The sequence below is a fragment of the Phoenix dactylifera genome, chromosome 13 (genome assembly GCF_051530095.1).
Source record: "Phoenix dactylifera cultivar Ajwa chromosome 13, Ajwa_hap1_PhDact_Kaust_v1.1, whole genome shotgun sequence".
Classification (NCBI taxonomy): Eukaryota; Viridiplantae; Streptophyta; class Magnoliopsida; order Arecales; family Arecaceae; genus Phoenix; species Phoenix dactylifera.
Window position 1 is genome coordinate 21,945,390 of NC_143202.1, and position 61,876 is coordinate 22,007,265.

The 61,876-nt window shown below is 39.0% G+C and overlaps 3 protein-coding genes and 1 non-coding gene across 5 annotated transcripts; 3 read left to right on the forward strand and 1 right to left on the reverse strand.

Moving 5' to 3' along the window:
• The first annotated feature begins 15,680 nt into the window (after positions 1-15,680).
• LOC148700266 (small nucleolar RNA R71) lies at positions 15,681-15,786 on the forward strand. Its single transcript, XR_015972872.1, has one exon. It is a non-coding gene; the product is annotated as a small nucleolar RNA R71 (small nucleolar RNA).
• Positions 15,787-23,480: 7,694 nt separating this feature from the next.
• On the forward strand, positions 23,481-39,912 carry LOC103696610 (uncharacterized). 2 transcript variants are annotated; one of them, XM_039130916.3, is made up of 5 exons: positions 23,481-23,919; positions 30,739-30,775; positions 30,895-31,131; positions 31,235-31,282; positions 39,106-39,912. In XM_039130916.3, the coding sequence occupies exons 1-5, from the start codon at positions 23,618-23,620 to the stop codon at positions 39,583-39,585; spliced, it is 1,104 nt and encodes a 367-aa protein (XP_038986844.2). In that variant the 5' UTR covers positions 23,481-23,617; the 3' UTR covers positions 39,586-39,912. The 2 variants fall into 2 exon arrangements, with proteins under 2 accessions (XP_038986844.2, XP_038986845.2); XM_039130917.3 differs by having other exon boundaries at positions 23,484-23,919; positions 39,116-39,301.
• A 3,442-nt stretch (positions 39,913-43,354) lies between these two features.
• Positions 43,355-51,102, reverse strand: GPDHP (NAD-dependent glycerol-3-phosphate dehydrogenase family protein). Its single transcript, XM_088710194.1, is given in 11 exon segments — positions 43,355-43,710; positions 45,046-45,094; positions 45,216-45,270; positions 45,369-45,489; positions 45,582-45,619; positions 45,719-45,782; positions 46,528-46,731; positions 46,733-46,971; positions 47,233-47,305; positions 47,414-47,490; positions 50,878-51,102. Coding segments are annotated over 11 exon segments (1,260 nt in total). The 5' UTR covers positions 51,035-51,102; the 3' UTR covers positions 43,355-43,527.
• Positions 51,103-58,241: 7,139 nt separating this feature from the next.
• On the forward strand, positions 58,242-60,575 carry LOC103696612 (BTB/POZ and TAZ domain-containing protein 1-like). The gene is made up of 5 exons (XM_017840481.5): positions 58,242-58,444; positions 58,534-58,667; positions 58,757-59,078; positions 59,793-60,112; positions 60,240-60,575. Exons 1-5 carry the CDS (start codon positions 58,316-58,318, stop codon positions 60,397-60,399), a joined length of 1,065 nt encoding a protein of 354 aa, XP_017695970.3. The 5' UTR covers positions 58,242-58,315; the 3' UTR covers positions 60,400-60,575.
• The last annotated feature ends 1,301 nt before the right edge of the window (positions 60,576-61,876 follow it).

Sequence of the window (61,876 nt, forward strand, 5' to 3'; positions counted from 1 at the left end):
GGTTGTACTTAGATCAATAGTCTCCCTTTGGGAATCATTTTGGACAAAATCAAATTTTATAGGTTCGTCTTCAGAGTCTTCTTCATAGTCTTCTATATTTGGTTCATAGACTTCTTCGACATATTCAACCTCTTGGCTCCTAGCTTCTGGTTCAGTACTCAGGTAGGTTATAATGGAACATTGGGATGCTATGTGGTCGAATTGTTGACATCTTGAGCATTAGATTTGGTGCCCAAGAACATGGGGAAGGATTACAGGTGGTGCAACCAAACCGATTTTAGGTTGGGCTGCAACAGGGGTTGGCGGTGTAGGGGTCCTAGAATTTTGCATGAGCTCACGGATCTCTTGTGTGAATTTCTTGTATCCAGCCCGCATGACAACGATCTGTTCCTTAATAGACCTCAAAATGTCGGAATTCATGGTAGCTACAGGGGTTTTAGGTTGACTGAGATAGTACTCCATATCACTACAGGTTGGCATGCAATGATGACACTGGGTGATGATGTGAAATGCAGTGTCACTAATGAAACCCTAATAACTATGATGTAGGACCAAATTTGATGCAGGACAACCTACTAATGCAATCTATTATGATTTCAGAAATCAGCAAGCCTTCACAAAAATAACTTAAAATTTAAATTTTGCTGATTTTTACTTCGGTTATTCAGAATTAAGGATTAAGATTATTCAATTTAAGAAATTAGATTGCAATCAAGTAGTACAGTTGTTCTGATTCTAAATCAATCTGATCGAAGAATGTTGAGAAGCATCCAGTTGTTAGGGTGTGCTAATTTAATATTTAGATTTTAAAAGGGCAAATAGGATGGGTTTGAAAGTAGAGGTTCTATGTTCTGAATTTTGACAGCAAAAGTAAGTTTTCAAAATGTGGCTATCATGCAAGAGAACTAGAACATAATTAAATGAACAAGCCAGAAAAAGTAGGCACCTATCACCTGTGGTGGATGCAGTCAACCAGAATGGTGCGCTCGAGGTCTGGGACGACGATCAGGAGCGAAGTGCAGCTGATGGGCTTGAAAAGGGAGGAGGGAGGGGTGATGTGTCCCCTGGAGAAGAAAAGGCCCGTTGAAAGGGGCTCTGCAGTGGCTCGGCCTTCTGACTTGGGCTCGTGAGAGAGAGTTGGGGCAGGCTCCTGCTGCGTGGGCCTGGGGTCGGTCCGTGTTGACTTTAGAAGGTGGGTGGGAGGTGTGTGGGTTCGGCCAGATAGGAAGGGGTTTGAGGGGAAGAGGGGCGGCGGAAGGTGACAGGGGTTCGGGATGGGGATGGCCGGCGGCGGAGCAGAGGAAGCGGCAGGCGGGTGGCAGCGGTCTGGTGCAGCGGCAAACGGAGGGGAAGCCGGAGGCGGCGAGGGGCTTTGGTGGAGGGGACGGCGATGGGAGTTCGGAAGGTGGCGGCGAGGTGGAGGCAGCAGTAGGCGGCGTGCGATCGGAGAAGAAGCGGTGGGGGTGGCGAAGGTGGCCAGGCGGAGCGGCGTGGTGGAAAAAAAAAACAAAAAAAACTCGGACCGGCAGTTGTGAGGGCGGCAAGACGAAGGCGGCGTTGCGGTGGAACGGCGACGGCGGTCGCGGCAAGGACGGGCGGCGCTGCGGACGGCCGCGGTGACGAAGGCGGACCACATCCGCGGAATTTGGTTCTACACCAACTTCGACAGAGACAAAAGGTTGGTTTTTTTTTATAGGAACACGTGCAGGTCACGTGATCCTACGGATTTTTTTTTTTTTGAACCTTAACAGGTTCGGGTTATCGGGTTCGGGTTTGAAATGAGACCCGCTCCGATAACTGTGAAACTCAGCACGTGCAGATCACGTGCCAATTTTTTTTTTTTGGGACCCGGGTTACCGGGTTGTGGGTAACGGGTTTAGAACTTACCCGTTACCGTAACTTCTTCTTCAACCTCCCGATCGATTCGGGAGAGAGCTCCGGACGCTTTGGCAGCGGTTGCGGAGTGGCCGAACGTCGTGGCGACGGTGTTCGCAGCCGCAGCTCCGTGGTCGGCGGCGACCGGATGCGGGGCGGGGGACGCGGCGGCGGTGGTAGCGGCGACTGCGTGCGGAACGGAGGGCGGACCAGCGGCTGCAGGCGGGGCAGCCGACGCAGTGGTGACTGCGGGTTCGAGGGACAAGGCTGCAAGGAGGGCGGTTACACTCTTCTTCTTTCCGGCGGCGGGAACCGCTCGTGGTCCTTCGACACGCTCCGGCGTCCGTGGTCGAGGTACGGCGTAGTACTCGTGCGGCCACAGAAATCTGGGAATCCGGCGACGCTCAGCCATACACCGGCTGACGGTGGTTGCAGGTGGTGGAGCAGCGGCGGACGAACGGGGACGACAACCCTGTTTCTCGTGTGTTTTTTTTTTTTTTTGCTCTGGTGAAAACACAAACCGAGAGAGAGGGAGGGTCGGATGCGAATGGGCGGCGATCTGGGCCTTCACAGACTCGGCGGTGGTGTCGGGGAGGGAACTGGTTGTGGTGTGATAGATGGAAGACGATGCTGGATCGTGGCTTTGGCAGCAGGGGCAAAGCCTTTGCTCTGATACCAAGTTGGTGTAGAACCAAATTCCGGAAGGAATCTTCAGTGGGAATTTAAATTAGAACAGAAGAAGAGGGAGAAGAGAAGGAGGGAGAAGAGGAGGAGAGGGAGAAGAGAAGAAGAAAGGAGGAAAAGACGTGGGGGAAAAATTTCTTAAACTTTCATTAAACCCTAATCATGAAAATAGTTCCCTATATATAGGGCCCAAATACACAACTTGCATAAACCCCCCTTACACAGAAATAAATCCTAATAAACCCACAAATAACACAAATAAGCCCTAAAATGTAAATAAGCCCAGAAATAACATAAACTACAAATAAACCCTAGAATGCAAACAAGCCCAGAAATAAAATAATAAAATAAATATGCAAATAAACGGGTCTGACTCAATCCGGGGGCTTAGGATCATCTGGATGAAGGGCTCTGATGTCCCCATCACCTATAGTTCAAACGTGGCCTAACTTCAAGTTGGATTCTAAGTTTTAATGCCAATGATAGCTTAGGCCATCATGTATGAAATGAAGGGTTTGATTCAAGCGGGTGATGGATGAACATGCTCCTACCTTGCAATTACACTTCCCAACCTTTATCATGTTTTGGTGCATTTGAATTGATATTATGGGTAGCCACCTATCTAAGTGCCAACTATGTGGCTCAAATATGAGTATTGGCATATATTGATCCAACATTGAAGAACATAGTCCTCCGAGAACCTTTTTTATCGAAAATTTTTAAAAAGAGATCCAGCCAAAAAAAATCAAGAGTAACTTTCAACTCCATATTTATTGAGTTGTGTGTCTAATAGAACAAAATCTTTGGTATTTTATATGACCTACAATACTCTAAATGAGTTAGTTCTCACATAGTTTGAACAGTTGATATAAGTTAATTCCAATATGGCATTAGACAGCAAATTGGTTTGAGTTGATACTCAAAGAAAGGTATTAGTCTCTCTCTCTCTCTCTCTCTCTCTCTCTCTCTCTCTCTATATATATATATATATATATATATATATGGGGATTGATAATCTACTCTCTGTTATGGTAGGTTATCAATCTACCCATTTTTCATTAGACAAAAAATACCCTTACTTTTTATAACTTTTAAGGGTACTTTATGTCTTTTTACAATCTCACATTTACTCAACCTCTTAACCCCTCCAATTAATGCTCTCTCCCTCTCTCTCTCTCTCATACATATACATATACATATGCATACATAAATACATACATACACATACATACATACATACACATACATACATACATACACACACATACATAGATACATACACACATATACATACATACATAGACATACATACATACATATACATACATGCATACATGCATACGTATGTATGTACATACATGCATACATACACACACCGGAGAGAGAGAGAGAGGGAGAGAACATTAATTGGGGTTGAGAGGGTGAGTTAATGTGAGATTGTAAAAAGACATAAAGCACCCTTAAAAGTTACAAAAATTAAGGATATTTTTGTCCAATGAAAAATGGGTAGATTGATAACCTACCATAACAGAGAGTAGGTTATCAATCTCCTATATATATATATATATATAAAATATAGGTTATATATAGGCTTAGCATTCCACTTCATTGCCATATTATTTCTCAACATACCCCTCGTTGCATTGAAGTTGGGCTCTCTTTCTAAAGCAGGCACCTTCGACGTCTCTATATTACACCCAATCAAAAGTAGTAAAAGAAAAAAATTCCCACTACTCCTAACTCCTAATCACTACTGATTCCCCTACCCTTTCTTTTGAAAGGAAGGTAAGTAAAGTTAAAATACAATGCAAATGATCAAAAATTTTAAATCAAATCAGTTATCTTTTTTACCAAAAAATTAAAGTTAGATATCTTTGTGCAATAATTTTATTTTTACCAAAAGAATATCTAATTATTTTTATTTCTCAAAGAGTAAAATTAAAAATCTTTGAACAATTATACCAATATAATGTGAGAAAATATCTTAATTGATGTAGAATAAGTTGCTTTTGATTACATAGAGAAGCTTGATTAAGTCAAGTGCTGAGCTGGGTCAAGCGTTCGAGGCTGAAATGCATCAAGTTTAGTAAAAAGGGCAAAATTTTTACATCTTAGATTAATTTCGGTAATCTAGTACTCATTGGAAAGCTTACAGCGAGATGCAAATTTGAGTATTTACTTTATCAACTTATCATGTTTAATTCATATATATACATATATGTGTGTATGTGTGTATATATACATGCGTACATACATATAAGGAAGAAGTTAAGGAGCACTATTTGATCCCCTATCACCTCACCATGTCCACATGGCAGGTCATAATTCAACCCACCCCTCATTTATCACACTTGTCTTAGTGAATCACACCAATCCTAGACCAAAGGGCATTTTAGTAGTGCCTAGAGCCAAATTAGCCCAAGTCCATTAGAAAATAGTTTTTTAAAAAAATGTATTAATTAACCAAATCACTCAAATCCAAACCCAAACTAATCCAAAAAAATTTTAGTCCAAGTTTGGATTAGCATGGTTAGTTTGAGGTCTGGATGCGTAAGTTTAGGCTGAGTCTGGCAGGAGCTTCACAGGTATTATTGACTGTGTTTGGGTTTTGTTGGGATTTCTCAAGTATTCACTAGAAATCCAGTGCCTGGTCACATCAACTGGATATTTCTCAACTGAAGCCCAACCCAAGTTATATATATGCTGGCCCAACCCAGTCCAAAGTATGTAGTAGGCAAGTTTTGCACCCTTCCACATTATAGGATTGGGTCATCATCATCTTCTTCCTCATCTTCTCCATTTAGAGGATCTGAAGAAGAATAATTTACTCATAATTTACAGCTTATGAGGCATATAATATCCTTATTGTGTTTACACAATTGTTGAAGGGTGGAAGAGTGAAAGAGAGGTCACCTTAAAAGATTCTCCAAGTCAAAAAAAAATAATATGATATCAATTGAAAGCTCAAGATAGTATCTAACACAATTCAAATAGATTGCTGGATGTTGGATAAGGTACATGCTTGAAACATGGAGAACTAGAGGAATGCCATGCAGCATCATTGGCCTATTGCTCAATTAGATAAGGAAGTGGTTGTGCCCAAAATTCATGAAAAGGAAAAAGTGGTGAAACTTAATGATGATTTGTTGATTCATGCTGTGTGATGAGCATGGGAGTTTGAACTTCATATTGTTTGCTTCAATATTGACGAGTGTTTAGCACCTATAATGCACGCGACAGATTACATACATGGCTCTACTAATTAAATTGAACTTTGGGCTTTCTACGTATGCTGTATTTTTGTTAGAGTTGATCATAGGCTGAGCCTTGAGTCTAAATTATATTTATTTGTAGTTGGGCTTCGAGCCAGGTATATTTAGAAGTTGACATTTTGTGAACCCAAACTTGGCCCATGATCGGCTCTAATTATCGCACCCTCATATTTATCGTAATGAAAAATTCTAGATCGGCAAATCCTTTAGAAGCTAGTCTTTATAAAAAGATGCTTAGAGATACCATTGGGAGGCCTCTTGAAGTTTGGACTTGGTTATTTGTTACCAATGAAAATAGAGACATTAGGAACATATAAAGGCTCCAATGCTTTGGTTGGTTTTTCTCTCATGTACTGGGAGTGCGAATCCCACACTCTTGTCGAAGGCTTTATTCCTGGAGTTGGATCTCATGATCCAAGTCTAATTAGTGCTATATCTATTCGGTTTGCCAAAGTGAAAGAAAATTAGAATGGAAGATGGAAAAAAAAGTGCTATTGCTATTCCACTGTTGGTTTGTGAAACAAAGTGTTACATGGAAAGGGGAAGGTAGAACTAGGTTCGAGTAGGATCAGGTAGGAATCAAGTCATGTAATGGTAAATTCTCCAAGATAGATTGGTTATGGATTGGAATCAAGTGCTTATCTCAAGTGGGTACTTTTATTTGGATAGCTTGTTTCTTTTAGTAGCTTTAAAAACAATTCAAACATAAAAATAAAGTATCATTGATAATTTTATAAAAAAATTGGCCACTATAACTGTAAGATTTATATTACAAGTTGGGTAAACTATCGGGTAGAAATCGAGTTCAAATTTGGATTAGGTTGGGTCCATGAAAATCAAACACGTCTTGATGTATATATGATTTGGTCAGGTTGGGTTTGAATCGCATAAATTTCGGGCAGACTTAGATCTAGAGATCCGACTTAAAATATTACACAGACTTATGTAGTGAACCTAACCGACCGATCAAAGGCATATGGATTTGGTTTGGATCCAAGTAGAGTGCAAGCCGAGCATGGGTTTTAGGTCCCAAGATAATTCTAACATTTCCTACTCGCATATTATGTTTATCATCCTACGTTAACTTGCTTAAACCCTATCTGGATGCTAGTTATATGATGCTTAGAAGTGGGTTAGCAGTTCAACTAACCAAACAAGGGACTAAAATGTCATGTTTAGCTTTGTTTTATGAGGGGGAGAGATGAAATGAAGTTTGCCACCAAAGCTCTCTCTTCAATTTTCACCTTTTTTATAACTTATCCTGCTAGCCTTAGAATGTGAACTAAATTCATAGCCCGAATAATTCTAACCCATAGAGTGGCAATAGTTCAATCTAATTGCCCTCCAATTAACTATTCAGTGTCTAAAGAGCAATTTTATAGTATTTATAATATTGAGAGAGAGAGAGAGAGAGAGAGAGAGAGAGAGAGAGAGAGAGAGAGAGAGAGAGAGAGGTAATAATCCCATATCGGATAGGCAAGGGATGCTTATATATTTATAGGCTCATTAGCTACTAGTTTTAAACTTTAGGTTGGACTTTAACATGGTATCCGAGCCCATGATCACTTTTGCTTGGGTCTCCTTCTATCTTGCCATTCTACATGTGGTCCCTTTTGGATTCCATCCCTCCTTATGTCATCCTCTTGCTCGCCAATCCTCCAATATTCCATTTCGGCGTATCACCCTTTCTCATGTTTCATGCCTTCTCAAGTACTACGCCTAAGAGGGCATGTTGAGAGAATAGCATTTGGGGTCCTTTATACATTCGATAGAGTGGGCCTGTTTAAATATTTTTATATAATTAGGCTGAAAATTCTGTAGAATTCGTCATCTATTTAAGCATGGCTCTGTATCAACCAGATACCATACAGCTCAAATCATGTGGGAAGAAAATAAGACCTCTATAACCCTCTTTTTTTTTCCTTCTTATAGCCAAGAAGCTATGACCTCGGCCGAATTTGGACAATTTCATAAAAAATATAAGCTAAATAGGCTAATAAATTAGATTTTTATAGAATTGTCAGCCAAATTTTTTAAGAATATCCAAACATACTCTAAGTTGTATAAGTATTTGTTGTGGTTCAAATTTGGCCCGAGGGTGACCATGCTGGAGGAGTCGAGGAAGCCGCTGGTGGTTGGAAGAAGAAGACAGGGGCCACCTCCTGCGCGACGGCGGCGGACTTGCACAAAGCCTCACCGGCGTTTCCGGTAAGAACCCTCCGACGATGAAGTTAGAGTGGGGTAAATTTGGTCTAGCCAAAGTAAAGATCCCTTAGAAGTTACCTGACCAGGCTATTTCTAGTCTCGTTGGAGAGGCTCAGGTGGCAGAGGCATTGTCCGCCCTCATCATAAGGGGCCGTAGCTCTGAGCCGAATGGCGCGCAGCTAAGACTGGTTGGTGGCGTGTGGTGATGTTCGTTCTCGAGAACGGTAAGGTGTTGACAGTCACAACAGGGTATGGCCGGAGTAGTCATGGTGTCGTCCTTTAACTGTCAAGGGCCAGCTATCAAAGCGTGGCACGGTGGTGCTGTAATATACGGCCACATAGGAGTGCGTAGGCGCGCGCATGAGTGCGGTTGTTGGCGAGACCGAGCTCGTTAAGAGGTCGCATCATGTATTTGGCAAGGTTGGCCAAACGGGTGCCGAGGGCAGCTCTGCTTCTCGCGTTCCGAAATATGCCCGGTGGAGCGCCCCGAGCTCGAGGGTTGGGGAGTATTACCGGAGTGGGCACCCCGAGCTCGATCGGTGCAGGTCGGCGAATATTAGAGACGCCCCGAACTTGGTCGGGGGAGTCGGCGAATATTCGAAGCTGATAGAGCTTTTGGCGGAGTTCGAAGCTGAGCTGGCTCTGAGCCAGATCGAGGGTTCAACCGATCGGTGTTGACATTTATTGGGTCAAAATTGAACGATGTTTTAGCCGTGAGCTGGACAATCCATTTCGCCCCCCCCCCCCCCCCATCCCTTAGAAGTTACCTGACCAGGCTATTTCTAGTCTCGTTGGAGAGGCTCAGGTGGTAGAGGCATTGTCCGCCCTCATCATAAGGGGGCGTAGCTCTGAGCCGAATGGCGCGCAGCTAAGACTGGTTGGTGGCGTGTGGTGATGTTCGTTCTCGAGAACGGTAAGGTGTTGACAGTCACAACAGGGTATGGCCGGAGTAGTCATGGTGTCGTCCTTTAACTGTCAAGGGCCAGCTATCAAAGCGTGGCACGGTGGTGCTGTAATATACGGCCACATAGGAGTACGTAGGCGCGCGCATGAGTGCGGTTGTTGGCGAGGCCGAGCTCGTTAAGAGGTCGCATCATGCATTTGGCAAGGTCGGCCAAACGGGTGCCGAGGGCAGCTCTGCTTCTCGCGTTCCGAAATATGTCGGTGGAGCGCCCCGAGCTCGAGGATTGGGGAGTATTACCAGAGTGGGCACCCCAAGCTCGATCGGTGCAGGTCGGCGAATATTAGAAACGCTCCGAACTTGGTCGGAGGAGTCGGCGAATATTCGAAGCTGACAGAGCTTTTGGCGGAGTTCGAAGCCGAGCTGGCTCTAAGCCAGACCGAGGATTCAACCGGTCGGTGTTGACATTTATTAGGTCAAAATTGGACGGTCCTTTAGCCGTGAGCTGGACAATCCATTTCGCCCCCATCAGTATCATACATTACTAAAATTCTAGAAGGCATTTATGTTCAAGCACAGCAATGGTATATTCAATGCTATACGTTTCTTCAGCATTGTTCATCATTTTTTTAGGACTCTGGGATGTCATCCCCGGAATTCTTCTCATAAGTCAAAAGAAGCTTTTGGCGTGCTGGAGGAAGCCACTGGTGCGTGGACCGTGACCGCTACAAGTCAAAAGAGGCTTTTAACTTCGTGCAGGGAGCAGCGCAAGGTACGAGCCCATCCGTCCATGTGACTCTTGGCTCTTTCCCCGTTACAAATTTTTAATTCGTCCCCTCTTTTCAACTTCCAATATTCCTTGATGGGGTGGACGAGGCTGGTGCTCGTTAAAATCACACCATGGATTAGAATTTTGATTGATTATACCAAATTTAGTTAACTTTATTAAATTTTATCTTGATTGATTTACAATTGAATGTGCTAAATTTAATTAGTTTCACCAAATTTTATCTTGATTGATTTATAATTGATTGTGCCAAATTTAGTCAACCTTACCAAACTTTGTCAGCCTCCTAGTCTATATAAAAGTTGTTCCTTTTTTTTGTTCTTCTTTTTTCAACAGTGCTGACGAGGTTGGTGCGAAGCCATGTTTGATGAAGTACACGGGTCAGGATTTTCGTTTACCTTTCTATTTTCCTATATAAGCTAGAGATGTAAAGTAATTGGATGATATCCACCTATATCTATTTTTTATATTAAAATCTATCTACTTATAAATTTTAATTTCATATAAGTTATAAACTTTTAAGAAAAATACATGATCATGTCAACATGCTATTAACTTGATTTATCACCTCCTAAGTAATATCTTTAATTATATGGTCATGAAATTTAATTATCCTGTTTATGTTTGTATGTATATCCATACTTGCGTCTGACTAATATTTATATATGTATCTATATTCGTTAAACAAAATAAATATGGATATGGATATACTAGTATTTGATCCGGTTTCAGCCTTAATACAAGTTGTTTGCTAGCTGCTGCACATCTTGGATTGATTAGTTTGAGGACAGGGAATGAGAATGAGTGACTCCCTTTGATTAGAGGAATTCTCAATTCTATTTTCATTCCGACGAGGGATTAGAAATGCCCCATCCTCCAAAATCCAATCAGGGCTAAAAACATCTCTCTGTTTAATTGATTTTCTAAAAAAATATTTAAAAACATTCCAATTCCAACTCTACTCACGAACCAAATGCCTCAAGAGAATATGTCCATTCTGATTCCTATTTCATTTAATTCTCATTTCGATTTCGATTTCAGTTACGAACCAATACACCTTAAGAAAATACTAAGGATCGTCCCTCAAGTTACCACTTAGTTTACTAATCTGATAAAAAATTCAGTGATTGACTGAGCAAGACTCAACTGATACCACTGATTCCATTGTGTATGGTACCAATTCTTGACTGCTATATCATCCTCATGAATTTGAGCAATAATCTGACAAATACTTGTAACACCAATATTTTGCTAAAATGGCTACTTTTGAAACTGTTGCTTACCATTGCCAGCAATACTACCCTAGGATGGCACATTGCACCCCATGGCTTCATGTAGAAGTGTCAGCAGATAAAGATCGGGTCTCACTTAGCTATACCCACATCTAAACTTAGAGTACATAAATATTAGCTTTGAATCCAAATCCAAACTCAATTTACAACTTCAAGCGCATATCTGATAATATATTGATTGAAAAATAGTTAGATGTTATGACTATTGTAGCATATTTTAGAACCTTTTTTTTTTTTAGTACATCGGCAACTCACACTAATCTCACATGAGTATAACCAGCATAATCGAAAAAAAGAAAACTGCTCAAAAGTGAAGGAACATCCAACTCCCGTATTCAAAGAATCTTTTCGGTGTGCTGAGCGGCATGTTGGAATATTTTAAAATTTCAAGTCTGCCCTTCTTTGTCTTTTGCCTTTTGTCTAGTGTACTTTTTTTAGTCCCACATTGAAAATAGATAAAACTTAAAAGGTCTTTATATAGTATTCAACCTTTTAACTTGGTGAAGCAAAGAAAGTAAATAGCCCACGCACGCATGAGCCCAATGGAGGTCCAAGGCAAAATTGGCGAATCCGATCCGGAAACGTTTAACCGGGTGCGTCGCGCTCGATCATCACGCGCAGGGGGGGACCCGGGAGGCCTCTTCCTTTCTTTTTAAACCCTATCAGATCCGAGGATTAAGATAAGAAAAATCTTATCTTCCTCTCTCTTTGTTTAATGTTTTTAAGAAAAAAACGCATCATTGGTAGTTTAATGTTTTTAGTTAATTGCACTCGTCCTGATATTGCTTATGCAGTAGGAAGATTAAGTAGGTATACTCATAATCCTAGTAAGGATCATTGGAGTGCTGTTCAGATGAGATGAAATCCACGAGTGGATATATCTTTACTCTTGGTGGGGGTGCAGTATCTTGGAAATCATCCAAGCAAACATGCATCGCTCGGTCTACGATGGAGTCCGAGTTTATTGCCTTAGAAAAGGCAGGTTCTGAAGCTGAATGGCTTAGAAATCTTGTGGGGGATATTTGATCGGTTCTTTCAATTTTGAAAATAAAACCACGCAATAGCACGTATCTTGTAGGATAGTGATTACGGGTGTCGGTCCACAGGGATTGGAGACAAGTTATTTTTCCTAATTAAATAATTACTTCAAAGGGGATAAGCTAGAGTAAATGATAAAAACTAAGAATTAATATGGGTGTAGTAGTATGAATTATCTATGGAGAGAGGTGTTTAGGGCTAGATTCCACCGATAGATTTATATCCGTGACGCTTTCAATGATTATTCGATTTCATGGTAAAACAAGTAGTTATCCGTTTAAGAACATTGATAAGTGCTGGAAAAAGAATATTAAATTATAGATTAATCAGCACTTATCACACCCCCAAACCTATGTTTTGCTAGTCCTCGAGCAAAATAAAACTAGAAAAGAAAAACTCTAACTCACTTTCGCAGGCATCGCGATTGCATTTACCACATGCAACAAGGCTTTAAACCCCTAGGTACCCTAGTGGACGAGTTATAGTCTCGTGAGGGTTTCCAGTGAAGATACCCACAAACTTCAATATCATTTATTGTTATGATTAATTTGTTGTTGTTGTTGTCGTTGTTGTTTTTTTTTTTTTTTTTAATTCGATTGATGAAACTTCAAATTCCAAGTGCATACTAGCTAGAAGAAAAAAAAAAAATTTTTTAAATTAAAATCTAATTTAAGATACATAAATGATAAGAATTTCAAAGCACACACGGTTTTATTTACTAAGTCAGCCCAAATTCTAGATTAGTATGCAATCTAAGTTAAAGTCATTAAGTTTCCGTTTAGGGAGTTGTAAGACTTATTTATACTGGAGTGCTCGGTGAAATCTGGACCGTACACAAGCTAAGGGTTTGGATCTTCAAAATATTGTTAATACTAGTAGTTTCCAAGGATTGGTCGAAAAGACCTACTCACTGATTCAAAATCATCTTATCTGCAGGATTTCGAGAATTGTGGATGTTTACTTTAGTACCTCACGGGCTTTATCTGTAATATTCCAGTTTACTCGAATTTTTACAACGACGGCTTTCACACTATTGTCTTTTCGGTCAATACAACATTTTTTTTTCTTTTTTTTTTCTTCTTTTTTTTTTAAAGAAAGATATATAAATTGTGCACTTTTACTCTTGTGGTGATTTCTCCGTGTAACGAGCAATCAGTCGACAACTCTCACACCAGTTGGCATAAGGTGTCGGGCATCAAGACTCCCCTACGGACTTATGCTCGGAGTCCTCATCACAAGCCCACTTGATCTTTAACAATAGGTAGCCCTTTTCGATGTTCCTGACTAAATCCATTTTTATTGATGTTTTTTTTTTTTTTTTTGGATTAGATAAGTATGATTCATCAGGGTCCAAGGTTGCTACCATACTCTCAACATAATGTCGAGCCTAGACCTTAGAAGAGTCGGCCAGTGTGTAGTGAAATTCCAAAGTATTAATTAGCTTACAACTCCCTAAGAGAGACTTAATAAAAAGAACTTAAATTTGTATTACTTCCCACTAGTCATTGGGCTTTTTAGATTTTATATACCTTGTGTGTTTATCATTCTCGCATAAATGTATATAAATTAGGGTTTTTTTTTTAACCAAAACTTTTTTTTAATAACTTTTTTTTTATTATTATTTTATGAAAATAAACACATTTTTTTTTAAAAAATATTTTTAATTTTTTTATTATTTTTTTTTAAAAAAATGATTTTTTTATTATTATTTTTTAACTTTTTTTTTTTTTGAAAATCAAGATGAATACCCCCAAACCTAAACCTAACATTGTCCTCAATGTTAAGAAATAATCTAAGAGAATTGGGTTGCCTCCCAACAAGCGCTAAGTTTATTGTCTTCAGCCAGACACAATGAGATAGTTTTTGCATCTCCTTTTATGAGGTCATCTATTTTGTCTATCATAAAACACTCAACTTCCCTCGCGGGTTGGTCGGCCGCATTGAACACATTTAATTTTACCTTCATGTTCCCAAATGATATGTTCATTACCCCTGTTCTACAATTGATGCATGCATTGGCTGTTGCTAAAAAGGGCCGCCCAAGGATCACGGGGATTTGTTTATTAGGATTGGGCTCATGTTCCATATCAAGGACAATGAAATCTACTGGAAAATAGAATTTATCTACCTTGACAAGAACATCTTCAATTATCCCACGTGGTGTTTTTACAGATCGATCAACCAATTGAAGGGATACCGAGGTTGCTTTTAACTCACCTAAACCAAGTTTCTCATAAATTGAATAAGGTAAAAGGTTGACACTTGCTCCTAGATCTAAGAGTGCTCGATCAATGAAATTATTTCCTAAGACACAGGAGATGGTGGGAGCACCAGGATCTTTGAATTTTGGAGGGGTGTTGTGTTGGAGAATAGAACTCACTTGCTCAGTTAGGAAGACCTTTTTAGGCACATGTGTCCTAGATTTTCGCTTTTGTGTACAAAGGTCTTTGAGAAATTTGGCATAGGAGGGAACTTGTCTGATGGCATCAAGGAGTGGGAGGTTGATTTTAACTTGTTTGAAGACCTCCATCATCTCTTCTAATGAAGTTCCCTTTTTGCCAAATGGAGAGGGTGAAGTAAGAGCTTCAGGAAATGGGGCCTTTGGGATGTGAGTTTTGGCAGAAGATGGACTAGCTGAAGAAGAAGAAGAAGAAGGTTTTAGATTTTCATTTGACACATTTCGATCCTCTTCTTCACCTTCCTTATTGTTGTCCTCCCCAATCTTATTGTCTATTATACGTCCACTCCTTAGGGTAGTCAAAGCATTGGCTTGTTCATGATGAATTGCATTTAGTTGATTTTCTTGAGCCATGTATTGTCCCCTAGGATTACTTAGTGGTTGGCTTGGAAGCTTTCCTTCCTCTCGCTTGTTTAGTGCATTAGCTAGTTGACCCATTTGGGATTCTAGCTTGGCGATTGATTGCGTGTGAGAGTGCACTAATTGTGTAATGGTTTCTAAACCTTGAAGGGCGTTCAACATTTTCTCCTCAAAGGCTGTGTTTCTTTGGGGTGGAGGAGAAGTGTGTTGAAATTGAGTCGAGGGATGGTAGGGATAAATATTTTGTTGGGTTTGAAAATTCTGAGGATTTTGAAAATTTTGGGAATAGGGTTGGGCAGTATTCGAAGCTTGCTGCTTCCAAGAAAAGTTTGGATGATTTCGCCATCCCGGGTTATATGTATTGGAAAATGGGTCATTACCCGGTCTAGGCAGGGTTTGAGCAGCATTGATGTGTTCTTGCACGAGTTCGGGGAATTGGGGTGCTGAAGGGCACTCATGAATAGGGTGGAATGGGCTAGAACAAATAGTACACACTTGTGCTTGGGAAGAGTTCATGTAATGCCCACCTATCATCAGTTGGTCAATCTTATGGGACAATGCATCTACCTTGCTAGACAGGTCCATAGAATGACTTATTTCACAAATGGTCCCTTTTCTTTGAGAACTCGGGGGTGCTTGACGAGAACATGAAGCATGGTGGAGGGAGTTTTCATTTAGATTTTCAAATAATTTCCATGCTTCATGCTCATTTTGAAGCATGAATGTCCCCCCACATGCGGCATCAATCATCTGACGGTTTCGTTCAGTCAATCCGTCATAGAAGCATTGCACTAGCTGCCACTTAGGTATTTGATGATGTGGGCATTTACAGATTAGGTCCCGAAATCTCTCCCACGTTTCATGAAATTCTTCTCCCTCAGTTTGGGAGAAGCTTGTGATAGCACGTCTAAACTGGTTCGTTCTTCCTATGGGAAAGTATTTTTTAAGGAATTCTTGTTGCATTTGATCCCAAGAACGAATTGAGTTAGCTTCTAAAGAATTCAGCCATTGTTTGGCTCTATCTTTAAGGGAGAAGGGGAATAATCTAAGTTTCAGAGCATCATCAGTGAAATTCTGAATCTTGACAGTGGTGCAAATTTCAAGAAATTCATCTAGGTGTTTATATGGATCTTCATTGATGAGCCCATAAAAAGATGGAAGCATTTGGATCACACTAGACTTTATTTCATATTGTACAGCTGCTACCTCAGGTAATCGAATGCAAGATGGGGAAGTGTAAATAGTGGGAGTAAAGTATTTCCTCAGGAGTTTGGGTTGTTCTTCAGCCATCTTAAGAGGTGGGGATGATCCTAATGTTTTGATCTTAGCTCGAATGTTCCTAAGGGTTCGTTCTATTTCAGGGTCAAAAGGTAATAGGTTTTGTACTCTAGAACGACTACCGTGCATACACTAGTACTCGATCAATCAAGCATGCAATAAAAGAGAAAAGCATATCAATCCTAGTCTTTGACCTAAAATCACTAGACAGCTCCTAACTGGTTTGAAGAGGGCACCTAAGCCTCCAATCCGGTCTAATGAACCGAGTTGACCAGGTAAGCTCCCAGGTAAGTGGAGGGGTCACGATGCGTTCGCAAAGGTCCCACTTAAAACCCACTTGCCTCGAACAGATGAACTGTCTCCCTTATAGGGACAAAGCTTGCCTAGACATCAACTAAGCCACAGAGCGAAATTGGTGCAACCTTCGGTGATCTTCGTCCTATTGAGCTCGAATGTCCCTAGGGGCCAACGTCTAATTGATTTTAATTAAAGATGACACTATGTGAGATTGAGTTCACCTAAGTTGGGCGAGAGTCCGGTGATGAAATCCGGCTCTTATCTTGTTGGGGTGATTGCCCTTACTATGTGCAAATTGATTTGTGTATGTGTATCAAGCATGCATTCACAATTTTGCTATAATTAAAATCAAACAATCACCACAAAATTTCAAACCAATAATTAATTTAAATAAGAAAAGTTTAGAGGTTACCAAAGGGAATTTCCCCAGCAATTTAATTTTTTTTTTTTTTGCAAACCTCTACAGCATTTCTTTTCCGGCAGTTCTCCTTTTGATCATCCCAGATTTTTTTTCTCGATTCCTGATAAAAAAATAAATAAATAAATAAAAATTAGTAAGGGAGAAAAAGAAGATAAGAAAAGTAAGAATAATAAATTTTTTTTTAATTTTTTTTTTAATTTTTAAATAATTTTTTTTAATAAGAAAAATAACTATGCTAGCAATCCCCGGCAACGGTGCCAAAAATTGATCGGTTCTTTCAATTTTGAAAATAAAACCACGCAATAGCACGTATCTTGTAGGATAGTGATTACGGGTGTCGGTCCACAGGGATTGGAGACAAGTTATTTTTCCTAATTAAATAATTACTTCAAAGGGGATAAGCTAGAGTAAATGATAAAAACTAAGAATTAATATGGGTGTAGTAGTATGAATTATCTATGGAGAGAGGTGTTTAGGGCTAGATTCCACCGATAGATTTATATCCGTGACGCTTTCAATGATTATTCGATTTCATGGTAAAACAAGTAGTTATCCGTTTAAGAACATTGATAAGTGCTGGAAAAAGAATATTAAATTATAGATTAATCAGCACTTATCAATATTCCAAGCTGCTATATATCGAGCTAAGAATAAAGTTTATAATGGGAAGAATAGACACATAAGGTTGAGACATAATATTGTAAGGCAGCTGCTTGATGATGGGATTATATCTCTTGATTTTGTAAAGTCAGAGTTGAATTTGGCCGATCCTCTGACAAAACCACTAGGTAGAAAACTAGTGAGTGAAACATCGAGGGGGATGGGACTAATGCCTATATCGAAGTCAATAACGACAGAAACCCAACATGTGTGATTGGAGATCCCATGAAGCATGTTCATATAGGTAATAACAAGTCGCTAGTTGACTGTGAATACACTATCATATTTAATTTTGAAAATCCCTCCCTATGGTGTAGATAGTGCAACTGCAGTAGATGAGGATGAGGTAAAGCTCTTACTGGATACCATAGTCCTTTAGGATGGTGTGTCTACCTGCAGTACACACTTGATGGATCCACCTATATGGGTGTGGGAGTGGGGCCGCTTCCTATGAGAATTAGGCAGTTCTCTAAAGCACTTATGAATATCTAGGTAAGGTGCATGGCCTATTCGCACCAACTCGTTTAGAACAAGCCCAGAACTTGAGAGGTCAATGTGGTCTATGGGTCACTGATTTACATGAAGGACTTTGGTTCATAGAAATTTCATATTTCACCAAAGTTCTGTAAGTCATACTTATTAGTCCTAAAAATGGTTCATAGTCTCAAAGACACCATTTTTATGCATTGAACTCTCACGCTCGTTAACTTATTATTGAATTTTAAAATATGTGGGGGATTGTTGGAATATTTTAAAATTCCAAGTCTGCCCTTCTTTGTCTTTTGCCTTTTGTCTAGTGTACTTTCTTTAGTCTCACATTGGAAAGAGATAAAACTTAAAAGGTCTTTATATAGTATTCAACCTTTTAACTTGGTGAAGCAAAGAAAGTAAATAGCCCTCGCGCGCACGAGCCCAATGGAGGTCCAAGGCAAAATTGGCGAATCTGATCCGGAAATGTTTAACCGGGCGCGTCGCGCTCGATCATCACGCGCAGGGGGGGACCCCCCTTGTTTAAAACGTCGCATCTTTTAAAAATGCCTCTTTGGTAAAACGACGTGTCTTTAAAAAAAACGCCTCTTCCTTTCTTTTTAAACCCTATTAGATCCGAGGATTAAGATAAGAAAAATCTTATCTTCCTCTCTCTCTATTTGTTCCCGAGAGTCTCTGTTTTCTGTGTTCCCGAAGAGGACTTCTCTGTTCTATCTTCTTGAGCGGTTCTGGGCTGTTCAATAGAATCACTGCATCTGCGAGTGTACGCTTGGAGTGATCCAGTTGTTGTATCCTGGAGGATAGGCCGCCATTACCTGCTACACCGAGATCCATTCTCCGAGGGGCGCGATCTATTCTTAAGGACAGTGAAATCACGCCTCAACTGATAAGTTCTTCCTTCTTTCATTTATTATTTTTACAACACGGCATAGGTGGCCGCTCGGTCAGCCGCCCTTTTCGCCTCCTGGTACCCATAGGCAACCTGAAAGGAAACACACTCGCTCACCAACCGCCAGATGTCGTTAAGGAGTGGGTGCTTTGCTCCCCTCCACCCTCTGTGTAGAATCCACTCTACCACCGCCGAGTCCCCCTCCAGAATGATATGTCTGGCCCCTAGCATCCGTCTAGCATAGACAGTGCCTTGCCACGCAACTTGGAGCTCCACCCCTAATACTGAAGCCTCGAAGAAGCGGCGTCCCCTCCACAACTACTTTTCATGTTACTAAATATATCCAAAATATTCTCACATGAACAGTAAAAGTCATTAACATCATGCAAAAAATCTCAAAAACTACGAGTGATGGAAGATGGGGTCAATTGATTCACTTCCCGTATGTATGCAAGCATGTATATATACACATGCATGCTTTTATATGTGTACATATACATATACGTAGGAAATTGAGTCTGGTTTGTGATTTGAAATATGGGTCTGCCTAAATCCAAAGTTGACTCAATAAACATTTTTATTTCAAGTTAAAACCAATCCACACCCAATAAATTATTGAGTTCATGCTTTAGAACCAAGCCCAAGTTTTAAATCAAGAGAAATTCATAATCTTCTATAAATGAAACATGTGATATATCTTTATTAGCTTTGCCACTAATCATTAGTTTATCTGATTGATGTTGATTTCAATACAAAATAGAACTTGGCTCGATGTTTTCGACTAGACAATATCTAACATGCGCCCTAGTTGTTGGAATTTACTAATTTCTTGACTTGGATTTTAGAGGATTACAAATGTTCTTTGGATACAAATATTGCCATTTGGGAGGCCTTTATTAGGGGTGGTTTGAAGCAGGTCAAGCCTAGTTTGGGCTAATAAGTAGTCGTTCACAGCCTAATTTAGGGTGGTTTAGAGCATAAATCTCGGCCGATCTAGCTAGTGCATGCAAATCAAAAGTAATTCTAATGAGTTTTCAAAATATATAAGTTACATATTCAATCATTAAATGAACTTAATAAAACAATGGTGGATGACTACGCCGAAAGCAGAGATTAGGTTATTTCGAGAAGTTTAGCAAAGCGATAGCAATCGAGGCAGTCAAGAGAAGCATGTCGGAATTATAAATCATGTTGCAATTGCTTACTACAAGCACAACATAATGATCGAATAATTGCCATTCAGCTAATCACGACCATTTGTGTGTGAAACGACGGCAGTGATTGAGTGGCCCTGTGCAGCACACGAACATCATGCTGTTTGGGATCAACTCAATCATGACCGTCCTGCCATTCGTGCCAAACATGGATGGTCAGAACATAACCCTTTGTGGCTCCATAATTCAACCTAGGCCTCGGCAGTAAGGGTGGCAAAATATGATCCGACTCGCCAACCCAATCCGTGTTCGACCCGCCATAAATAGATTTAGGTTTGGCCTAAACAGGTTCGGGTCGTAAACAGTTTAACATGTTTATTAATTGGGTCGGATACGGGTTTTAGATGTTCGACCCGTTTAACCCGTATAACCTGTTTAACTGTTGGGCTGATAGAAGACAAGGCCAGGGCCAGCCCAACTCTCCGCCACATGCCCGCATGCCCACATCGCACTCCACAGTCCACAGTCTCCACCTCCGGCCCTCGGCCCGATTTCATTTTCACCGCGAGGGCATGAATACGATCGCTTCCCTCTGTCCCTGTCCAATCTCCCCTCTCCTCTCCAGCTCTCCTCCGGATTCTTTGCCTGGCGTCGCTCGAGCTCTCTTCACCTAGCCCATCATCATCGAGCCCCCCGATTTAAGACCCTAAGCAGCCTCGCTCAGATCCTTGGAAGGTCAGGGACAGCATGTCAAGGGAGTGGAGAGAGAAAGAGATGGAAAAGAAGGCCATGGCTCCAGCGAAGGAGGCGGCCGACCTTACTCTCGAATCACTTCCTTGCCGAACTCGATCTTTTCATCTCTACCGTCGTCGATCTCGGCCTCACCCTCTTCGCTGAGATCCAAGGATCGCAGCCCCCGACCTCGTTGCCGCTGACTTCAGAGGCACCCTCTCAATCGGTATGCCTCACTCCCTCTATCCTCCCCCCACCCCACAAACCCCACCACCAAATCCTCCTTTGGTGCCACCACCAGTCCATCCCCCTCAAGCCCTAAGCCCCGAGCTGGGCCTGACCTATTGAAGCAGGCACCTCTCTCTCTCCGTCGAACCCTCTCACCTCTCTCTCTCTCTTCGTCGAACCCTCCAACCTCTCCACATCTCTCTCTTGCTGAAAGAAACCCCAAGGTCCCCATCCCCCCATCTCTCTCTCTCTCGCCAGAAGCAACCCCACGGCCACGGTCCCCACCCTTCCATCTCTTACTCTCCATCAAAGTCGAACCCCCAACCTCTCTCTCACACACACACACACACACTAGAAGCAACCCCAGTACCCCACGGTCCCCACCCTCCCATCTCTCACTCTCCGTCGAAGTCGAACCCCACCTCTCTCTCTCTCTCTCTCGCCAGAAGCAACCCCACGGCCACAGTCCCCACCCTTCCATCTCTCACTCTCCGTCGAAGTCGAACCCTCCACCTCTCTCTCTCTCTCTCTCTCTCTCGCCAGAAGCAACCCCACGGCCACGGCCCACGGTCCTCACCTTTCCATCTCTCTCTCTCCATTTGGTTAAACGAGTCAGAAAAGCAAACCCGACCTGTTTAATCGACCGTTTATTAAACAGATTAAACGAGTCGGGTCGGATTACCTGTTCATATCATAATTTCTGACATGTTTAATAAATAGGTCGAATTCAGATTTATATTTTTCTGATCCGTTTAACATTTGATCCGATCCGTTTACGTCCGCCCCAATCCGATTGCCATCCATAATCGGCACCAGCCGCTTAACTTTTTTTCATATATATAATATTTTCTTTTTCTTTTTTTAAATTTTCCCGTTTGTAAACCAAACGTAATGGAAGGACTAAAAGCGAAACGCCTCGATCTCGATCCCCTCGGTGGGCCCCACCACCTTCTCTGCTTTCTGCGGGGTTCGAATTTAATACGACGCCAGCGCACGTGCTCTCCGCCAGCGGCGCGGGATCTCCACCACCGTCTTTTCCGGCGACGGAAAAGAGATAAAAAGAAAGAAAAGATCATCGCTAGGGAGCGCCAAATTTGGCGCACAAAAAGCTCCATCTACGAGAGCTCTGTTCGATTGATAAATGCCTTTGCGAGTGGCTTGGCGCCTCATAACTTTTCTTCTGACAACAGAAAGGATTCCGGGCTCCACCACGGCCATCGAGTGAGGCCACGTGTATCCTCTTTTAATCAGACGGTAATCATTATCCAGACGCCCCCCTCTCGGCCCTTACCCTTAAACCAAACTTCCGCCTGCAACAACTACTCGAAGCTTGGCCTCCTGTAGGCTGTAATACTCTCACATATCGACACGTGGCAAATAGGTAAATACACAAGGACGTCATCCGGTTTGGTGATGCGACGGCAGTCACGGACTAGACTCTTCCAAAGATAATTGCAGCGTGGACGCTTTCGTCTCCCTTTTACCGTTAAATCTCTCTCTCTCGCCCCTCGGAACAAACCCATCTCAAATACCAAGCGGCCCAAACAAAATCACCAATTCTATTGGCGGGGATCCGACAAGGATGGTCAACTGGGTCTGAAAAGGCCCGAGCACAGAGGAGTTCATCCCCTGCTCCACAGTATTTGGGTGATAATGAGAGAGAGCGTTACCTTTCAAGCTATGCATGTATATCGGAAGGCTAACATGGCAGTGGACTGGGTGAGGACATATGTAGCAAGCCATTTAGGAAGCATCCTATGGACTGGAGAGGGAGAGATATCCGGAGCACTTCGGAACCTTTTGTTTTCTGATTCTATTGGATATATTCGTACCCGTGATGTATGAAATGCTCGCTTTATCCAAAAAAATCACCAAATTATCTTCCATTCGTATTTTTTTATGTGCTAAAATCGTTATTTTATACTTTTCAAGTATAGATACAGTTAATAAAATCAGAAAACAACAAGTCACAGAATGTCTTAGGCAATTCCTCTCTCCAGCCTATAGGGTGACTTTGGAATGACATGCCACATAAGAAGCTACCTAGTCTGCAGTTTTGTTGGCCTTTCTAAACACATGCTTAGCTTGAAAAGTCATTCCATCTCTCATCGTTTACGGCTCTTATTTGATTGAATTCAATTATGGAAAAATTCTATTCATATTTTTATTGGCCTCTCTAAATACATGTTTCGCGTTTGTTGGCTTTTATTCGAGTGAACTAAATTATGGAAAAAACTTTTTGGGCCGCGAAGCAAAGTGCCCCAGAAACTATTGCTTCTGGGACCCTGAAATAGACTCATGAAATGACCTCCCGTAAGGAATGACGTCACCTATCTCGCACGGTCCCCCGTCTGGGCCTTGCTATTCGGGTCTCTGTAGCATTTTTAGCTCATATCATCGCCCAGTTTAGAGGACTAAATTACGAAAGATACACTAAAGAGAAGATAAGAACCAGTAGCCATTTCCTCTTAAGCACTCGCCCTCTGCATTCTATTTTTGGCATCCCGTCTGCCGTACGTCTCAGAGCGGATTGCTTCCTCCCTACGGAACTGAGACCACAGAGAGAGAGGAGAGGGGAGGAGGGAGAAGTAGGAGTAATGGGAGGGGTGACGTCGTCGATGGCGGCGAAGATGGCGTTCTTCCCGCCGAGTCCGCCGACGTACGAGGTGGTGAGGGAGGGGGAGACGGGGGTGGTGAGGCTGAGCCGGCTCCCGCACCGGGAGAACGTGGAGGTGCTGCGGCTGCCGACGAGGCGGGGGACGGAGATCGTCGCCGTGTACGTCGGCAACCCCATGGCGGCATCCACTCTGCTCTACTCCCACGGCAACGCCGCCGATCTCGGCCAGATGTGCGAGCTCTTCATCGAGCTCAGCATCCACCTCCGCGTCAACCTCTTGGGGTATTTCCCCTCCTCTTTCTTCTTCTAATTTTGATTGTTTTTTTGGCTTTTGGGATGTTTTTAGGATGCGTTATCTTGTGTTGATCTTGCCCTGTTTTAGTTTGGAGTAGTAGCTGATATTTTGATTTGGGAGAAGATTTTGCTTGTTATATCTGTTATTTTTCTGTTTTCTAGCGTATGGGTTTGTTAGAGGGTGGTTTCTTGACTGATTGGGGAGAGGTGGAGGGAGATTGAGGTGGTTGGATTATGTAAAAGTCTGGATTTTTAGTGGGATTTTAGCAGTACAATCTTATATCAAGGCTTTTTTCTTCATTTACTCCTTATCCATAGTTTGTTTTGGTGTAATAAATCGGGAGTTAATGTTTTTATATGGCAAGCTAGCAAAATTGTGATGGTTTTCTGTATTATTGTTCTGGATCTATGGTTGGAGTGCGATTTCTGGGATTTTTTTTGCTGGATTCCGGAAAAACCAGATTTTTATTTGGAAGGTTATGGTACTACATACGATGAAGTAGAGACAGATTTTTGATGCATTTCCCCTCCACCAAATTGCAACTTGGTAATGATTTTCGAATGGTTTGCTTCTGATTTTCTTTATAAATGATTTATCTTGTCTGTGAATTTGGTGGAAGTCTATGTAATTCTTTGTGAACTTGGCTGTTAACACACTGCATTTGTAGCTGAAGATTGACTTGCGAGGTGGATGTGGTAATTCTATTTGTAGTTCTCTTTGTTCTGTATTGATAAGAAGCTCTGTTTTTCTTAAGACGTGGAATTTTTTGTCTTCAGCTCATATTGGTAGAGGGGGAGCTGATTGAGTGGTGTTGGTCCTGAGGTTGGGGCTGCAGCTGTGGTGGGAGTGAATGGCAAAATAAAGATAGCAAAATTGTCGTGGAGGCAGTGGTGGTGATGGGAGAAGAGAGGAGAGAGGGGTAGAGGCAATAACGGAGGGGAGAGGGGTGGAGGCAGTGATGGAGAGGAGAGGGGAATGGGCAGCTAGCGACTAGTTGCTAGGAAAAGAAGGCACGGATGGCTGTGACCCCATCTGATTGAAGATTTTCTTATTATTCACATCCCTTGTTAAACATGCTCCTAAATTTGGATAGAACACTTTTATAATTTTAAGAACTGAAGTGAAGGGGTGAGGTTAATGAAGATGGGGATATTGTGTAATTCTATTCATTTTGACTTCAACAACTGTGCTCTATTTACGTAACTAATGCCTAGAGCCGAGCTAAACACTGAGTATGCAGGGCCGGTGCTCCACAAACCCTTCATGCATGCATACGCACATGTCCATTACTCTAGTCATAAAGCTATAGTCGAATAAATTAAAATTTATTAGAACAATGCTTTATGGTACATCTTGGATTTCCAATAATTGTTGGACAGACCACTCCATTTCAATGGAAGTCTGAGTATGTGGACTTTTATCAGATGCAAGAAGTTCCGACCGCTTAGCCTCATGAAACCATTGAAAGAAACCTTCCTCAATAAATAACTGGAAAATGAGGGGTGTCTCGATTGTGACCTTCTTTTCTTTTTCTTCTCTGTTACCTTTCCTTTTTGGCCACTGCCCCACAGCTGCTGCTTTGCCAACTGTTACCTCTACTGCTACTTTGCAAGCTGCAGCAACTATTCTTTCTACATTGCCGTGGCAGGAGGATATCCCATTGTTCTTCTATTTTTCTTTTTCATGAAGCACTTTCTTGCCCAGTGAACCCCTCCAATCTTTGCCATCACTTTTGCATTCTGATCTGTTGTCCTGTCCACCCTTTCCATTGTTGCCTTGGTATCCCCTCACATCTCTGGCTGTCTTCACAATCTTCATTTTTGATCCTTTCACCTTCCCTATTTGATTTTGCTGGATTACCAATACTGAAATTAATAGTTGGTGCGAGAGGCTTGATTGAAAATAAAAATTAAAATATTTATATGTATAAATAATCTGATCAAGAATCATGCAACCAATTAGAAATTAGAGAATTTACGTGATCATTGCTTCTTCTTCCATTTTTTTCATTCCTCTTCTTCTCATCCTTCTCTTTCTTCTTCTCCTTCTTCACTTTCCCTCTACATGTGGGCTTACCTACTTGGTTTAATTCCTTGATGAATTGTAAGAGAAAAAATATCCTTTTTTTTTTCAATTTTTTGATAATTTTGTTTTCAGTCTTAGTATTTTTCTCAAATTTGGTGCTGATATGCGTATTGGTCCAGGTCTCAGACAGCATGTGGGTTTCAATGGCTCCAAACAATTTGGTTTTCTGCTTTGAATCTTAACCCCAAACAATGTATGGAATAAATCTAAAATCTTTTGATATGAAGGGCCCCCTAAAGTTAGCTTGAGTATGTATTACTCACACTAGCTGCAATTTTTGTAAAATTGAAACATTTCATATGATATAATTTGACTTCATAACAAAACAATTTTTTGTTTGTGGTCAATTTGTAGTTTCTTGTTTTGGCATGTGCATTTAGAGGGTGTGGTAAATTATTTATGATTATATTGTGATTGCTGTTTCTAGCTTCAATGCACTTACTTGGCTTAGAATGAAAGAGTGTGTTATGATTATGGGATCCAATCAATTGTGGATATCGTGGTTAAAATTCACCCCAAAATTTTTCCATTTTTGGTTGATGTTTGCTCCTAATTTTCTATCTTTAGAACATTAGGAGAGAACTAAGGGGTCTATACGTTTCATAAAGAAAAGATTTTGTAAAAGTATAATAGAGTGAATCTCCTAGAAACATCCAATCCCAATACATACCAAAAGGATGGGATAAGTTGTTTGCGAATGGGATTTTGATGTAAAATGCTTCAGATCAAGGGTTGAAATACTGCTATACCAGAACAAGTGTGCACCGTATTAAACGAACACATAATATTGTGATTGGTGTCGGCACAGCAAAGGTGACACTGACTAACATGCACTGGTATGGTATGGTATGCAAGAGCCTACCAAGTATTGGTTTCTTATGGATATAGTATGTTAGTCTTGATAAGGCCTATTGAAGATTCGCTTTCAGGATAATAATTACGTGATAGAGTGATGTGTAGAGGGTTGGGGACCCCTAGAGACCACAACAAATATAAGAATGATGTGAGATAGGCATCAAAAAGAAATGGCTAGCATGGAATTAAGGAAGATGTCATTGTGGGTGTGCGAGAGGTGTTGTCAGGGTTTAAGTGTCAGAAATCAGAAACATGGGAGAGTCAGTCTCTCTTGATCTTGTTTTGAAAGCAAAAAAGTGAGAGGGTGGAGGGCGAGGGTGATGGATTAAGCATATCCCTCCTTGTATCTTTCATGAGACAATGGACATGAATGGAGAGTTCCAACATTTCTATGAGATGTAAAAGGATTCCATTTTATAAGGGTTGTCTATAAATCTTGCTTTTTTGCATATCTCATGTGTTGTTAACGGGGCCCAAAATGGGGGGGTCAACTAAGAAGATGGAAGAGCTTTAGAAGATTTAAAAAAGGACTTTGTAGTTGTGTTGATCCCCCTAATAGGAATGAAAATTGAATACATATAAAACAAGATGGCATGAGATGGGATAAGTTTTTCAGTCACAGATATTGGTGTAAATGCTAGCTGATAGAATAATCTATACTTTTCTATGCTCCATTATGTAGAAGGCAGACTGCATGTTTCGTGAAAAGGCTAAGGCATAGACCAAATGGACATATCACAATTACCTTGATCTAAGAGGATCACCAAACCCGTTGTGGACAATCATGGCCACCCCGAGTAGGTTTGGATAGGGTTCTTGGGCGAGATCCACATATCTAGGACTCGATAGCAAACCTCAGCTTTTGGAGGGCATCTAGTGTCCTTTTTCAGCATGCAGGGCATCAAAATGAAGCTCTTGCTGAGTTCTATGATGGTTCCCAAACCACTAACGGTTTTGGTGTATGCAGTGGTCTAGGGCCTAAGACGATGTTTAGGCCTCAAAAAAGGTCAGTCAAAGTGAAAGTTTTTTTTGCGAGAAAGACTTTGACGAAGCATAACTCTCAAGCCGGGAAGAATTAAATAAAGTAACTAAAGACAAAGTTGATGTATAGTTGAGATCTGGCTCAAGAAAGATTTTATCTTTTCTATGATTATTTCCACTAGTCATGGCTATTTTGGAAAGGATGTAATCTCTTTTAACTAGGAGAGGAATTCGACCTGAATTTTGAGACTAGGACATCACTAGTATAAATAAAGAGATTGTAATCAATTTTATTATTAATTAATATAATGAAAGGAGACCTAATACCCTACTTTCATAATTCATATTTTTTGTTATTTTATTTCGAGATATTCGCGTGGAGTAGATTGAAGGAATTGCTTTCTTCTCTCTCTTTGATTGGATCATACCCTACATTGCACTTTTGATTGCCTGAGGAAGTGGAATGCTTGCTTTATTCTTAACATGTGATGATTGTGAAGTAGCAATTTTTCATTTGAATCTTGGTTCATAAAGATGTGGATAGCCGATTTTGAGGTTCATAATACTGCTGCATACTTGAGTGAAGTCTCAAGTTGTTCTTTGTAATCAGTTGTTAAAATGTTCCTTTGTTCAGTTAATTAAACTTGTACACAGCAATAGATTGAGCATTTGATAAAGGATTATTTGCATATGATCTTTTTAAGAAGTACATATTTGTTTGTTTACTTATCAATATGTGATGGCTATCAAATAATCATCTAAAAGTCTAAAACTTGAACATATGCATGCATGGTTATGTGGTTAGATGACATTTTGGAAGAAAAAGTAACATTCTCATATTATTGGAGATCTTAAAGAAAAAATCTACTTTATTTTATTTTTTTGAAATAGAGGTTCATGTTTATTGATTATTGATTGATTTTGAAGAAATGTTTTGTTTTGGACTTGATAGGTATGCCCCTCTATTAAAATGGACACACACACTTAGCTCATAAATATTATAATATATGATATGTAAATTTTGTTAACAAATGCACACATAAAGCCTTTCCACACATAAGTGAAGATGTTATTATCATAGTTCATTGTACTAACTCGCATTTCACGATGTGGGGTGTATTGTACCATTCTCGTAAGGTACTTGTGTGGTATCAAGGTTTGATACAGTGCAGCGTTTGAGCTAACATGTATAAGTTGGAACTGACCAGCTCTACATGGTTTCATGTTGTATAGAGTATAGACTAAGGTTTTAATCTTGTGGGATAGGGGTGTCTTGGTTTCTCCATGGAACGGGACGCCTTGCTATCTTGCCCCATCCCAGCGGCGATCCCAGTCATGCATTCTGGTAGATATCCTCCCTCTCTCCCCTTCTTCTTTTCTTTCTTTCCCTCTCTCTTTCTTTTTCTTCTTTCTTTCCTTCTTGCTTTTCTTTCTTTTTCTTCTACCTTCCTTTCTTTCCTTTCTCTCTTTCTTTTTCTTCTTTCTTTCCTTCTTGCTTTTCTTTCTTTTTCTTCTACCTTCCTTTCTTTCCTTTCCTTTTTCTTTCTTTTTCTTATCCCTTTCTTTCTTTATTTTTCCCTTTTTCTTCTTCTTTCTCTTTCCTTTCTTCCTTCTTTTCTTTCTTTCTTTCTTGTCCTTTCCTTTCTTTCTTTCATTTTTCTTCTTTTTCTTTCCTTTCTCTTTTTCCTTCTCTTCATCTTTCCTTCCTTTCTTTATTTTCTCTTTCTTCTTCTCTCATCGCGTGGATGGGTTTCAGAGTCCTGACCCCATCACAGTCCCATTTTCTCATAAGAATTGGACGGGACAACTGGGAAGTCCCCTGTCCTATCATGACATAAAACCTTGGTATTGATTTGTACCACCTGGTTTCTGGCAGCACCATGGCTAGCCTAAGAAAAGAGTCTCCTAATCCTTTGTTGGTATTTTGGGGGGGGGGGGGGGGGTCATGATCATAAAATGTAATAATTGATGCATAAATATTGGTAACAAATGCATGCATATTACCTTTCCATCAACATGCTAAGATGTTCTTATAATAGCCACAAGGACATAGATATAATAGTCAAGTCCAAATTGCATTGTTTAGAACATAGACAAACATAACCTGGTTTTGCCAAAGTTAAAGAAAGTGGATTTTCCATGCTACATTCCCCATATTTGTTACCATTTTATCTCCTCAATGATTTTTGCATATATACTATTCAAAATGCATAATGTTGTATTTGTCTCTTGAAAAATTGAAATGTACAAATGTCTCATTGACCCATAATTTTAAAGTGCACCTTAACTTTTCAAAAATCATATATAATTAAACCCAAACTATTTGGCATGTTAAGTTCTAACCTAGTCAAATTAATGTTAAAATAACAGAAGTGAATAGAAAATGATAAGATGGGTATACAAGCAAATTTCAAACTTTTGGAAGTGCATTTATGCCCTTTCTACTTGTTGAAGGGTAAATACAAGAATAAGGGATTTTGAGGGGTATATCTGCAAAAATCCCCTTGATAAACCATCAACTATGATTTATCCAGAAAATACAATTTCACATGCTGAGGGCTCTTTTATGTAATGCTTCATATGCATGACTAAACTTTTTAGCCATATGCCACTGCAATTTACCAACTTGAAAGCACCAACTGCCTGGGCCATGATTGGGGGAGGTGGCCTTCTGCCCTAACTTGCTCTTCTTTAGGCCATTGCCTTTGGCAGAGTTAGTATTAGGAGTGAGTAATTGGCTCATCTAAATATCCATATAGCAAGAGCAAAATCACTAAATCTATAAAGCTTACTTACAATGCGAAATCACCAGAAGTATCTAGTTAATTTTATCAATACGCACTGTAATAATGATATGTATTTGACAAAGTTTTACATTCATGCAGGTATGATTATTCTGGATACGGACAATCATCTGGAAAGGTTTGTTTTGGATTTCTTATACATATGCTTCATGACAATTCACCTTCCACCATCATGTGATTAGTATGAAATTACATGGGTAGAGTGAAAGTTAATTTCTTTTTACTTATTCTTGGTAGCCAAGCGAACAAAACACTTATGCTGATATAGAAGCTGCCCACAAGTGCCTTATAGAGAAGTATGGCGCAAAGGAGGAAGACATCATCCTTTATGGCCAATCTGTTGGAAGTGGACCAACCGTGGATTTGGCAACTCGTTTGCCACGCTTGCGAGCTGTTGTTTTGCATAGCCCTATACTTTCTGGCTTAAGAGTGATGTATCCTGTAAAACGTACATACTGGTTCGACATTTATAAGGTTAATACTTGATTAGAATTCTGGATGATATGTTGCCCCTTGCTTGATTATTGGCCTGTGTTGTTTGCACTGAATAACCATTTGAATTTCGTCCTATTTCCAGAATATTGACAAAATCCCATTGGTCAATTGCCCTGTGCTGATAATTCATGTAAGTATATCTGTTCCTTACATTTTAAACTTGTCTTCAAAGGGTTTAATGCTTATGCTCAACAAATGACTTATTTGCATTTTTATAATGGTGACCAAAACAAGCACATTTCTTTTTTATTGCTAAATATATGTTGACACAAAATTAATCTTATGGCATATCACAAGAAAAGGGCTTCTTGGACATGATAATATACTTATCACGAGGAATAATTTTGTACTGTTGATCAATCTCATTGGTATATATTGTCAGCTCAGCTTTTGTTCTTAAAAGTTTATTATAGCGGCAAATTTATTCCATTGGCTACCTACCAGTAACTTAGGAAGATGCCATGTTGCGTGATCTGTTTAAAATTGAGTAAATAGGGATTGAAATGAAGATCAGTTGATAAGTTCCAGTAAAGCAATTTATGATCTTGATTATAACCAACAAATGCTTATGCCATCAGTTTGGGCTTTGCATTGGCCATTTGCTTTTTCTTCATCTTAGCCTATGTTTGGCTGTATCCTTCATCATGGATACTCTTTAATTTCTTGAGCAACATTCCTGTCTAATTCTCCCTTTTCACTTGTACAACCAAATTTGAACTTACCTCTTGATCAGTGCTATTGTTGCACTTGCCTTCGTACCTGATCTAAGATGACATGCCGCACAAGTAACATCCCAGATTTTTATCCCAGATATGCTTCTGTTTGATGTCCCTTTTACTCTAGTTGGAATACATATCAGCCTTAAACTTTTTCATCTTTACTGAGGTCATATTTTGGATCCATACCATCTATATGTCATTCTATTGGTAGCTGCTCTCTGTTTCATATAGTAAAACAATCGCCTGGAATATTTGTTTGACTCTTAAGAAATTGCTTCTCAACTTAAGCCCCTTTCTTAGATATAGTCACATACTTCTTTATCTATCTTTTATTTATTTGTACATTAGATTGGAGATCCCGAAATTAATGGTTGTAGCTGGTTCTACTAGGTTGTTATAAACAAAAAATACCTTAATTATACACTACCATCCAAATGGGCAAAACAATGGGTTTCCTAACTGACTAGGAAGATGCCTAGTATCATAGGTGGGGATAAAGGTAAAAGGGAATAAATTGAAGAAAAAGAGAGAGGGGAAGAAAGAGAGGAATGTAGAGAAGAAACAAAGACAAGAAATGTTGGACAATAATAAGATGATGAAGAGGAAAGGAGGAAATTCATATGTATGCTAGCTATATATGATATCCAATTCATAATTTTAAATAATTTGAAGTCATGCAGTATGTTATGGGTGATTTGTAGGTTAGAAAAAAATATTATCCATCTGTGCCCCATCAGTTTGGGTTTACTTTATAATTTACCATTCATCTCTGTCAACAAAATGCATGAAGTACATATCAAGGATGTGGACTGGACCTTAAATATTCAGTAAGGAATCAAAGAAATATATGCCATTCATTTTTTTGGTGTATGTTTGTGACCTTTGGATTTGAGATGCAGAAATGGATATACACTGAATTGTGATATATCTTGAGACCATACATGACTTGATGGGGCCTGTCAAAACTCTAAACACTTCTTTTTGTAAAGAAAAAAAACATTATTTATACAAAATAGACATACTATATGTATGTATGTATGTATGTATATGTAATTATATATGCACATACATACATATGTATACATACATATGAATACACACATGTATGAACCGTACATACAAAATATGTACATATTTTATGTATTCATGGGTACATTTGTAAACATATGTGCATAGATGCATATGAAAGTTTAGCGCATGGTCCGCCATACAAATTTTGCTATCAAAAGCATTTCGATCACGTTTTAAGTATGGTTTTCCACTATCTTGGTTACATTCTTTTTTAGAACTTGGAGGTGATGTTGTTAAAGATGGTTGAAATAATGAATTTGCATGCATTATGTCATGATCCAAAAACTCACTCAAAAGAGCTAGCCAGAAGTTATTAATCGGGATCTTTGGCCTTGTTCAGGTACCCAAGACCTTCATAATGCACAACTGATGTGGGACTAAGCACATGCCCACATAGGTCCATACATAGTGACCTTAGGTACTTTAATAGGGCCATGGACCTCAATTAAGGGGTTGTTCGGAACCTTGTAACTTAACTTGCAGCTTATGTTACGTGCAGCTTGAGTTGCAGGTGAGTCGAGCTGCAACATGATCAATTCTAGTGTTTAGATGGTGGATGAGGGTGAAATTAGGGTGAAGGTTGACTCAAAGGTGTTGGAGGGGGGGAGGGAGGTTGCAAGCAGGAGATGCCAAACGACCAAGATTCGGGAGCAGGGAGTGGGAGAACTCCTTTCTCTCTCGCTCTTTCTTTTTGAACCCTTGTTCTAGTCCCAAAGCTTAGAGCTATCATGATACCCATTGGTTGGATCCTATTGATGTGATGAGTTCGAGCACCACCAAATTTTGATCAATTTGGGGACCAACAACAGTACCTCCACGATGGAGACCATCATGGCCATCATCACCACCACCCTCCTCTAGGGCTTCTCCTCTGTGTCGCTGCCTATCACTATGGTAGCTGCAGGAGGGGTTCCCTTGCCCACCTCCTAGTCCATTGTCATCTCTTCCAGCACTGGTGAGGGGTGTGCATGGGAGGCAGGAGCTAGAGTTGGGGCACAAAAGGGTCGGGGCACAAAAGAGGTGAGAAGTAGGGTTGCATAGAGAGTGGAGAGAGGAGGATTGGGAGCACAAAGGGGTACGAAGGGGGGTGAGGGCTTGTGTACTTAAGCCTACGGCTTTTCTGGTGGTTGATTTGGGCGCAAATCAAGCTGCCACAAATTTGGCCTGAGTTACAGGGACTTTATAGTTTAACCTGTAATTTGCAATCTAGCACAGGCCTCCAAACAAGCGGGCTAGCCCGTCCTGCTGCCGATCGAGCTATAGGTCTTCAAATGGCTTCTAACAACTTTTGGCTAGCCCTTTTGGGTGAGGTCGTGGCTTGCTACATATTACATTATTTGTGCTTAAACCCTTTATATTGATGAGTACAAGATGTTTATACTAGATAGATATGGGAATGTATGGTAGGTAGCTCTATACATGGTAGAAAGCATGCTATTCGTGGTAAAAAATTATATGGTAACTTCCACTTACCCCTCAAAGATTGAGCTTGGATGTTAAAAGTTGATTTAACTGAAGAATATGAGGTTTGGTAAAGAAATGTGCTAGCTATAGTCTTCTTTGTGTAAAAAATGATAAGACAATCATTCCATCAAGGTCAAGGTTTTAATTTTTGGCTAAAATTGATCCATTTGGGCCAAAATGGATCACTTCTAGCCGAGGTTGATCCGCAGCATTTGGTTTTGATAAAGTTTCATCTAGTTTCAGCAAGTTTCGGTAGTTTTGGCCAACACCAACTAGCCTTTTCATTTCTTTTCTTTTCTTATGGTTAGAATGTTGCTATAAAGCCTCCTTTATCTCTAATGATCTTGCCGTTCTGATTATGGGTAGATTTCAAACAAAATCTGTTAAAAAAACTGAAATCAATGCATATATTAAGCATTTGAGAACCTGTGATCTATTTCTTGTGAATGTAATGTATAAGTAAATCTAATGGTTCATGTCTAATAACGATATGACATATGTTTCTGTCATGAATTTTTGGTATCAATTCCTAGAGCTACTATAATGTTGATATATTTGATTAAATGTTTGACATGGCCTTTATGATTAAATGCTTGTAGTACCTTATGGAAGAACAGTTATAATTTTATATCTTAATGGAGATTGTTAGTGAAGGAAACTATATTTGCAAGTAACCCAACCCAACCTCCATATATCCCAACCCTAAACTAACCTAACCTTGTCTCAAGTCGGGTTTTCTCCAAGACAAAACACAGTTCCATCTTAAGCTAATTTCTATTGAGTCAGGTAAGTGTCAGATCAAGTAGGGTTAGTCTGTGTAAATTAGGTTAGATTAGGTTCAATAGGAACTTTAAGATAGAAAAGTTTGGGATATTTCTGTTGGATTACAGATTACTATTTATTGAGTTGAGGCCTCAACTATTCGTCAATTTTTTATCATATACTTACAAAATTTTGTAATTTATTATGGCCGTAGATATCGTTATATAAAACATAGGTAATTTATTTGAAATATAAAGATAATTATTGATTTATTTAGTGGGTACGTTGGGAAGGATTAGGTAGCCCATGTTCAAGCGGAATTCATGAAACCTCGACCCAACCCGTACCCAATTTGTGGGTTAGAAGGTTGAGCGCAACCCAAGTTGCATGACTAAGGCCCTGTTTGGGGGAGCTGTTGGCAGTAGAGCTGTTGGAAGTAGAGCTGTTGGAAGTAGAGCTGTCTGAAGTAGAGCTGTTATAAAAAGCTGTTTGTTGTTTGGTAACTATATTTTTAAAGTGCTGTGGCACTTTAACATATGTTTGGTAAACAAACTGAGAAAGTACTTTTATATGACAAAATTACCATAAAGGACATTGCATAGTATTATACAATAGAGCATGATAAAACATAACATATATTAATACATAATATACGATATAGTATAATATTACTGTAATATAAAATATTATTATTATAATATAGTAATATGATATTGCATAGCATAATGGTAATATAATTATTAGTATTAATTAATTTCTCATAATATAACATAATATTAAATTATTTAAAATAACATATTAATGTATTATGATATAAGGTAATATAATATAATATGTATAGTATAATACAATAATAAAGGTATAAAATAATATATTATTAGTATAAATTAATTTTTCATAATATAACATAATATTAAATTATTTAACATTACATATTAATGTATTATGATATAATGTAATATAATAATATATTTATAGTATAATACAACAATAAATAACTATTTATCTGTTTAATAGATTATCTTTTTATTTAACTATTTGCAATGGCGACAAATTCACCGTACTTATCAATATCATAAGGATCAGATTATTTGCCACTCACTCATTATTTTTCTTTATATTTATTTATTTATACGTTCATTCGTATATATATTTTTATTTATGCATTTATTTATTTATTATTTTACCCATTGAAATATATTTATTTATTATCTTATTTATTTATTCATTCATTCATTCATTTATATAAATATTTATTTATGCATTTATTTATTTATTTATTTATTCTTTTCTTTTCTTTTCTTTTCTTTTATTTTATTTCCTTTTCTTTTTTTTTCCTTTTCTTTTTTTCTTCTCTTCTTCTCCTTCCTTCCTCTGCCCCCTTCTCCGTTCTTCTCCTCCCGCGCACCCGGCAGCACCGGAAGGGGGCCAGGCCACGGCGGCCGCGGGAGGGGGCCGGGCCGTGGCCGGCGGCAGTCTCGGTGGCCGACGGCGCCGGAGGGGGTGCGGCCCTACGGCGGCGGGGGAGAGGGACGGGGTGCAGCGGCGGGGGAGAGGGAGGGGGTGCGGCGGCGGGGGAGAGGGAGGGGGTGCGGCACTGCAGCGGGGAGACACTGCAGCGGCGGGGGAGAGGGAGGGGGTGCGGCGGCGGGGGAGAGGGAGGGGGTGCGGCACTGCAGCGGCGGGGGAGAGGGAGAGGGAGGGGGTGCGGCGGCGGGGCACTGCAGCGGCGGGGGAGAGGGAGAGGGAGGGGGTGCGGCGGCGGGGCACTGCAGCGGCGGGGAAGAGGGAGAGGGAGGGGGTGCGGCGGCGGGGCACTGCAGCGGCGGGGAAGAGGGAGGGGGTGCGGCGGCGGGGGAGAGGGACGGGGTGCGGCGGCGGGGGAGAGGGAGGCACAGCAGCGGCAGCGGCGGCGGTGATGCGGGGGGGAGGGGTGGGGGTGCGGGTGGGTTGGGAGGTGGTTTGGGAGAGGAACAGGGCCGGGGGGAGGGGGGGCGGGTCGGTTGGGAGAGGAACAGGCGGTGAGGAACCTTTTTTGGGGAGGAATTTTTTTTTTACATGGGGGTATTTTGGTCAAAAATACAGCTTTCCGAAAAAGCTGAAAACAGCATTTTCGGAAAGCTCCAAATTGGAGCTTCCTTCCAAAAGCTGTTTTCAGCTTCCCGCAAAAGCTGAAACAGCTTTTCAAAAAAATTACCAAACACCATTTTTTAGCTAAAAGTACTTTTGGAGGGCCAGAAAGTGCTTTTTGGCCCTCCAAAAGCTCCCCCAAACAGGGCCTAAGTGAAACTACTTTATAACGAGACATAAAGGAGGGGCCACATAACTTTGGTTATTGTGACTTATTAATCATGTTTTACTTGACATAATTCTGTCTAGGTCATGCTTAAGAATTAGTGAATTTTCAAATTCTTATTCGCGAAGCCTCTAGTTATTCTCTTCGTTGCCTTGGCTTTCAAATATTCGAGAATAGAGAAAATCATGTACATATTCTATCTTTTGCTACATTGGTAAGTTATTAATTTTAAGCATGTGTTTGTTGTGAAACCTAAAAGACCATTTAGTGAGTAGGTACTAAATTCCTCCATATAATGAGCGTAAATGAAGAGATTAGATAATAATATCTGATATATGAAGCTTCATTAGTCCTTGAGGAACGAAGTATAAACCAAAGATCCAAATTAAAATGTAGTGCAATCCATGCTCCATCCAAACTTTTTTTAATTCCAAAATTTCTGTTCATAGTGCAGCATGCATTGGCAGAGGAGAATGCAATCCTTCATTTTGAATGAAGTGTCTTGATCAAATTTTGAGAAACTGCTTGACAAACGGCAGGTCCAAATGCACTAATATGAATCATTTTCCAACTTTGACATCTCAAAGATTAATACAATTAGTCTATCATCAGTAAGACAGCATTAAACCTTGTCTTTTTTTTCTCCTCCTAGGTTAGGCAATTGATCGTCCATAACCCTTCTTTCATTATGATGTAAGTACATCATTTTCACTCTCAATCATCGTGCTGAAATAAGGAAAGAAAAAGTTGGAAGGATTATAAATATACCTTCAGACAATTAACATTTTGTGATTTCTTTCTAGCTAAAAAAATCCTATTAATAACCAGCATTGCAATACTTCCTTTATTAGGTTGAAGGTGGAGGAGAGATTTTGAGAAGGAAAATTGAAGTAGTGGGAGGTTCCGAGTGCATCTTTCCTTTTTAGTCTTCTATTTTGGTAAAAAGAGTAGGTCTCTGGGACATAGAGTGGATAAAAGGTTTGTGAAAGGGGGAATGGATGTAATGTGCTAAGAAATAATATTAGGAAGGTGACCCATGTAAGCGGCTCTCATAAGGGTCAAGGCATGTTGCTTGGAATCTACAAGTGGAGCCAAGGATGGACCAGCAGCTCTGGGGTTTCATGGTTCCAAGTTGGTTGGCAAGTATTAAGCCACTTAATATTTGACTAGCATAACTGTTTTGCACTGGCCAGGGTGAAGAATGTTTACTGGATTAGTTTAAGTATGAACAGTGATCATCCTAACTGACCACCTATCAACAATCAAATAATTACCGATTAATATGACTCAAATGATAATGACATAGCACTATCATCATTTCATTTTGCACTCATAATCAAACTCTATCACCTTAATCCACACAGTGACTGGCTTATTCAGGTGCAAATTCTAAGCAAAGACTATTTTGTAAGAAACACCCCCTTAGGTGGTTGTGGAATGTATCAATCTGACAGGATTATTTGCAAATATCATATGAAATAGTAGTTTATAGTGATATCAACATTTTCAATTATTAATTCTCCATCTTTTTATACTGCCAATTTGTTTTGCAATGTACGTATTAACTCATCCATATTCCCTATCCACACACATGAAAAAGAAGAGGGGTAAAAAGAAATTCATATTCTTGACGATGTGCAGGGAACATCAGATAAAGTTGTGGACTGCTCTCATGGCAAGCAGCTTTGGGAATTGTGTAAGGAGAAGTATGAGCCATTGTGGCTCAAAGGAGGACAACACTGTGATTTAGAACTTTTTCCTGAGTTCATCAGACACCTCAAGAAATTCATATCTACAGTTGAGAAATCACCTTCCCAAAGAAACACTTGGAGAAAAAGCATAGATCGGTTCGAACCTTCCAGGAGGAGCACTGACTGTTTTGAACCATCCCGGAAGAGCACTGATCGGAGAGATAAACCAAGGCCTAGTACAGAAAAGTCGAGAAATAATGATTACAAATACAGCAATATGGACAGGTTGGACAAGCTAAAAATTTCATTCGACCATAAGGAGAAGTCCAGGAGGAGTGTAGATTGCTTTGAGAAGTCCAGAAAGAACACTGATCAACCGGACAGAGGACGGAAGAGTGTTGATAGATTGGACAGAATATGGGCTGGTTAAAATCTTTTAACCTCTTTGTAAAATTTATACAGGGGCTTATTTGTGTTGGGAAATTTATTCGTGCATTTATTTATGTTCTCTGATCATGTAGTTTGTTTGTGGAAGTTAAGAGACAACAATTGGAAATGGAAAGAGAGGGGAGGTGGAAAAAAAGGATTAGTTGATGACAAATTATAGTTCCTGGAATATAGCTAATTGAATCTTTCCTAAAAATCATTATCAAGTCTGGTTAGGTTTATGGTTTTGTGCATTTATTCATTTCCAGTGACATTATTTGTTTGTTTTCCTAACAGTTTATAAAGACTGAAGAAAGCTTCTGTACTCATATTCATTTCCAGTGACATTATTTGTTTTCCTAACATATTGGCCAGTGGTCACTTAATATGTGGACAATATGTTATTAGAAGTCGACAGTTTTCGTAGGCATATGTTACTACTGTTTTTTCTTTTTCTTTTTAATGTTGATGGTTCATTAGCATTTGAAGACCACTGAAGCTGCTTTGTTCAGTTACTAAAATGCCATGTGTCTACATATAATGAACTGAAGTTGTTAGTGGGTATTAATAAGGAGTAAGGACACTCATGTTTTGGAAATGCACTCCTTTGCATCTGTATCTCTCTGATTGTTGTTGGCAGTATTAATTGCATTTGCAACACAACTGGTCTTCAGTGTGAGGGCCCTTAAATGGATAGTCATAAGAGAGTTATTAGTGTATGATCAATAGAGAACTTTTTTTCAAAAAAAAAATCACATGGTTAATTTGATCCTAAACAACCTACCAGTTAACATAATCACATCTATCTTCTAATTGTCTTCTTGAATCAGCCATGCGCATCGCGCATGCAAAATATAAGCAAGGCCAAGAGAAGCTTTCTCTCCTCAGTGATCTTTAAAATAATTAACTCAATTATATCGATCTCACAGGAAATGAGTGCCTTTGGTTCATGGAAACTTTCATCGATTAAAAGAGCTCAGCCAAATGCTTCAAGTGAAATCCTTCTGTTCTTCTTTTTTTTTTCTCTCTCTTTAAACCCTAGCTTTTGCTTTAGAAGACAGAATCTGAGCCCCTTCTTCAGTTGAAGGCCTCAAACCAATGGCCATTCTCTCTCAATCTATTTTCCATCTTTCTGTTCTTATACGAAGCAATTTGCAAGTTTCTTGAATTGTTACTTTTTGCATATTCATCACCTAACATTCTGATCCATGTGTTTTTTGCCAGAATCATTCGAACTGGCATTGGCAATTTTGAAGAACTCAAAATGCACATTTACTTTTAAGAACTTGCTTATAATATTTGAATTCGTTTATCTATTTCATTCTTCCATATATGAATATGTTGTTAATGAATGTTGTTGAAACTACAAGTACTAACTCTATTGCTAACTTTAACCCATAGACAACATCATTAATGGTGAGCAGTCTTAGTAAAAGCATTGAATTCAAAAAAATTATCAACTTTATTTGTTATCTTTACTGTAATTATGAGATCAGCTGACTCATAAGACATATGTCCCATGTTATATTAACTTTTGGGTCTCAAGCATGATCTGTCCCAACATTTGAAACTATATGTTTCTTTGAGAAGAATTGAAACCACAACTTTAATTTTAGAGAGAATTGCCTGTCCTATTCCTAGCAGGAATTGTATTAAGATTATACTTACACCATTGCTTTGCATACACATGAGCAGAAACATGGTTGGATTCTTGATAATATTCTTTGGCAAAACTAATAAGAAAGAAGGCATACTACATATATATATGTATATATATTTATTTAGCATTGATTACCTTGGGACAGAGAAATCCCAATATAAATAAAACAAATTAGGCTTCAGGCTTTGGAGGCCTGCCGTATGAACCGACCTCCAAGCCTATAGAGGAAGATTTGATTGACCATAGCAACTAGCAAGAATCTATCAAATATGTCAACCAACGACCCTTTTTGAATTGCTTCCCAGGAACTTAACTCTTGACGCATTCAGAGTGCAAGCTGTATGTGAGGTGAGCTATCTTGCTGTAATTTTATGAGTTCATAGTATGAGCCACCTTGTCCAACAGCAAGTTCATTACTTGGTTGTACAATGTCCGTCTGAGATTATCTTCTTTTTTTTTCAAATCAGATAACTTTTTGAGCTCTATGATGGCGTGTTGCCCTTTAAAGGATGCGTTGCAGCTAGCGATCTTGTCCAAATTCTATCATCTAGACCTTGAAATGGCCAGTCAAGCCAAAATTTTCTTTTTGAAAAAGATGTTGACCGGATGTATCTTCCAATCCATAAATAATAGGTGGGGCAACTAGGGATGGCAATCGGATTGGGACGGGTTGGATACGAGTCAGGTCGGATGCGGGTCGAGATAAAAAATTATTAAACAGGTAATCCAACCTGACCCACATAACCCATTTATTAAATAGGGTCAAGTCAGGTTAAACAGGTTAAACGGATTAAATAGATTTAAACAAGTTAAACAGGTTAAGCGGATCTAGTTAAATAGGTCGGAAATAGATTAAGCATATTTTAAATAGGTTAAATAGCTCTTAAATGGGTTTAATGGGTCTGACTGTGATCCAATCCAATTATTAAATGGGTCAAAAGAGACTAAATGGATCAAAAGTCTAAACTTGAACCCAACCTATTTAATAAATAGGTTTAGATGGATTGATCCATTTATGATCCGAACCCGCTTAAAATGGGTCGTTCATGAGTCAGATCATAAATTACCACCTCTAAAAGCAACTAAAGGCAAAGTTGATGTAGAAGTCGAGATCAACCTTGTATAGAATTTTAGTTTTTTCGTATTTATTTTCACTAGTAATATCTATTTTGGGAAACCCATCTTATTCGTACTAGGAGAGGATTCCAATCCAAATTATATAATGGTGGAGCTCACTATTATAAATACTGGATATATATATTTCTGTTTATTAATCACCAATGAGAGAAAGAGAATCTAGATCCTACTTTCTCCAAATTTTCTACTTTTCCACATCTTTTTAAGAGATTCAAGTTAAGCTGGTTGAGAGAATTCTTCTTTCTCCCTAATCAGATTTAGCTTGTTTACGCCCCTAGGTGTAGTATAGCTTCTTTGGGCTAGTTTTGTACCTTGATAATGAAGTGTCAAAAAAAGCTTGAAATAGGTAGGAGAAAAGAACATGGTTCTTTCAAGTGATGAATCATACAGATGCTTTGATTATCTTGCAATCAAAATAAGAAAATACAATTCTTTTCCTTCTCGACTAATGGCTGCTGCATAATGCCCTACTACAAGCATTTCCTGCAAAGTGCTCTGAAGATCTTGCAATACAAAATAAGAAAATACAATTCTTTTCCTGCTTGACTGATCAATGGTGGATAATGCCCTACTACAAGCAATTTGGAGATTTCTCAAAGCCCTAATGCATGCATGCTAAATCTTTCTGGTAGTAGAAACTCTTCCTGTATTGTTTTCCAATAAGAATATTGCTCATTGGGAATATGATTTGTTGTTAGCTTTAGAACTGTAGTATATTGCTGTTGAACCATGAACTTAGGTTTCCCTCATAATAAATTAAATAGTAATAGAATATTTACACAAGATTTAGCATACCAACTCATGCAATTAGATATTATATTTATATATTTCATCAGTAGAATTATGGATCCTTTTTACACTTTTTTTTTATTGAGATGATTAAGTTATAATTGAGTAGTATTGTTAATTAACCTTGTAAAGCTAATCAAGAGGTTGATTGACTATACATACAAGAACTCATGCACAAATAGAAGACTGCAGACAAGTCAGACAATGATATTGATTGTTCAATCCAACAGTATTTTTCTGACTATTTTGATTCTACACTTTTAAATGACTCAGTCCAAGAAAATCCTGCAGAATTGCAAGTTACATGTTTAATGTAAGTGTGATGGCTATGTAGAATCAATACATGTTCTATCTTAGGATTCAGTAATATAAAGCAGAGCCTTCAACAAGCAAGAAATTTGGTGTATGTTCACTGTATTCCACTATTGCAGATGCAGGGAGTTGGCCGATGCAGATCTCATGCACTGTTGTGAAAAGTGGAAACAACCCTTGCCATCCTCTGTGACTCAGAACTTCATAAACTTCTTTTGCCGTGGACACACCCTTCAAAAGTTGTGAAGTCAAATCATACAGTATAGAAGATGCACATTTTAGAATGCTCGATTATATTTTTCTTGAAGTGAAGATGCTGTTCTATAAACCTGGTACATGCTAGTTCTTGACCATGTCGAAAGAAGATTCCTCATGCTCACCAGTCCCATCTTATTTTTCTGCTTTCTATTGTGAAGTTTCTATCAGAAAGTACCATACTGATTGGTGGCAGTTGGTGGCAGCCAGGTCTATAGCTTGTTGGGCTCATACTACTAGGACCAAGCATATTTTCTAATGGGTAATGGAGTTTGTCTAATCTTGAAAGGTTGTGATCATCTCTACTGTTTATTAGAATTATAAAGTTGATATTCAAAATAAATGCATGATCGGCTGCTTGATTTGGAATGAGAGAATGTATCTGAAATTGCCTATCAAAAAGAGGGAGATTGGTGTTGCCACTTAAAAAGCTAAAAGGTGATGAAGGTACCTATGTAGTTTCATGCGCATGCAAACATTCATGCATTCATGGATGTAAGTGTGTACTTGGTTCTTTCTTATGTTTCCATATGTTGTTATATTCCATAAATGCTGAAAATAGGTTATGGTAGTGAAATTTATCATATGAGTTCTTCCCATATGCTATTTTTATACTTTCAAAGGTTATAGCAGTAGTCGTTCTGCTCGTTAATGCTTCACTTAGTTGGTGGGCTATGCTTTGTTGTGAATGATCACTTTTCTGAGGGAAGTTAAAGCTTGCCTGTAAAATGGCTTCTTCGCTGTTACAACTCTTGCTTCATCATAATTTGCATTTAGTGTATATTAAGCAGAATGGTTCTGGAATTGCATTGTCCTATGGTGGAGAAACGGATCATGTAGCTGATATATTGATACAGTGTGATAAGAAGATGACTACATTTTCTTCTTTCTTGTGAAGATAAGAATGCATTTGAGTTAGATGATGGTTTTTCCTTCTTTGACTTATGATCTACGAATTGCATTCGAAAGCATAATAATATGTTTAGGCCATGGACTGTAATAATGATATTCTGGTCATCAGGATTGCTTTGCACTTGCTACTTTTGAAGCTGATGGATCAGTTACTATCATAAGAATATGGGGTCATACAAAAAAAAGGGATTTTCAAACAGCAACATCCAGTGTCATGTGTATGTCTTTTCTTGTAGGTACTATATCTGTGATATGTTGTGTAGAACTATTCAGACTTGGCAGCAGCATCTTTAAGGTATGCTTACGAACTTTAGCTACAATTACTCTAGATTATATGTTCCTGTGATCTTGTAAGTATAGAAACTACCCTATAACTTTTTTTTTATTATTATTGTTTACCTGTAGTTTTTGGCCTTGCAACAATTCTGCTTCTAGTTCATCGAAAGATCTGTCATTGATATCAGCAATAAATGCAATTAGAAATTCTCAGAACACTGAGGCCATCAATTTCAAATCTAACAAACCTAGGTATGCTCCAAAAACATGTCTGACATAGTTTAGAGAATAACCTTTTGCCACCATTTCGAGCAAAGGCCTCAGCAACTTTTCTGTTTCTTCCTCCAACTGCCTCAAAGAAACCCGAGTACAATAATCAGTACAATTTAATTGTATGTGACTCTGTGATATATGGATAGGAAATGGAGATGTATTAGATATCATACGGCATGTTGTTATCAGATCAGCCACACCACAGCTCTCAAAGAAGGTGTTGTCTCTAACTGAAGAGAACAACAGCTTGGAGAAGGCACGCATCTCCCTCAGCCCAATCCTCATTATTGCTGCCTAATTTTTCAAACAAAAGCTCATGAAACGGTACGGTCAGAATGTTTTCATGTCTTAAATCCCTCGTATGACATTCTTCAATTCATACAAACCTTGGTATTGTTTCCCATGTCCAAGCCATCAACTAGACCTGTATATATTCCATTAACATGTTTCAGTACCTGAATTTTTAGAAGTAGCAAAACATACTGTTGTAAAATACAAATTCAAGTTAGCAAAACATACAAACCTGCTGCTATGGCCACCACATTCTTTAATGTCCCGCATAGTTCTACTCCCTCCACATCCTGCACCTGTCAATTTATGAACACAAATTCAAGTTGTTAAGTTTATATGATGGAAAAAAAACTATCTATTTTTTCAAGTACAATTTTGTTTTCTGTATTCACCATAGATTGTTAGAATTTAATCTATCTTTGTTTGTTCCCTTCAATGTTATCAGAATATGGTATGATACTACATAGTGCAGAGCTGCTTACTTTCACAAGTGTTGACATTCGTCACAAAGTGATTGCCCTAGCATTAGTAAAATCCAGAAGCACCTTTTCTTTTATCCTCATTTTGTTTCCAGACTCCTGTCCCTTTTATCACCATGTATTCCTCTAACAACCGACCTATGTACCTTTCAATTCTCATATGTGCCAATTTGTTCAAGAAAAACAAACTTTTTTTTTTTCAGTTTCACACACCTTACCCTTTCTAATCTTTTCGTCAAGCACCCTATTTGGTCAGTTATGAAGTTACCCTGCATGCTAAATACCAACCTCCATGTTTGAAAATTATGATTTATATTCAACCTTCATCGATCGTCCAAATAGTGATTTGGTAGCTACTTTTTTTTATATAATACTTTGTTCAACAAAATTGTATTCTCCCTAGATGTAAGGTTAAATAACTATTTCTGAATAAAGACATGGTATAGTGGAATAAGTTGAGCGATAGACAGAAGACATAATTATCTTACTGGTTCGTGTATGGGAATTAGCCAAGCAAACAATCTTCTTATTTATAGATGGACGAAGCAAATGAAACACTCACAACAGACACAAGGAAATAGGGGGTGCTGAACAATCTCGCCCATCTCTGTGCAACCTCCTTATCCTGTCTATAGCCAACTGTTGCTTCACTGAACTTCTCTACAGCAATCTGCATTTAGATCTCCATTCACAATTTCTGCTAGAGAGAGAGACAGAGAGAGAGAGAGAGAGAGAGAGAGAGAGAGGAATCTACATAATGGTGGAATCTATGTTAGAGGGATCCTTGCCTCATTGGCAATATTAGCACCCATGAGAACACAACAGTTGATTCCAAGCATATCAGTGATAAGTTTTGAAATCATGAAGGGTCCTTCCATCTTGACCTCCATTCCCTTAATGAGGGAGATGGCCTCGGTGCCGGGTCTTATTTTCCCTACAAGCCTCTTGCATATGCCCGCCACAAACTGATGGGGTGTCACAAAGACTAGCATGTTTGCTTCTTTCACTGAAGATAAGGTATCATATCATTTGTTAGAACTAGAACCTCATTGCATGCAGGAAGCATTTTAGGAAGGTAATTTTATTATTTCCTTCATTTTATGGCTTCCTTGAAGAGTTTGCAATTTGATTCATATTTATGCATAGCATCTTAGATTAAGAAGCTCCCAAATGTATATTATTTATATTATTATTTTTATTACTTCAACTTTAAAATTACTTTTGTTGCTATACTTAAAATACCTTTATAGCAAATAAATGAAGTTACCTGCATTCTCAAGGTCAGGATCTGCTATAACGTTGTTCCGAAGCTTTATGCCTGGTAGATATTTGACGTTCTCCTGTTGCATGGCATGGGACAAACACATTATTAACAGGAAGAGATAATTTGCGCCATGGACAACAAAAGACAGTGGAAAGGAGTATTAAGAGGATGCAGGGCCTCTCACATGGGTTTGATTGATGACTTCAGAGAGTTTCCTCTCTGTAGGTAATGTCTCTTCGTAAACCCACATCCGTACTTCATCTGTAAAATCCCACATATAATGATGCTTCAGTTCATACTATCCAGTGTTTCCTCAAAAAAGTTCATATTGTCTGGTATGTAAAATGCAGCATTGCAAATTAGACAGACTTATTGTAACTTCAGACACAACTCTCTCTAATTTTAAAATACACACACACACATATATATATATATATTAGTACTAATCATTTGAGTCAGCCTATTTCTTTAGATCAAACAGCATTTCGAGAACAACTTCTACAAAGAAAAGAACTTTAGAAAATTATCTTACTATATATTTAAACTCAATATGGAATGGGTTTAGCTTGCAAGCATCTGAAAATGCAACCAACCCCGTGATGAATCTTAAAGTAGGATGGTTCTGTACCGCTATCATGTCATGTACTCTGCATGGTCAACAACATTTAACATGTTTTTTTCTTTTTTTTTGAGGGAACAGCAACATTTAATAATTCATTATTCTCATTAAGAAAAATGGATGATTTAGTGCAGGGTGAAGCTTATTCTCTTTCTTCTTCTTTAAAGAAAGGTGGGAAAAGGGGGTCGGTTACGGTCGTTAGCCTTATGAAATGAGTAACGAGTTTATCCTAAGTGTCTTGATGAGGATGTCTGCTTGTTTTTCTCAGGTTGATCTCTGCTGCCCATGTACAAGTTGGTGATTAACATGGGAGATGGTGGACAATGGACCACCCTGTATTTGTATTTGATAATTTTCCACTTTCATCTAGAAAGGATACAAGTATAGTGAACCAAAAAATCCCTAGAAAAATTTAGGATAAATTTTTATAATAAAAATAAAAATTAGTGTAACTTGTCTGAAAAAGAAAAGTGCAACTTGTTTGCAGGCTGTAACAGAAAAGAAGGGATTTTTTTTCAATAAATAAGCTCTTGCTACATTATTGTGGGTAACAAATGGCCAATTTTTACAGTCATTAGATGTACAAACATCCTGAAGGTGCTAGTTATGTTGTTGGTAAAGTCTTTTGATGGTTGTACGCAAGATCCGCCGTACCGGTATCGGTCGGCGTATCGATGGCGGCTCGGACCAATACGAAACCGGTCCCATACCGGTCCGTACCGGTGGCGTACCGGTCCCGTACCGGTGGCGTACCGGTCCCGAACCGGTGGCGTACCGGTCCGAACCAGTTCCGTACCGGTCCGAACCGATAAACTACCGGTACCGGATTCCACGTTGATCCGGTACCGGTCCCAGGCCGGACCAGTACAGCATACCATGGTTGTACGAGAGACAATAAAAGGTATTGAATCATTCCAGTCAATTGAGAAGGGTGTTATCTGTTGTACCTCATTGGCTAAGTGTCTGTCTCTATATTTATAGTCCAATCCATTGAGTTGGAAGTAGGAGATAGGGCTGGCACATACTGTACTTTTTGATTTTCTAATGCAGTATCAGCAATGCACCACACCCTAGGATGCATGGCTTAGCATAGCTTATGTGCACACACCTTATGCATGCTGCACATCTCTCGCATCAAGGTTTGCTATACCAGTTGATACCTGTGTGTATCCAACCATACCATACCGTACCATACTAGTACTTAACCGATACGTAGTATGGAGGGCATACCGACATTTGGTATGCCGTGTGCCAAACTAGGTATCATACTAGGCATACCGATATTGTAATATCATGGTACCGATACAGGATCTAGTATCGAGATAATGAATCTTATCTCACATCCTGTGTGCGGGCATGCAATTGATACTGCATTGTACAATCAAAGCTCCATTTTCATACTTTCCCTCTGCTAGTTGAAGCTAAGATAGGCAAGGCGGTCAACAACCTTTTTCTTTTCTTCCTTCGATATGTGACTTGAGTTCCTGCAATCAGGAATTATGTAAATTACTTGGAATCAGGGCATATTTGATACTCATATGTTTTATCTGTGTTGGACTCAAAGCTTTTAAATTCCTCTGTCCAAACTGCTATCAATCCCAACATTATTGTCCAAATTATCACCATTAGTTTCGTGGCACAGTGCATGAAAGTTGATCCATCTTTTGCCTAATTGCAATTCTTGCTGCAACAAGTGAAGTTAGATTTCTCCATAGTAATCCAATTGTTGGCATGCTTTGCATGAGTTCAGGTAGTTCAGGTATGAATTGTATTTCACTCTTTTTCAGAACTTTGCCCTGGATAGCCAAATCAAATTTTTTGATTAACTATTTTTGAATCATTATTCATTTTCATCTTTACAAATTTTGCTAACATGGTTCAGATTCATCTAGACATAGAAGAGAAATAAGTACATAAGTATCTTTGGAGAGATTTAAAATAAAAAGAAAGCCAGGATGCTATAATACCTTAATCAGTTAGTCGAGGAAATCCACAATAAGTTTTTACTGCTATTTTCAAATTTCCTCACTTTTTCTCATATGATTAACTTGCACTCTGAATACACTGAACTTAACACATTGTAAATGGTTTAGCAAATCATGCAACAGAAAGCCCGGCATGGAATATATATAGTGTTGTACAATAAAATGTATTTTTTGATAATAATAATAATTTTAAGGAGTTAAAACTTCATTTAAGTATTTACTTTTGATAGGAAGTGTGTTATCTAAAATTATAAAACTTTTAAAATTCTTGGGTAGTTATTAACCATTGGGGAACCTAGATAACATTTAAAAACAATTCTGTAGAATTGCATCTTCTATAAAGAGAAACGCATGCAACATTCGGACTCCAAAGAGTTGCATGGATTCTGACTTATGCGATCTTTGGACTCTTATAAATCTACAGAATATCAAAAATCAAGATATAACTTGCTTTCTTATTCTGACTTCCCATTTTATATGCTCCTTTCTCAAACTTTCTTTCTGCACTTCCATCTTTTTGGTTGTGGTTCTTGATTAAAGGTGATTAAGAAGTGCAATCTTACATCACTTTTGTGTTGGGTATTGTATCCTGGGGATGGGATTTCCAAGAGTTCTTTGGCACCTAAAAGAGGCAAAATCACTATCTTTAAGAAAGCTTCTTGGAAGTGTCTGAATTTTTTTTCCTTCCTCAGCACAACATATAGAACATAAGGACAATACTATCATATAGATCGCAGGGACAGCACTATCTTCTCTATTGGTTTTGGTTCTATCGTCTGCATCAAAACTTGCTTATGTTCAATTACACCAATCATAGGATAGAAATTTCCAGGTCAAATTCCTGGTTCATAACAAGCATCTCCAGGAAGATTATTTTCACTGCATATCATGAGACGGATAAAATCCAATGCAGTGCACATCAAACAAGAAGGCAACATGGAGATGAGGGTCTGGGTTCCAACCCAGATGGTGGCATTCACACTCTATTCTCAGGAATAAGGGAAAAGCAAAAAAAATAAAGAAAATGGATGGTTTTGATGTTACCATAAAAGATTGGTTGTTTGATGGTGTTGGAGGCAATGAGCTTGGCTGCGACGCTGCCCCAGTTTCCACTCCCGATCACCGCCACCCTGTATTGTTCCCTCTCATCTTCGGTAGTTGCACCCATCAACTGCTGGTCTTCTTCCATCCCTGGAGCCATACGGAAATAGAAAAGGAGAGATAAAGAAAGGAAGAAAGAAAGAAAGAAAGAAGAGATTGGGGAGAGGAATGCAGAGAATCTGTAGAAGATAAAGGATAAGTGAAGATAGAAAAGAGAGGAAGGGGTGGAGGAATCAGAGTTTGAGGGGCGGAGAAAGCATGGGAGAAGGGTGTGAATGCTGATAAGAATTGACGGAGTCTTTTATGTCCTCATTCCCAACTCCACTCTTTTTAACCTTGTTGTTCTCATTTTTGTTCCCTATTTCCTGCAGGCGCTGCCATGGTCGGAGCTTTCAACGTGTCTGTTGAGGTCGTTGGTTTCCACTCGGTTGGCGGCAAAATCCGCGGACGAGACAAACACGTTGAGAGCTGTTGAGCCGCACTCGAGCTTCCCTCTTTTTTGGATCATTATTTTCTTGTCCGGGTTCGGATCAGGTTATATGGGTTCCGGTTGTATTTTTCGCACCAAAGAATGATTAATCTTCTTTCATGATTATGATCATACCTCGCACAGATCTCAAAGCACTCCGAAAGGTCTCGTAGTGGCTATTGCGCGATCCAACGGTGCACATCATGAAGCCTTCATGCAAAAGATACAGCTCAAGTTATATGCTGACTTAGACCATTTGAAGGTTCAAACAAGTATCAAACATGAGATGGAAATTGAGACTTTTAAGATGAATAAAAACTATATAAGCATAAAAATGGTTAGTAGTTGCGGTAGTGGTGGAAGATGCAGAAATGACCGATGTCGCCGCTGGCCAAGGAAGGGGTGGATGGAGTGGTGGAGAAGGGACAAGAGAAACCTTCGTTTTAATTTATCAATAAAAGCCAAACCATCTGCTAGAGGTTGTAATAATTCGAACGTCCTACTACATCAAGACCCTTTCGACATTGCACAAAAGTTGTTACAGTCAGTGCCAATCAGGTCTACAGATACTTGGGTTTGTAGAAGTTTGTAGAAGTTGACGGTAAGACCTGCCCTTCCTGGCAGGGCCGGCCCAACCCTTAGACGACCTAGGCGGTCGTCTAAGGCCCCGGCCCAAAGAAGGCCCACCCAGAAAATGCCTCAAAGACAAAATGGAAAGAAAAAAAGCCACCTGTGAGTTCACCTTAGGCCGGCCCATTGCAGAAAAAGGCCACAAAGATAAAACGGCCTTAGGCCTCCAAATACATTGGGCCGCTCCTGCTTCCTGGAAGTCGTTAGCTCTTTCCAGTGGTCGTTAGCAACTGGTATTAAAATCCCTTCCTGTTGCTGCCGTCAAGAGTAGAACTCCTCGGGCATTCGTCCGGTGGCTTATTTTTGCCTCCCTTTCAACCAAATAAATAAATAAATAAATAAATAAATAAATAAATAAATAAATATATATATAAATATATATATATATATATATATATATATATATATATATATATATATTATGTATAAGTTTTTATACAGGGTCGAATCCAGTTTGTTGGATGATGCTGGAGGCTTAGTGGGGCCCTGTTATTGGTGGTAATTTGGGCCGTTAGAACGTTTTATGGGCTAGAGTTAAGGACTTAAGGGGTTGGATCCTTACAATCAAAAAGCTACGAGCCAGCAGTATTTGACCCAGGCCAATCAGCATTTTGGACCCAATTAACACAATTTTTGTAGCTTGCGCATGGGTGGATTCTAGTATTTATGTTAAGAGAAGAAGAGGGTATAGAAGAGCTTAAAGAAGATTGAAAGGAAGGTTAGGAGGAACGCAGGCATTAAGCTGCTGTGATGTTGTTGTGGAATAGAATGATGATGCTTCGCATGGCAGAATCAACGGTTGTGATGTTGTTGTGGGAAATCCTCTTTGTTTCTTCCTAGCCATAGGCACACGAAATGGTTTCATGAGCCAGAGACTCCCATCCCTCTCATTTGAGAACGTCCAGGTCGACCATATGGCATTGTGGCTTGGACTTTTAAGAAAGTGCAATAGATCTTGCTGGGGGATAGAAAAGTGGAAGGGAATGATTGGGTGTTGATAATTAAATGGTTATCCTTGCACAAATGTGCATGATTGTAGTGTTGATGGTCCTCATTTTGTTAGGTCGCCGACCGTTTTTTTATCTCGAATTGCTAGTCATAAGAAGAACATGTTAGAGAAAAGTATGATATATTTTACATTAAAAAACTTGAAAAGATTTCCCTCGTATTATAAATTTGTCATCAAAATTTATTTAGAAGATCACCAGACTTGATATGAACCATTTTTGACTAATATAGGATAAACTGAATAAGGTCCAGAAATAAAATATAGTCATTTTGGTAAGCCAAATTGTATGCCGAACTTATGGATACTATAACTTACTTATGCAACATCCGATTCGATTCTTTATCGAGTAATTTTTTAAGTTCTATAATGTGGCACCATCCTTTAAGAGTTCATACAACAAGCAATCATGATTAAATCCCATTTTTTGACCTCTAAAATGGACCAGTCAAAAAAAAAAAAAAATCTTTTTGAAAAAAATTTGAATGGATGTATCTCTCAATCTAGAAAGAGTGGAAGTAAAACTTGATTTCTACCTCTTATAGGATTTTAACATTTTTATGATTATTTCTACTAGTTATATTTATTTCAAAAAAAATCTTTTTTTCAATTAAAAGAGGAACACGAGTAATATAACTAATGGCTATGTAACTCGGTTTGAAATTCATTAATGAAAACGAAAAAAAATCTAAAATCTATTTTCACCAATTTGTCAATTTTTCTAATTTTTTTAAGATATTCGAGTTGGATGGATTGATGGAATTACTTTGTTCTTCTCGATCAGACCAATGATCATGCGGTTCACTGCTCCAAAAGAAGTGAGGAGATTTCATTGCATACCCCCGCGGGCCGAAAGCTTCAATGAAAATCTTGTAAATTGGATATGTAATAAATTTCATTAAACCTAGAGTAAAGATTGTAACAAATCTCGTAAAAAAAATCTAATAAATAAAAATCTAAATGGTCCGAAAGACAAATGAACCATCCACACGTGCACAGTAGCTGGTGCTGGTCACGCATGCAAATATTCGGCCAGGCTGATAGTGCAAATATATGCTTCAATGGCTCAAAGGTTTATCACACCTAATAGGTTCCCTTAGTTGAAGAAACTACAAATGCCAGTTCACATGCACTAATGCTTCTACATAAAGTTTTAAAGAACATTGAACTACAAATGCTTATTGATTGAACTTTTCCAACTGAAAATCAGACAAAAAATAATTAAAATTCATCTAAAATTTTTAATATCATATAATAAAATGTTCATAGGAGAAGATGAAGAACATATGTTGTGCGGTTGATTATTACACTTGATTGTATATGAATATATGAATGAATGGTTGCTAGGCGAGCACAACTACAACCTTCTCTGCTGCTAGGAGGTCGGACTCCCCCTCCACCACTGCTTGCTGGTCCACAAAGATCAAGTTCCTTATGGGGGTGATCAATAAACCCTAATTTTTTAGTGCGATCTCAACTTCACCGGTCTTAGCCTAGAAGCCTAAAACAAAACATAATTGGGTGATGGCCATTTTTATCAACTGATATTTTATTTTTCGGTCAATCCCATGGTACCAGACGAGCTCCTAAAAGAGCAATGAAGACATAGCTGCTATACTTAACCAATGCAGCCAAGGTCTGACATGATGGATCTAGATTGGTCTGAACCCCTACATGACCTAATCAATTCGATGAGGCACTTGTCATCCATTTTCATTGTTCAATTGACAGTTATGTCTAGTCTATCCAGAAAATAAAATCGGGCCTTGGTCCATGGTCCGATTGTATTTCACCATGGCCCAGTTTTATTTCAAGTTGTTGCCCAAAAGTTATATCTTGTTTCTACCCAACCCACTGGTCTAGGCTTGTTCCCTCTTATCTTGATCAAAGATTCAGGTTCTAGGCTTGTCATCCCTTGCAAGCACTATCAAGTGGTTTTAGGTTTGGACTTTTATTAGTCTCAACCCAAAACAAAGTCAGAACTCTGACCATACATGCTTGCCGTATTGCTCCAATGTGGTGATTTGATTTTTCTCAATATCATGACATTGATAGCTAGGTTAGAAGGCTAGAATATTTCATGGAGAAAGATTTCGTCCATCTGTGTCCCACTTCTGTTGTTAGATGGACAATAGCAGACACAGTAGTTGGTATCCCAAGCACTGAACTTGGCCTGAGTTTGGTGGCTTGGCCACCTTTCATGAGGGGATCACACAAGCACACAATTCATGTGAAAGATGTAGATTATGACCACAAATTTGTCATCTCATAGCCAGCATTGAACAAGAAAGAAACAAATTCCCAATTCTTTTCCATGAATCTTTTATTTCCTTCTAATAAAATAAACAGCAAGCAGTCAAAGCCGAATTTGTCATCTTCCTCAGATGTAAGAAGAAGAAGAAAAATCTACCCTTTTGTTCTAGCTGTTAATCTAAGAGATCAATTTCCAATATCCTGCAGATAAGTTGATGTTGAAGGCCAAATTTTTTTATAAAAAAATGCAAAGGGAAGCAAAACCACCTGAAATTTATCAATAAGGAAAGAAGATTATAAGGAAAAATAAAATGAAGAAAATAGAAAACAAGTTGTCTCTGTTCAGATACCCTCGCAAAAATTACATTATAGTGGACCCAATTTTCCACTGAAGTTTACAGAAACTAAGAAGTTGCTTTGGATTACTAAGTATGGACCAATCATTGAGAAGAGATAAAACCTCAGACCTCAAGGTGTACCGGTTCAAGATCTCACTCATAAAAGCTAGCCAAAAAAAATATAATTTGGGATTCTTCGTCTTTATAAATATCCAAAATCTTTTCAATGCACAATCAATATGAGAATAAACATATAGTCTGACATATTCTTCCCATTTAAGTCCTAGTATCTACACCAACTTAGGAGCCTAAATCTATTCAAATTCAAACATTAACTAGAATCGACTTGTAGGTAGCCACAAAAGGACTTGTGCCTCTACATGGCTTGTGGACCGACTATTTTTATACTATTTATAATGATCTAGGGCATTACCCAAAAGGCAAGCCAAGAGATTTAATTTATATTCCTAAAAATTAGAACAAAAATAGGATGATTGACACCAGAAATTCTACTAAATCTTGGTACAGGTCCCTTATGCACAAACTCAGTTTGGAGAGACAGACATTCAGACAATTCTCTATGACTATTGAAATATACGAAAAAGAAACTGAAGCTAACCCATTGATTTCCAACTTTCAATACTTTACCAATTGAACTAGTGAGAATTTTTCTTTTTCTAAAAGGAACATGGACAAAGGAGGATCGAAGCTAGCACATTGGTACAGAATTCTTAGTAACTTTACCAATTGAACTAGTTAAATTTCTTTTTTCTTTTAGCAGAACATGGTTAAAGAAAAAAAATTCAAAACCAACTAACTAGTACCTAAGGATATTGGCTTCGCCAAACAGACAAGTCTATTTTTGAGAAATAAAGCAACCTTCAGCGATTTTATACCAAACTAAACCAGTTGGATTTTTTTTTCCTTTTTTAGAAAAGGATGGATAGGAATACACTAAAAGCCAACTAATTAACACCAAATCAAGAGTGATTTTACCAATTTAACTAGTGGATACCCTCCTTCTAAAAACTATATATTTTTGTTGATAAACCTTATAAAAGTTCTTACTAGATTGGCAACCACTCACAATCTTTGTTTGGACCCACCGTGGCTGGTGGAACCACTTTGGTCACGTGCCTGTCACATGTTATTTGCTTTTTTATATTTTTTCCACGAGATGATTACGAAGCAAAGCACATGGAACATGCCTTTTTTTAGCATAAACAAAATCATTGTCTCCCATGTTGTTGTAAGATTGGTGGATTCTTTACAACGTTTTCCACAACTCCATTGAAAAAAATAAAATTATACTAACTTACAAAGCCTTTCCTGCTAATTTACATAATAAAATAATTAAATAAATAACATTGTCGGCAGACGCAATCTAACACTTAGTCAATTCCTCCAAGCCACAACCAAGGAGTAAGACAAAATTTTTCCCCCCCAAAAAAAATAGAAGTCTGATTACAATAATTATGGGGGAGCAAGAGCATATCCAGCAATCAAGCTGAAGTAATTGAGCTAGCTCAGATCCACCTCAGCATTATAGATATAAATCCTCAAAGAATCTTCCATCCATCTCATCATATATTCTCCAATTATTGCTTATTTCAGTAGAACATGCAACAAAAAAAAATAGATTGATAAGTATTCCCTCCATTGACCAGATTATAACTTTTTGTCCCTAAGTTTTAAAGCTTCTTTAATTTCCGATCTCTAGTAAATGTACGCACTTATTCTCTAATACGTACGTAATTATAAACAACTATGTACGCATAAATATAATTATGTAGTATTAATATAACTGCGTGCAAGTATTTGTATAAGTGTATGCAACATAAACATTTTTCCTTTTAGAAATATGATTTCTGGAAAGAAGATTTCTAGGAAGAGAATGTCTGGGAGTGTACTTTTGGTATGTTTGGTTAAACATGGAAAAGTGACAGATTTTCAGAGTGCTTATGTTTGGCTGACTATCCACTTTTCTGGAAAAGTTATGTTTAATTCCTATTATACCCTTAATAAAAATTAGGTCTTTAATGCCTCTTTAATGTTGAAGGGCCTTTTTGAAAAAAAAATAAAGATGGAGTGATCCCACCTCATGGGAAATTAACTTTCCGATATTTCTCATAGGAAAGACTTTTCCATGAAATGTGGGAATCATATTCCCATAGAAATACAACTTTTCCATCTTTCTCGTATGAAAACTCCAACCAAACAAGAGACATTTAATTACTTTCTCGTTGACCATACTTTCCTCCCTTCTTTTCCCGCGAACCAAACGAGCCCATAAAGAACCAGATGTTAATTTCCGCTAAACAAAAAATCGCAACCATTGAATCGATAAATATCCTCCATCCAACCACAAACAAAAATACATGTATCTACCTACTCTCACAGCTGACCCTCCCCATCCAAAAATTCTCTGCCGAGCTGTTGCTGACGCGGCAGCCTTATCTGCCTCGTCATTTTCTATATATAACAATAAAAGGATTAAATTCGTTTCCTCTTTGTTATTTTAGCTTTCCATTTCAACCGCCTCGGTCGTTTTCACTGTTCTTCTCCGTGTCCCAGATTTTATATAACAACTCTTGGTACGACTCCAAGAGCCTCATTCCATCATCCAAAGAGGTGAAGAGAAGAGGAAAGGAGAAGGCTAGTAATCCACTATTGATTTCTTGAAGAATGAGGAATTCAGCCGACTGCAATAGCTTCCGGCGATGGCACGAGGCCGGCAACGAGTTCGTCCCGCCGGCCGACGTCCAAATCGTAACCTCCGGCGGCCGGAGCATCCCGGCCCATTCCGCCGTTCTGGTAAGTAATACGAACTCTCCTTTTGATCTTCTTGTCTGTGTTCCTCTTCTCCTTCGGCATTCATATTAATTGGGCCAATGGACATGAAGGCCTCGGCTTCGCCGGTGTTGGAAAAGATGCTGTACCGCTGCCGGATTGGTTTGAATTCACAGAGAATAATTCAGATTTTGGGCGTCCCCTGCGACGCAGTCGTCGCCTTCATTCAGTTCTTCTACTCCTCGAGGTATATATATAGTCTTCGTTTATAAATGGATTAATCTTATTGAATTGTAAGAGAAGATGAGTGATTGGTGATATTTCGATCGACTGCAGGAGCGTGCTGTCGTCGAGGGAGGGGGAGGAGGCGATGGAGAGATATGGAATTCATCTCTTGGTGCTGTCTCATGCCTACCAGGTGAAGTGGCTGAAGAGGGGGTGCGAGGAGGGGGTGGCGGCGAGGTTGCGAGCGGAGGAGGTGGTGGACGTGCTGAAATTGGCCAAGCTTTGCGATGCGCCGAGGCTGTACCAGCGTTGCATGAGGCTGGTGGGCAAGGATCTCGCGTCGGCGGTGTGGTCGGAGGGGTGGCGCTTCATCCAGAGGCACGATCCCTTGCTCGAGCAGGAGATCCTGCAGCTCGTCGAAGATGCTGACCAGGTTGGTGCTCTTTGTCTTGCATGTAGGCCATGACTGGAAATCTACAACTTATTTCTTCTGAATTTATGTAGGCCAATGCACCATTAGAAATCTTTTCTTCTCATTTCCATTTCGAGTTGATTCAATCAAAAGAGCAACTCTCAATGGAACTCCATGATCATGAATGATCGACATGAATCATCTACAATGAATTGCAGCATAGAATGATTGATATAAAGAAAGATGTTGCCAAGGTTCCACACGGATCATGTAGATCATTCTCCTGCATGAATCTATGACTCTTCAATGGGATCAACCTCTTCAATGTTCGTAAAATTTAGAAACATGCAGTACCTGCTCCTTTTCCAAACAAAAACAAACGAGCAGGACCTAAAAGGAAGCATAATATTCTAGGTTCATTGGAACTAACCAAATTGTAAACACTCAATGAATTCTTGTGGCTGGAATAGTTCATTCATTGTAATTAACCAAATTGCAGACACTTGGTGAATTCTTGTGAGTGGATAGATTAAGTTTCACACACAAGTTTGGTTAATAGTATACACATTTCTCAATTTAGGATAGTTTTGAAAGATCAAGGATCTAGGTGATGCTATCCAAAAATTGATAAATATGCTAAATTAAACCTTTTCTTTGGCTGGACTATGCTATATTAAGCATGACAACAGCAAGATATGGATTACTCACAATCCTTATGATCTAAAATGTGTGCAGAGGAAGAAGAGATGGATGAGAGAGATGGCAGATCAAGAGATGTACCAACAACTGAGTGAGGCAATGGAGTGCCTCCAACACATTTGCACGGTGGGTTGCACGGTCGTCGGGCCTCACGACGGCGAGCCCCCGAGTAGGAGCAAGGGCCCCTGCAGCTTTCGCACGTGCGAAGGGCTGCAGCTCCTCATCCGCCACTTTGCCACGTGCGGCAAGAAATTGTCCCCTGGTGGTTGCATCCATTGCAGGCGCATGTCGCAGCTCTTCCAGCTCCACTCCTCCATCTGCGACCAATCCGACTCTTGCAAGGTTCCTCTCTGCAAGTGAGTCCAATTCCATATATATATATACCACCTACCTGCCCATTGATACTGTCTTTATGTTTCAGTGTTTCATTCAGAAACTTGTTAGCTAATATTCTCACATTTCATGTCTATTAATTTAACGCAGGCAATTCAAATCAAAGATGCAAATGGATGGCAAAGTAGATAAGACATGGAGGCTTCTGGTGAAGAAGGTTGTTACTGCTAGAGTAATGTCTTCTTTGGCCAAGAGAAAGGGACCAGAAGAAATCCAGAAGACATGGTTAAGATACACAGGCACAAAGTGACTTCTCCTCATTTAGATTTTTTTTTTTCCTTGTTTTTTCATTCTTTAAAACAAAACAAAGTTTGTAAATCCTGATTCTTTTGTACTCTCATTGTATTTATTCTTTCTATATTCTTGTGAGATCTTGAACTCATACTCCGTGCAACTCATCAAAGCTTGATCGATGTATTAAGCTCAATGTGTTGGATCTTCTATAATGTACTGATGTAGATATTGTGATAATAATTCACAAACTACATACAGACATAAGTACATGCATGCATACATGTACATATGAACTCTAATATGTGCATCATGGTTGCATTGGATATAGAAAAAGAGTCCTGGTTGTGGAATCTATTAAATGGTGGCTCCAATTTGTTGGTGTACAAAGTGGCTAATCAAAGATATAGAACCCTAAGTAGAGTCTCTCCTACGAAATTGCCTATTGCTTCTTTGTCTCCATATATCCTACAAAAGAGGAGTCATAAGTGAGTCCTATAAAAGACTTGGTATTTTAAGGAAACACATATCCCTCTAGCTAGACTATAGAACTCACATGGTGTTGGGAGTAGTTTTGATGCCAAAAGAACTACAAAGATGCGCATGTCTGCATGGAATTCAAAAAGCAAAACATTGATGTATGGGGAAGTCAAGGTAGATCATTATCATCATGCCCCCCACGGTTCTCTTAGGTATCAAATGTTTTCAACCATTTGAAAGCTAAACCTAAATAAAGAGAAGATGCATGCTAAGTACACCATTGTTTAAGGATTTGCAAGAAGGATCCGATTAAAAAAAAAACCCAACATATTTGTTCCATCCCACAATATATACTAAATTTAAAAAAGTGAAGTTGCTCCCAACTTCTAAAAGCTTTAGAAGACACAAGTACCTATTCATCATTGAGAGACCAAAGGAGCCTACAAAATAGATACATAAGAAATTGGCTTAGATAAAAATCCAACTACAAGTTCATTGTACTACAAGAAGCATGATATAACGAAAGAGATCCTAACAATGGGTCTAGACATAAGATCCAAGATTGCTTCTATTTGTAGGACATCTTTTCCCTGTAGACAACTTTGTAATAATTTTCCACTACCACCCAACCTATAAAGCACCGTTTGCCTAACAGAAAATTTCTAGCCCTCCAAAACCCAATTATTTAAGATTGTCCTCCATTTCACCATATTGAGGCTGCCACTAACTTAATTTTCCCATAAGATAGAAAATTTCTATCATACATGAGAAACATTGTCTCCACGGATCATGTTTCCAAATGATATTTACTTCTGTATGGAAATGGTTCTTAGATGGAAGATATTTTTGTATTTTAGGGGGAAAGGGATGGCATTCCTCTTCACTTACTTTGTAAACACACACATGCACCCTTATGGCCTGCTCACATGCTCATGTCATCTTATTATACCTCATTACACGCATATATATATATATATATATATATATAAACATACACATACTAAAATGGAGACTTT

Coding starts and splice junctions, on each gene's coding strand:
- LOC103696612 (XM_017840481.5), top strand. CDS start 58,316: ATGAGGAATTCAGCCGACTGCAATAGCTTCCGGCGATGGCACGAGGCC. Junction 58,445..58,533: donor CGGCCCATTCCGCCGTTCTG/GTAAGTAATACG, acceptor ATGGACATGAAG/GCCTCGGCTTCGCCGGTGTT. Junction 59,079..59,792: donor TCGTCGAAGATGCTGACCAG/GTTGGTGCTCTT, acceptor AAATGTGTGCAG/AGGAAGAAGAGATGGATGAG.
- LOC103696610 (XM_039130916.3), top strand. CDS start 23,618: ATGGGAGGGGTGACGTCGTCGATGGCGGCGAAGATGGCGTTCTTCCCG. Junction 23,920..30,738: donor CTCCGCGTCAACCTCTTGGG/GTATTTCCCCTC, acceptor ACATTCATGCAG/GTATGATTATTCTGGATACG. Junction 30,776..30,894: donor ACGGACAATCATCTGGAAAG/GTTTGTTTTGGA, acceptor TATTCTTGGTAG/CCAAGCGAACAAAACACTTA.